The sequence below is a fragment of the Haliotis rubra genome, unplaced genomic scaffold (assembly GCF_003918875.1).
Source record: "Haliotis rubra isolate DU_JTF1 unplaced genomic scaffold, ASM391887v1 Scf301, whole genome shotgun sequence".
NCBI classification, from domain to species: Eukaryota; Metazoa; Mollusca; class Gastropoda; order Lepetellida; family Haliotidae; genus Haliotis; species Haliotis rubra.
This window is the reverse complement of record NW_025766971.1, coordinates 38,120-104,464: the sequence shown is the minus strand read 5'-3', so window position 1 is coordinate 104,464 and position 66,345 is coordinate 38,120. Positions and strand designations below refer to the sequence as shown.

At 39.4% G+C, this 66,345-nt stretch overlaps 3 protein-coding genes across 3 annotated transcripts in view; 2 read left to right on the top strand and 1 right to left on the bottom strand.

Annotated features, from left to right (window-relative positions):
• Window positions 1–1,562, top strand: part of LOC124282705 (BTB/POZ domain-containing protein 17-like) — a 3,493-nt gene extending 1,931 nt beyond the window's left edge. The window contains exon 3 of the mRNA XM_046718725.1: window positions 164–1,562. Coding sequence (XP_046574681.1) covers window positions 164–1,262 — 1,099 coding nt within the window. The 3' untranslated portion in view covers window positions 1,263–1,562. The remainder of the gene's footprint in view (window positions 1–163) is intronic.
• A 10,120-nt stretch (window positions 1,563–11,682) lies between these two features.
• Window positions 11,683–25,745, top strand: LOC124282713 (toll-interacting protein B-like). Its single transcript, XM_046718733.1, has 7 exons — window positions 11,683–11,760; window positions 16,591–16,755; window positions 17,239–17,372; window positions 18,312–18,360; window positions 19,103–19,255; window positions 19,839–19,941; window positions 23,753–25,745. The coding sequence occupies exons 1-7, from the start codon at window positions 11,701–11,703 to the stop codon at window positions 23,995–23,997; spliced, it is 909 nt and encodes a 302-aa protein (XP_046574689.1). The 5' UTR covers window positions 11,683–11,700; the 3' UTR covers window positions 23,998–25,745.
• A 5,088-nt stretch (window positions 25,746–30,833) lies between these two features.
• LOC124282712 (polyamine oxidase 7-like) lies at window positions 30,834–43,137 on the bottom strand. Its single transcript, XM_046718731.1, has 3 exons — window positions 43,018–43,137; window positions 33,685–33,786; window positions 30,834–32,866 (listed from the first exon to the last, which is right to left on the bottom strand). The coding sequence occupies exons 2-3, from the start codon at window positions 33,776–33,778 to the stop codon at window positions 31,419–31,421; spliced, it is 1,542 nt and encodes a 513-aa protein (XP_046574687.1). The 5' UTR covers window positions 33,779–33,786; window positions 43,018–43,137; the 3' UTR covers window positions 30,834–31,418.
• Window positions 43,138–66,345: the final 23,208 nt, after the last annotated feature.

Below are 66,345 nucleotides of genomic sequence, written 5' to 3'. Positions count from 1 at the left end.
AATGACAACACACCCCACACCCCACGCCTAAATTTTTTGTTCAAAGTAAGTGACATCCTCTCTTACCGTCTCTCTCCCACTGTTTCATATTTTGGAAAATGATTTTCATTTAATTTATTTTTATTCTTACTGTTCTGTTTTCATTGATCTGGGTCTTTTTCAGATATCTCTACAGTGGCTCAGTCCAGGTGTCGACGGATACAGTTCTACCCATCCTTTTACTGGCAGACAAATACAGCATCACTACCCTGCGCGAGTCCTGTATCGAATATATGATGCGACACATTGTTGAGTCTCCCGACACAAACCGAACACTAACATGGTACCAGTATGCCAAAATGACGGGACAGGAAAAACTGAAAGAGATCTGTCAGAAATTCATCCTGTCCAATTTTGATGTTATTCTTGATGCCCCCGACTGGCATGAAATGACTAAGACTGAGCTTGTTGAGTTCCTTAGCAGCTCGGATCTTGTGGTACTGAGTGAGATCCATTTGTGGAACAAAGTCGAGAAATGGCTGACCTGTGAAGAAAACCGTGATTCACTTGCAGAGAATCTTAAAGACATCTTGCCCCTTTTGAGATTTAACATGATCTTGCCTAAAAATCTATTAACAATTGAATCGTCACCTTTGTGTTCGAAGTACACAGAACATTTTGCAGAGAAGCTAAATCAAGCCTATCGTCACCATTCTCTGATGATGGATTGTGGAGATGTTTGTGAAAATCGAGAGCAGTTCAGGAACTATTACAGTAAGGAATACCACCTATGTTTTCCATTTTTGCTTGAGAATTACCCAGGCATCAGCAAGATAAACAGCCGCGTCACAGTTGAATGTCACGTCCCAACCCACTACATGCCCTCCAGTCAATCCCAAGGTTCTTGCACCGAATTCACTGCCTACTTTTTCCCTCGTGGTTTCTACAATACCATCACCTTATATGGCACTTACATGAATCGTCAGAGCGATGCCACAACGTTCAAACTGTGTCGAAAGTTTTCTGACCAAACTACTTTAAAGACTGATGTCACACTGGTGCTTTATGGCCGAAAGAATTCTGTAAGGTACATTGCCTACACCTTCAACATGAGCCATCTGTTTGGGAAGGAATCATCGACCCTCGCCATGGAAAACATCATCGACTTGGACAAACTGATGCAGGATGATTCTCCGTACCTAATTGATGGAACCCTTGATGGGAAGCTCTTCGTGAAAATACAAGATATGGGACCACACTTGTTGGACGGTGATACTAAGTGACAAGTATCTACAAAATGAAAATCACAAATTTTGGATGTTATGTACAAAAGGTTTGAAACACTGATGACATATTTGCATGGGTGTATTCTGTGTCAGGTACTTCACAGTGTTCATTCGCTCGAAGTTGATCATTCTGGAAACAATTTTACCAATTTACATATGTTTTGAAAAGTTTTACACTTTTACACAGAGAATTATATTTACACAGATTTGTTATTAATGCTGAAACTTGGTTAATATATTCAAACATGCATGTCCCCAAGAAAAAGTTTGATTAGATTGAGCACTTTCCATTTATATAAAAAAGAAGCCTGAAAACAATGTCAAAGATATTACATCATTTCTGATTTATGCTTCAAGCTAAATTATTTATTAATGTTTATGAATGTACAACAAAGTTCACGTAGACACATAAGGTTGAGGGATATCATTAATCCATGATATATACGATGTATGCATTGCAACCTGTGTAACGATGGTAACATACAGGGTTCTATTGTACCATTGCCATTGTGCCTAGGGAAGTTTAACGTAGAAACAGCAAAAGGTTTGAATAAGTAAACAGGATGGGAACTTATGGTTGGTATTTATGTTGTTTTAGAGACTTATTTCATACATTTGTCTAACTGGAAGTTTCAACATTAATATTTTTAACTCATGTGAAATAAGGGTTATTATGTTAGGGTTGGCTATCAATATAGGCAAACAGGATTGATAATCGCTTTACTAAATAGCAAGAAATATGGCAGATGTAAGTTCAAGCAAAATATCTTTAAGAATTCAACATTACACTCCACTGGTGAGAGGTGATATGTTTATGCATGGATGACAAACAAAACAGTGTCCTGAAGCAGTCCGTGATTAAAAACCTAACTTAATGCGTTGCATGAGTAAATTAAAACTATATTTCACAAAGGTTTATGTACAATATTATCGAATGCACAATTTTTATGTCGGTAATCATAAATAATTTTTCTGATAAGTGATATTATACAATTATTGACTTCTAGTGATGTTGATCCAATGATTTATCGACCTTGGACATGTGATAGTCACTGAGGCGTAACCGAGGTGAGTATCACATGTCCAAGGTTGATAAATCATTGGATCAACCGAACTGAAGTCAATAATTGTTTTATTATATGACAAAAGTACTGAATACTGACACAGTCATGAATCTTCGTGGTGTCGGGTCGTCTGCCATTTTGATACAGATGGGACATAAACCAACACAGTCACAGGGACAAAGCAATGCCTATCGCTTCCTTATCTAGCGTAACGCACGCAGTGCGGAGTTCACAGCTGGAATAGCCCAAATCTATTTTTAGCCACGGGAGGTGCTTGGATTGTTATATCAACCTCACGCGACGTGACGAGGTTGACATCGCTTAGCATCAAAGCTGTCATGTGACCAAGTGGGCCAATCAGAAGGGCGGAAATCTACCCGTCATATAATTTATCTGATTTTCGACCTTTTTAGCCAGCTCTATCCAGTATATTGAAGACCCCTACAAACTCTGGTTGTTGTCTACCGAGGCACATTGGCATTGATCCCTGTAAAGTACTAAGTAGCCTAGCAATACACATTTATGTGTAGAGTAGAATGCTACCTCATAATTATATATGCCATGTATCTTGTCGGCCATACCTGCAATAGTGCCACCCCCATGCCTTTCTCACCAAGTTCGTTCCTTCTTGAACATGTTGAAGTGTCCATTGATTTAGAGGGGTGTAAGCCACACCTTTCATCTAGTGAAAAATAGTGCCTTTGTAGTTGTAATGGTAAATGGCATCATATGGTTAAAGGATGCATTACAAACAAGCTTCACATATCAAGCAGTTCTTTGTGAGGATGTATTTGGCTGCTGAGGCAGTCATCTTTTACCTCACAGCAATCGTACCACTATGACTGTCGTAAGTCTATGTTGCAGTAAGATACTTGCAATCATATTAGCACTAACAATGGCCTAGTCGAATGTGACCCTGCATTATATATAGTGTGTGATATGGAATATTAGGTACAATATTGTCACAGTTCAGCCAAAGTGTCTACAACTCCTTTGCTGTGACTGAATAAACCTGTTCATGGCTGTCATTAGGAATGATTGCATTTAGCAGTAAACTATTCCATGAAAATCTAGTTGTAATTTGCAATGCAAATTGATTATTTGTCTTTTTCTTAAAAGAAAGATATTTTTACATATTATTCCATTTGTTAAATCTTATACACTGTTTCTTAAACCTTGCAATAAAATCTAGTATGTTCTGGGTTTTTTACATTTCACTTCACTGAAAACATGGTAAACCACCGTACCCCCCAAAAAACATTTCAAAAGTATTATTTCTTTTTTGGCCAATTTCAGAGTCTTTTTTTTGTCAGTCTCAGATACCAACTAAACCAAACATGAGGCCTTGAGACAGATAAGCCATAGGCTGAGATGGACTGTTTTGCCACGATATATCAACTAAACTCTACCTTCTCCTGGACTCCCATCTTTTGTCTTGTGAATGTTTTGTTGAAGAGTTTTAGTTTAACAAGTGTAATGTGCCTGTATAAATTGCTTATTTATCGATAAATAACTGGATATACAGTGTATACCTATTTAGACATCGTAATCATGCTTTTGAGTAGCATTTGGAGGTGATAACATAAAGGAGAGAATTTATGGGTGTTAATTTCCTTTTTAGAAGGAACACCAAATATAAGGTTCACATTTCAATCAATTTTTATGAAGGAGTATGGGTATATTCTGTAATGTTGTGTTCCTCATAATAAAAAGTTGGCATCCATACTTCCCTTCTTTAGATGAAGATTATGCCTAGGTATATAAGTATAATGGTTGTGAGCATGTGTGATCCAGTCAGTCTCTTATGGCTTTGAATCCAGCCTTATATAATGTCAGGTCAAGCTAGCTTTTTGAGATTAAAACAAAACTATTTTTGAGACTGTTATTGGAGTAGTCAGGTAGCCTTATGATTTGCTTGACTTGATTGCATATACTTGATACCCTCACATGGATGTTACTGCGATATGTTAAATACAGAGCCTTGTTAATAATATGTTTATTTTGTTACTGTGGTAACAACAATATTTTGTCAAGTGAGATTATATATACAGGGACATCATTTAAAGATCTTAGGCCAATTTCTAGTCATGGAGATTGTAGTTTAGTGCAATGAGTAAATCTGTGATGTTTGGTGTTGGGTCATTATGAAATGTCTGATGCTGTACATTACTGAATTTAGTTCATAGTATATTTGAAAATTGCATTTTGTGGATACAAGGAGTCCAAACCACATTTTATGTTTATAATTCCTTAAAAGCAATATATGTTTGAAGTCATTTATTCACAGAGTGATTATTTAGTCATAAACATTATACAAAATTAGCAGCATTCTTCGGGGAAGTGAAGCAACACAGTCCTGTCCAGTCAATTTACAGCCAATCAGGGCGGTGGGGTAGCATTTGCTCGTCACGCTGAAGACCCGGGTTTGATTGCCCACATGGGTACAATGTGTGGAGCCCATTTCTGGTGTCCCCCGCCGTGATATTGCAGGAATATTGCTAAAAGCGGCATAAAACTAACTCACTCACTCAATACAGCCAATCAGGAAACAGTAGCCCAACAGTGGCTGTAGCTTTTTTTGGTGAGGTTGATTGCAATTTATGTATTTGATATATTTACACAAATGCATCACTAACCTTTTTCGTAGGTTGAGTGGGTAGAAATAAAAAAGTAAAATTACACTTACAATAAAGTTGTTGGTGATATATACCAGATGAGCATTATCATGACAGAATCAAACCAGAGTCCTGTGATATAGTGCTCTACTTGTTTAAGCAAATATTGCATTTCCCAAACCAACTTTGTTAATAATTTATGTATATCTACAATTATGTTTCATAAAAGGTGCTTATTTAATATTTATTAGTAAGGAATCAACTGGTATGCTATGAGAATCTTCCTGAGGAGCATGAAATTTCATCATCTGCATTTAAGCTTGAATCCAAAGTTAATATATTTTTACTGGTATGATGTCCTTGACAATTGTGATGATGTTTTCAGATTTTGTTTATTTCAGCCTGTTTGGAAATGTTCTTGTTAAAACAGTTGCAACATTGTGGCTACAATATACAGTAGTTGCACACTGGCAAAGTGAACAGTACAGTGCGTTCTTTGTTTTTGACAAACAAATATTTAATATTCTTCCAGATTTTATTTATCTAAGGTACTAAATGCCTTCAGTGGTTGAATTCATGAAAGATTGTGGATCCTACTACTTTCGTCACCACCATACATCTCCATTACATTTGGGGCTGTGGGGCAGCCTAGTTGTTAAAGCGTTGGCTTGTCGCCAAAGACCTGGGTTCGATTCCCCACATGGGTACAATGTGTGAAGCCCATTACTGGGGTCCCCCGCGGTGATATTGCTGGAATACTGCTAAAATTTTAATTTTGTTAAATATTTCTTTAACTGTAGTTCACGAGTATGCCCACTAAAGCAGTATGAAATAATAGCACTTTTAAGATTACAGTTTTCTTTTCTTATTTATTATGGGAGTGGTAGAAATGATGAGGTTGCCATTAAACATGGAATACAGTTTTGTCCAAATTGTGTTATCTTATGCAGATTTCAATCGGCCTTAAACCTCCACAAGTGTCACTTTTTCTCAAATGTTATGATTATTTGTGTATACACAATGCTATTTTTGAAGTGACATTTCCTTGCATGTCCAAGATGCACTGGATGATTGTACACCTGTGTAAGTTGACATATATTTTACACTGGTTTACTGACAGCATAATGTATTGTTTTCACATTTGCTAATGTGTATCTGTAGAACGATTAAGCATTGTTTGCTTCTCATTGCATTATTTATTCAGCGTTTTATTTAATAAAACTTCTTATTTATCATTGCTCCTGATTCTTGTGTCTCTTTTGCCCTTGTGGAGTAGCCCAGTAGTCAGAATGGTTGCCTGTGCTTGGAAAGGCCTGGGTTTCATTTAAAAATAACGGAGCTATAGTTAAGCTAATGATCCAACTGGTAATCATTAGGGGTGAAATGTTATACTGCGGTATTAGTAGAACCGCTGTATTTTGCCTTCGGTTCCCTATACCATAATGCAAGGCAAAAATTCAGTATTTTCGGTTTTCATACAATCATTTCTATGTAGTCATAAAATGACAGTTTTGTCCATTCAAAATAACAAAGATTGTGGTTATTTTTCCCATGTTATCAAACAATGTAAGGTTTAGCTTGTTTTATCAATCACTAGATTGTCTCGTCCATATTGGAATAATTTAAAAGCATATTTACCAAACTGACTGGAATATTGGTGAATAGGGTGCTTAAGATCCGACTAACTAACTTGAGTATCCTCTACTCCTGGCATGGTTGATGCATGTTATCATATCCCATTTGTGACGATCAGTGCTCATGATGTCAGTCACTGGATTGTCTGGTTCAGAAACAAATATTAACAGACAACTGTCATATACTTGGAATATTTGCGGAGTATGTCTTAAACAAGTAAAAATGACAAAAGCTATGAGTTTTCACAATTTCCATTTACTGGAACACACTGATGACAAAAACGTGAAACTCTTGGTCTCTCTAGGATACACCTGGATACACTTTACTATAAGGGGATTCCAAGTTACTACAGGATCCCACTAACCCAAGGGGTTGTTTAAAGCGGTTAGTGGTTACTGCGCTGGCTCTTCATGGGTTTGATTCCCCACAGAGGTACAATGTGTGAGGCCCGTTTCTGATGTCCCCACAGTGATATTGCTGGAATATTGCTAAGAGTAGCGTAAAACAAAACGCACTCACTAACTAACCTGACTGACACTGCCGACTACAACTTGAAGCACTGGATCACTCGAATATACATACAGGTTACTCACAGATTGACTAAGAGTGATTAATGGGATTCCAAGCTACCAGAGTGTCCCCTACATTTACACACTGGTGGATAGAGGACCCAACTCAATATGATTTGGTGATGTATGAAGTGGCTGATTGTGTCTCTGGACCTGCATCTTTTAGTGTTTGTTGTATTACCTGTTGCTGGGTTACTGATTAAATAGATAACATAAGATTTTGTGTCGATTATGCACTGATAAAACAGTACATGGAAGTATATAAAGCTGTATAACGGCTGCCTGTGAAATATTCAGTCTGGTCCAGACACACCATGGATTGATATTATGAGTATTATTACGCCATGGTAAAAATGATTAGGTAGTGAGCTCGATAGATACTGGCACTGATGATTAACTCAGTAACTCCACTTCGCTACGCAGATATGTGCCCCGGTCACAGTTCATGGCTGATTGGAATCTCCTTATGTCTATTTAGGGCTCCTTTGCCTTTAGGCAGGAGACCTATTGTAGTCGTTCGTGTTTTTATTATTATTATTATTATTATTTATTCTTCCGCCGTATTTTGTAACAGAGCTACAGAGAGCACCGCTGGACAGAATGCCTTGACAAAAATCACCCAGATGCCCACCGAGGTGTAGATATCGCGCTTTAAAATCTCTAGGCTGTAGGCCCAATAGCAAAGGGCAGATAATTCAAAATTAATTCAAAAATTTCAATTTCAAATTCAAATATCTCCAAAACTAATGTTCCAATGTGTGCCAAAGTTCTTGAGCAGATGCGCAATCAAAATGCCTACAATTTCGCCTGGACGGCTCAAGTCGCTAAAATGCACCGTTTGGACGCTATTTGGGATTGAAGTTTTTGTTGATGTTTTTCAGCAAAATCCTGACTGCATACCTCCCAAAATGTGCTGCACTAAAACTACAAGGGCTACGGCTTTCAAACGTTGCATACTTTGTTTCTATGCATGTTTCTACACAGTAGCATCGTCAAATGTGCCTATGTTTATATGATGGCCGCCATATTGGACGCTACTTTTGGGCAAAAGTTGTCTTCAAAAAACTTTCACGGGCTACTTTGCTATTTTGTGCCAAACGAAACTTACCACATACAACACTTTAAACGCTTGTTCTGAAGTTGCCTTTGGTTGTTGAACATTTTCTGTTCTTGGTCCTATGTCAAAAGACCCTGCAAGCGCTACGGCTTTCAAACTTTGAAGAGCGCCATAAAATTTACTGATCAAAAACATCTGTTCAACATTATCCATGTGGATAAAACGTATGGGAGCTAAAAGGGAAAAAAACTGTTTGAGACGTGCCCCAAATGAAAGAAAAAGAGTGCCAAACAAACTGACCCTCAACTCCAGGCAGAACACGCGAAACGTCACGCAAAAAGTCTTCCAACAACGTACCAGTCATCATAAATAATGCTTACATTCAAAAACCCAAAGTTTGGGCAGATTTAACGAAATAGGGACTTCTTTATATCACCGACGGCTCAGGGATACATTGCCGAATGTGTCATAAGTGTCATCGACATTTACGGCACGGCAGATTACCCGTGCAAAGCATGCGACAGTCTGAAGGAAGGCGCAAGGACGATATCTCCTATAAAGAGACTACCACTGCAAAGCGTAGTCCACGTGCAGATATTGGAGACGATGTAAATTTCAATTGACAATGACGAGAGCTAGCGCTACACAAAATTAAAATACACTGCAGTACAGGTGCTATTCCTTCATTGTAATTCAATCTTTTGTAAGGGTTATGTCTTTAGGCAGTATTTAAAGATTGTCAATGATTGAGCGTTCCGGGTCAGGGGTAAAGTTGTAGCTGTGGTCTAAGGGGGGAAACTCTGGTCTAGCTGAAGTAAGCGCTAGTAAAATCGTTCAACAACGACCAGGCGCCGACTTTGCAATGCCCGAAGAGTAATACGCTTTTGCTAACAATTCGGTGCTGTTTGCATGGATTTTAAAACTTCATAGGTGACCTGTATCGAGTTTAGGTGTATTTCCAGTATATATACCTGCTCTCGATTAACGAATTCAGTTGCAACAGATCGAGTGTAACAGTGTAATGGATACTGATGCAAAACTACTGAAGTGCCTTAACTGCTGTGTAATCACAAGTTCACTTGCGTGAGCGTGAGTGTGAGTGAGTTTAGTTTTACGCCACACTCAGCAATATTCAAGCTGTATGTCCGCGGTCTGTAAATAATCGAGTCATCACGACTTGTCAGCTACATGTGACGTACATTTAGATTCACATAATGTCAGTCACAGTGAACCTTTCAAATTATATAGTTGAGGCCACAAAATTTTTTTGTTTCTCTGACTGTTTGAACAAAGGGTTCTTCTGTTTTGATATTCATGATACCTAAGTGATATTATTTAATGTACGAAAATAGGTTTTGTGATGAGTTTATCGAAACTTAATGACCTCCCAGTACTTCCAGTCGAAGAGCATTCGACTAGCAGTGATATGATTCATATTAACTAATACCATTACTACATTCATGAGATATGTGAGAGATGCAAAAGGCTCCAAAGAAGTAAATCCAAGGAGCCCTACATCGCTGCTCGCAGCTATATTTCCTCCATTGTTATCTTATCACTTTGTTGTTCTCACATGTACATATGTACGCTCTCTACTTCCTGGCTGTCATGTGGGTACAATGTGTGAAGCCCATTTCTGGTGTCTAGAGACGTGATATTGCTGGAATAATCCTAAAAGTGGCGTAAACCCTCACTCATTCCTTGGCTGTCATTTCCCGTCTGCGACGCACAATGTCAAAAAGCGCACATAAAATCTCCAAATCGTCATCTTATGTGATCGTTAGTTAAGGCACAGGCGGATCCAGGAATTATCAAAGTGTGTGTGTGTGTGTGTGTGTGTGTGTGTGTGTGTGTGTGTGTGTGTGTGTGTGTGTGTGTGTGTGTGTGTGTGTGTGTGTGTGTGTGTGTGAGTGAGTGAGTGAGAGTGAGTGAGAGAGAGAGAGAGAGAGAGAGAGAGAGAGAGAGAGAGAGAGAGAGAAAGAGAGAGAGAGAGAGAGAGAGAGAGAGAGAGAGACCAACCCCCGGCTCCGCCAATGCAAAACATTCAGTTCAACTTGGTCTTTAGTCATTTTCAAAAAGGGGAGGGGGCGAACACCCTGCAATAAACACCACACGCGCGCACACACACACACTTTGATCTGCCAATGTAAGGCACACCAATAGTTGAGTGGTATTTTTACGTCGCATCTGCGTTGTTTCAGCCATATAGCGACGAGACCAAGTCTGCACACTGCACAACCATAAATCAACATTACATGTTACATCTCTGTAATAGCACTTTGTCTGACATGAGACCACGGACGGTACAGACACACTGTCATGTCAGCCTCACATTGACAGGACTGGCAAGGCGTCGAGCAGGTACAATTCGGATTGTTTTATCGAATGGATGAAATCATGAAAGTACAACACAGGTGAGATATGTTCACTTTATTCATGGGACCAAGCCGAACTGATGAACTTCGACCAGAGATAGCAAGATATCCCAGGCCGTTGACCTTACCGGGTCATCGCACGGTCATTCCGGAACAGCCAAGAACACTTCAATATCAAGAACATACATTAATTTCGTTGGTTTGTTTGTTTTAAACGTCACACTCAGCAATATTCCGGCTATATGGCGGGGGGTCTGTAAATACTCGAGTCTGGGCCAGCCAATCCAGTGATCAACAGCATGAGCATCGATCTACGCAGCATGAGCATCGATCTACGCAATTGGGATACGATGACGTGTCAACCAGGGCAATGAGTCTGACCACCCAATCCCGTTAATCGCATCTTACGACAAACATGGGTTACTGACGTTCAATTCTAACTTGGATCTTTACGGGTCACATGAATTAATATATCATGTCTGTTCCACATGATCATAAACTAATAACGTCACATTTAGATCAATCCGATTTTATTTGGTTCTGGTTCATATTTATGAAAAGTAAATGAAGAAAACAAACACATCTCTATTACTTTTACGTATGTTCATTTCATACAGAAGGTCGATATAGTCAGCGTCCTTACTGAAAAGATAAAAGACATATTTGATATAGATATTATAGGCCTACTCTGCTTTGTACTGTGCGTATATGACTAAACAAGTTTAAGATAGTTTTCATCGGAGTCACTGACGCAAATAAATGCTTAATTAAACATATAGTTTCGTGAATGAATTAAAGGAGGTTGGAAGGCGAAAGAATTGATACTAAGCCATGTATTTGATAACAGTTTTGCGTCTCGTTAACCAAAACACCCCTTCAGTGTATTGTCTCTTTTTCTTTAATCATTGGAAAAAATAATAATTGAAACATTTATGATCTGCTGCTGTATCTAAAACGAATGAAAAACAAGTAATAACACCAAACAACTATCCGCCTGTTTTTCAAATATAAACGATCGTAAAATGGCGTAGGGGTAATTTGTAGACAAACAGGTACCGTCGGAGACAAATATTGGTGGTACGCAATGAATAATCAATAACAGAGTTACCTCCCTCCTCACATGACAGTGTATCATCATTCGCAAAACAAGATGTCGGCTTCAACAAATCGACGAAATCAGGTGCTTATTATGAAGTTAACATTTGTTAAACAATAATTATTTTAACTTCTTTTCTTTTTGAATGCATTGGTAAACCGAACTACAACACCTGATTTGCGTTTCATGCGATACTATGAACGAAAACGTTCTATTTCCGTGTTGCCTCGTGATGTTTTTAATTTTATCTAATTTGTTTACCCAACTTTTCAACTTGTATACTATTTTATTGCATTGATGGTTTTCTGAATGTTACAACTAACTTGATAATACAGTAAAATATGTTGACAGTGCGCAGTGGCGCAATACATCGTCGTACATTATCTAAAATGACACTCGCTTTATCATGTTCATGATTTGTGATCTAATCTCCATTATCAAAGTATATTTTCTCTTTGCAATGCTGCAGTTTTATGGATGAACTGTTTAACTAGTCTATGATTTAGGCAAATGTCATTACTCACTACTACTCAGTAACACTGTTAAACAAAGCTTAAAATTGTAATAGTCATTGGTTATTTGTTAATAATTGTCATTACATGTGTTTGTATCCTGGACAGTGTGAGACCTCGTTATTGACAGTATACAATGCCGTCCGCTAATTCCGCGCACCTAAGCACATCGATCGCAACACGGCAACTAACGTCTCTTATTTTTAGTGGTTTACGTGACTAAACATTCTGGTATGCATCATACTTATCTAAAAGTATTGACGACTATAAGATTCTAACGTTGCATTATGCCATACCGTTGACCTTACTGGCGTTCTGACGACATTGTTTGCTGTCCGGTAATTCTGCGCAGCAATTGATGCGCATAACATCCAGCTGGAGATCCGAAGTATGGAAGCGTATTAGAGCCAGATTATTTTCAAAAGTCACTTCATCAATGTAAGGAAGAGTGTTTCATATTAAATCCAATTATGAATAATGAAGAAAAAGGTTTATAAGTCTGAAGAAAACAAATTTTCATAAAACTGTCATTTTATCTTTCAATTACTGTTATTTACTTACCTTTAGTGATTAATAGCCAGTCCGTTGTAGAAATGTCCCGATTTCAAGCGTAAATGTGGTAGCAGACGAATTTACCTTCGATACGGAAGTACGCTATTGCAGCTGCGCAGAATTACCGGACACGCGGATTTACCCGACACGCTTGTATACCTTGATGCCAGTGTTTTTGCATTACAGTGTTTGTATCATCGTATTATTGGCTTTCAGAATGCTGAAGAAATGTTCGTAGTTATCTTGCTAATCAAATGAAAAACTGTAAAATATCTCACACACCTATAAAAGACAAAAATTATAAAACAATTGTCTGAGTATTTACAATGTCTGTGTGACATCACACCTGGACTATACGTCCATGGGAGTTACAGTAAAAATGTGCGCTGAAAAAGAGTCAGAAATTAAGTCTGCTACATATAAAGTGGTGTGGATATTATGTTAGTTTATTTGCTGAAAATAACGGCACTCTATTTGTTAGAATGTCTGATTAATACTTTTTGTCATACCAAACATTACATAGTTGTCCAACAAACAGAGCTGTTGATGTGATTGATCATGTTGTCATGTGTCAATTCTGTATGCACCAACTGAACATGGTTGTCTGAAGGGACATCACACATTGATGACATGCCCTTTGGAAGTCATGAGTGTTGCCATGTTTCGATGTATTGTTGAACATTACAACCCTGCATCTGTATTTTGGCAACAGTTTGCAGCATGACAAATTTTCAGCCAGCTGTGGTGCTTTGCAGAACCTTCATTGATGGTTAAACAAAATGGTTGGTTTTTATCCCACCGGCATATAATGCGGTGGGATATGGTCGTCGCCTCGTCCATCTCGGCCTCGTCCGTCCGTCCGCCCGTCCGCAATCATTTTGTTTCCGGACCATAACTCAAAGACCGTTCGATATTTTTTAACCAAAATTGGTAGATATGTCAAACATAACCTAAGGTGGTGCCTTTTGCTATTTACAGATAATTGTCATTTTTATTTTTCTCGGTTTCCATGGAAACGTTTTGGACTTAGTCTTAAAGAAGGGTGGGCTTCGTTTCCGGAGCATAACTCAAGAACCGTTCAATATTTTTCAACAAAACTTGGTAGATGTATGAAACAGAACCTTAAGTGGTGCCTTTTGCATTTCACAGATTTTTGGCATTTTTATTTTTCCCGGTTTCCATGGAAACATTTTGAACTTAGTCTAAAAAAGTAAGGATTGCTTTCGTTTCCGGAGCATAACTCAAGAACCATTCAATATTTTTCAACCAAACTTGGTAGATATATCAAACAGATCCTAAAGTTGTGCCTTTTGCTATTTGCAGATTTTTGGCATTTTTATTTTTCCCGGTTTCCATGGAAACGATTCGGACTTAGTCCCAAAAGTGAGGGGTGGGCTTCGTTTCCAGAGCATAACTCAAGAACCGTTCAATATTTTTCAACAAGACTTGGTAGATATATCAAACAGAACCTTAAGTGGTGCCTTTTGCTATTTGCAGATTTTTGGCATTTTTATTTTTCCCGGTTTCCATGGAAACGATTCGGACTTAGTCCCAAAAGTGAGGGGTGGGCTTCGTTTCCGGAGCATAACTCAAGAACCGTTCAATATTTTTCAACAAAACTTGGTAGATGTATGAAACAGAACCTTAAGTGGTGCCTTTTGCTATTTGCCGATTTTGGGCATTTTTATTTTTCTTGGTTTCCATGGAAACATTTTGGACTTAGTCTCAAAAAGTAAGGATTGCTTTCGTTTCCGGAGCACAACTCAAAAACTGTATAATATTTTTCAACAAAACTTGATAGATATATCAAACAGATCCTAAAGTTGTGCCTTTTGCTATTTGCAGATTTTTGGCATTTTTATTTTTCCCGGTTTCCATGGAAACGATTCGGACTTAATCCCAAAAGTGAGGGTGGGAAGCCGTTTCGGAGCACAACTCAAAAACCTCTCTATATCTTTCAACAAAACTTGGCAGATATGTGAGGCAGATATTGAAGTGATGCCTTTTGCTATTTGCAGATATTTGTGATTTATTATTTTCTCGGTTTCCATGGAAATGATTCAAACTTAGTCTCAAAAAGGAAGGGATGGGTTTTGTTTCCGGAGCACAACGCGAAAACTTCTTAATATCTTTCAGCAAAACTTGACAGATATGTGAGGCAGATCCCAAAGTGGTGCCTTTTGCTATTTGCAGATTTTTGTCATTTATTTTTTTCATTATTTCCATGGAAACGATTTGCACTTAGTCTAAAATCAAGCTGGACTTTAAGTAACTGTCAGATGATTTGTTCTTTCAAAGATGTGGGGGCCGGGGGGATATGTCATCTTCTGATGACTCTTGTTTATACTAACCCTTACAGAAGAAACAAAGTCGATAAAATGTTAGTTTGAATACAACAACAAAGCACATTTCTACAGATAACTTTTGGGGTCATTGAGTTATGTACTCACTTGTGTTCATCTCAATTGGGTATCCTAAATTTCCTTTCAGTAACCGGGGCGGTGGGGTAGCCTAATGGTTAAAGCGTTGGCTCGTCACGCTGAAGACCCGGGTTCGAATCCCCACATGGGTCAAAATGTGTGCAGCCCATTTCTGTGTCCCCCGCCGTGATGTTGCTAAAAGCGGCGTAAAACCAAACTCAGTCAGTCCTTTGAGTAACCAATAAATTGTACTCACCTCGCTCAAACTCATTTGGGTACTTTGCCATTTTCCATTAATTTTACAAATATAGTAAGGTTTAAATGTTATTGTATGTTATTTATATTTGATGTGTAATATGAGAAACAATAAGAAATGCTGCAAGTTGCCAAGTTCATGTCCTGAAATAGAACCTCTGAGTATACCTCAGTTATTTTTTCTATCCACTGGTACGCAAGCTAAGATTTGACATTTTTGTGTGTACGCATGTAAGATCACATTTATTGAGTATTTCCCGAAAATACAAGCATACTTGTACTTAATAGGAATTGAGTTTTCACATAAATATTTGCATAATTTACCCAGCTTACCTCTACCTCTGAAAGCATTATTTGTCTGTTTACTTCATGTCTTATTTATGGTTATCCCATTAAACCTCCTGATGGTGTTTATGTCTCTTTTCTTCCTAAATTGTAATGTCATACTTGACAATATTTCACTTGTATCATTGTTGTGTTTGAATAATTGATACGCTACTCTTTGTCTCAAGTTCCTTATCGTCATATTATTTCGTGGTCTGAGACAGAATTCACAGCCTATTGCTCAAAGAGTGAGAAAGTAAGAAAGTTTATGGATAACAACTTCTTTATTATATATGATGCGACGTTTCAGTATGGATTCTTATACCGTTGTCAAGCAAGAGTTTTTGCTTGACAACGGTATGGATTAAACGTCGCATCATATATAATAAAGAAGTTGTTATCCGTAAACTTTCTTACTTTCTCATTAGTCACCAACTTCTAAATGCCAATCAAACTGCTCAAAGAGTGTTTGTCCCAAAATAAGATTCCTAATCTTTAGTTTACCAGATGAATTTGATTCTCTTGTGTTGTGCCACCAAATGTGATATTGATATATATTGAGGTTCAAAAAAGAGGTTGCTTTTGGGATGAAAATCCCCAGATAGATAAGTATCACTGATGTATTCAAGTAAACATAGAGGGTGACATGGGAAAGGGTCAAGGATGCACACTACCAGCCTCAAAATAAGCAAAAGTACTTCTTGCGACGGACACAGATTGACATGAAAGGTGTCTGAAAATTGGGATTGGCAGGGTTGAATGTGTGCTTTCTCTTGCACACCTCATCTGGAGCTGCCAGCATAGATATTATGTTTTTAAATATTTGAATCACTTTGGTTCATCTGCTGCAGGTGATGGTGGGGGAGCTCCCCAATGACTTCCTGCGTATCTCGGGGCAACCCACGCAGATGATGGAAGATGAGAGGATAGCCCAGATCCTACAGGCCCAGCAGCAAGCCGGGGTGGGGATGATGCCCACCAACATTGCTGGCAGACTTAGCATCACTGTTGTCCAGGTAGGTGTGGCTCGGACAGACGATGACTGTTGACTGATAAGTTGTGAGCCTCTCAAAGAATATACACACTGCGTATTATCAGTGTATAAAATAGTTTTGAAATATGGCCTGTCCAAGGACTGGCTGTCCAAAAGAGTGACCAGTCCTGAACAAACAAAGCCAGTCCTAAAATAAAACATAGATAATACGATGAAAATATAGATAATACGAAGTTAAAACCAAGTTAAGTAAATACTTTTTCAAATATTTCCCCCCGACCTAAGGACAGCTTTACTTATTTAATAGACCATCCTTCACAAAAATAGACCATCAAGGACGGTGGGATGGGCTATGTCTTATACACTGGTAATATTAAGTCTTTTGTTGTGGACGTTCCATAACATCATAATATATCCACAAAGACATGCATCAGCAGAGCAAATTTGTTGGTAAAATATTCAGTTCCTGATTCCACTCTTACTACATGGTTTGTTTGACCTTCAGGCCAAGTTGGCTAAGAACTATGGTCTGACCAAGATGGACCCCTACTGCAGAATCAGACTGGGGCACACTGTGTTTGAGACACCCACAGCTTGTAATGGCGCCAAGAATCCAAGATGGAACAAGACTGTGCAGACGTAAGGAGCTTGTTTTGTGTTTACAGTGGCAGAGACAGTTATTGTTAACATGAATTTAATGTTTCCTTTCTCTCAGATGTATATCTTCCCATTCTGCCATAAATTTGGAAAATACTGCGTTTTGATTGGTCAATCAAAGGTTTCAACCCACAATCGCCTCTGGTTGATGATGGGTATGTTTATGGCCTAATTACCCTCAGCCAATGAGATGACGCTATTGGATGGATACAATGCGTTGTCAATAAAAAATACTTTAAGGGTGAATATTGACCAGAAGCAGTGTTTAAGTTTACCTGGATAGGAATGTCATCGTATCCAATGGCATGGAATGTTGCTACAAGCATCAACCACTAGTTTGTCTCTAAGAGCCTATGTAGCCATGGTAACGTAGCACTTACATTTATGAGTGCATCATGACAGGTATTTGGTATACCTTACCGCAACCTTGTTGTAATGTTCATTGTTTACTACATTGTATGTTGAAGTGAACACTGGTACAGTTGTTAAGAAGTCCACTGGTCAGTGACACCCATTTGTTTGCAGTTTGATATAATATTTTATACCATTTCGATCTATAAAATACATCCCACGAAACCTACTTAGATTGGAAACTGACAAATCAGACAGTACTTATTCAGATGACTGCTGTCATTGACGTTATGCTACATTTAATGGTATCTCCTTGTTTAATTTCAAGATTTGTTAATGTGGACAATTAGACTTGGAGTGTAACTGTCCAGGTTAATGAGGTTTTACTGTATGTAGAGATGTTAGATTCTATCATTGTTGACCTGTGGACACTTCAACATCTGATCACAAACCTGCATGTTTGACTCAATCCTCATGTGCCTCCTGGCCTCATGATCAGCTTAGAGTTATCTTTCCTTGGTTGTACAAGGATTCAGGTCCTCAGTGATGACTCTGTTGCTCTGTGTTTAGGTATCTCCCAAACGGGGTGGATTCCATGTACATCGAAATCTTTGATGAGGTAAGACAATTTTGTAGTTGCTCTTTGAACATGAATGTTAAGAATGATTTCAGTTAAAATGGCATATTTACAAGCTATCACATTATATGTAAGTCTACAAACATGATCTTCAAATCTTGAAGATCCAGTTTGGGAATTTATCCTGACACTTTCTGCTGACTTGGGGATGGATACTGGCCTCTGTGTAAGTCTAGATCAATCCTGATCCTATTTCATTTGGCACATGTAGTAATGCTTCAATGTGTTCAAAGTTAATCGGCACAATTATAGAATTTCACTACTTTATTGTGTTAATATGTGCCCTTCCCTCAAAGAAAAAAAATTCAAAGCTTATTATTTTACACGAATGATTTTCAGGATTTCATCTTTGACAAACAATGTTCTTATTTTGAGTATTCCTTTTTGGCTTTTATATCCTCCAAGACAATATGTTAAACTGTGGCCAAAAAACCCGCCCCATGAAGATCCGGGTTAGAATTGGTCTTCAGCAACCCATGCTTTTCGTAAGAGGCGACTAACGGGATCGGGTGGTCAGACTCACTGACTTGGTTGACACATATCATCATATCCCAATTGTGTAGATTGATGCTTGATGCTGTTGATCACTGGATTGTCTGGTCCAAATTCGATTATTTACAGACGGCGGTCATATAGCTGGAATATTGCTGAGTGCGGAGTTATACAACCAAAAAAAATCAAACCAAAAAACCCCAAAGAATGCATGGTTTGTGTTTTTCAACAGAGGTCCTTCACAGTGGATGACCGGATTGCATGGGCCCACGTCACTATCCCAGCGTCAGCCCTGAATGGTGATACTTCAGATGATTGGTATCCTCTGAGTGGTCGCCAAGGAGATGAGAAGGAGGGAATGGTCAACCTTGTGATGAGCTTCACAGTAAGTAACTTCAACATGGTTCATGGACTTGACAATAAAATTTCAAGATGTGTCTGTGAACATAGAAATTGTGTCAGTTATGTAAGTATAGACTTTGGTAGTTTTTTGTGTTTATGGAGGCTTAAATGTATTTAAAAAAAGTGCGAAACCTCTTTGCATTTATGAATGCAGCAACATACTTAAGCTCCATATTAGGTACCTAAACATACTTACTGGAATACTATTCAAAGCATACACATGAAGATCCGAGTTAGAATGAGTCTTCAGCAACCCTTTCTTGTCGTAAGAGCTGACTAACAGGATCGGATGGTCAGGCTCGCTGACTTTGCTGACACTTGTCATCATATCCAATCTGCGCAGATCAATGCTCATGCTGTTGATCACTAGATTGTCTGGCCACACTTGATTATTTACAGACTGCCACCATACAGCTGGAATATTGCTGAAAGCGGCAACGAACCATTCCTGCTCGCTTCGCTCACTCACTCACTCAAACCCACTCACTTAAACCCACTCACTAACTCACCTTCCCACTCACCTTTCAACTCAAAGCTCATTCACTCTGAGACTGTTTGTCATCCAGGCTGCAGCGGACATGCCAGCATCATCCTTCACGTACACGACACCAGCGTTCCAGCCAGTCCCCGCCATGATGCCTATGTACTATCCAGCAGTGCAGCCGGTTGGTGAGTACCACAGTAACAGTACCGCATAGAGTAGTCATCTACATGTAGAGTAGTCAATAGCATCAAGTATGACAGTTAACTACCCTCAAGATAAATTTGTCGAATTCTGATTGGTCAATAGCCAAAGAAAACGAAACCAGATTTGCAATTCAGTCCCGTCAAATCTGTCACGTGACACACTAGATTGATTGTTCAAATGACCTTGACCTTAGTTGCAATGTGGCTGCCTAACAGCTGATTGCTTTGACATTTTCGAGTTGGCGTATACAATTATGAATATAAACAGAGTAATAAAATTGTTGCCATAATTTCTCATTTGTTTGTGTAAAAGAACATATTAAAAAAATGATTCTGTATTTCACTTGTCGTTTAACAAAACCTAAAATTTGATAATTTTATCATAAACTAAGCCATCATGAGTCATCTCCCTTTTCAGGAAAAATCATGGCGAAACGTTTTGTGTGTCATTCTGCCGGAGGTTGGTTTTTTAAGATAAGCTAAATAAAGAGATCTTAAGGGTAATATATTCGTCACACTGTTTTGAAAGGGTGTACGGGACTTTATTACCCTTAAGAAATGTTTTGGCGAATTCTGATTGGTCAATAGCCAAAGCATATGAAACCATGTAGGCAGATTTGCCAGGGCGTGCGAACATTACGAACCGTACGAACCGCTATAATTTCTTATTTATTTGTGTCAACAAAAATATAAAAAAATAATGTTTCTGTACTTCACTTACCACTTAACAAACCTTAAATTCAATCATTATGTCTCCCCCCGAAGGGTCGGGAGACATATTGTTTTTGGTTGAGTTTCCGTTGGCGTCAGCGTTGGTGTTGGTGTCAGTGTTGGCGTCAGCGTTCCCATTATTTCCGGAACATAACTCTATAACTACTTGGACAATATTTACCAAATTTGGTATACCGGTACTGCTTCTCCATATCATATAGATGTGCCTTTTTGGGGTTTGAGGTTCTTTTCAATTATATTTTTTTCTATTTTCATAGCAACAATTTGGACATTGTCTTTTTGAAGGGTAAAGTTTGTTTCCGGAGCAAAATTCAGAAACTACTTGACCCATCTTCACCAAATTTGCTATACTGCCCCTCCGTATCATGTAGATGTGCCGTTGGGGGTTTGAACATTTCTTTCAATTTTATTTTTTTCCGTTTCGATGGCAACAAATTTGGACTTGGTCTTTTTGAAGGTAGAGATTTTGAAATTGAAGGAATCAAATCAATTGTTCGAGGTCTCAACGTTGAATTGGGGAAAGGGGAGACATCTGTTTTACGAGTAAAAACACTTTCCAGTTTTTATCTTAAACTAAGGCATCCTGAGTTATTTCCCTTTATTACCGTTCAGGAAAAATCATGGCGAAATGTTTTGCATCTCATTCTGCCGAAGATTGAAAATGTAGGCTTTTAAAGATAAGCTAAATAAAGAGATCTTAAGGCTAATAAATTCGTCACACATTGTTTTCAAAGGGTGTAGGGGACTGTGCGACCCTTGTACATTCTGTATTTCGTGAGGCACAGTTACTAATAATGTACAACTCTACTTTGTGTCAAGTTTCCGTCAGCTTTGGCAGCTTTGGCATTAACTCTAAAACTACTTGAACAATCTTCAAATTTGGTATACTGCCTCTCCCATTGTTTCAATTTAATTATTTTCTGTTTTCATGGCAACAATTTGGACCACTCTTTGAAAAAGTTCGCTTCTGGAGCATAAAACTAATTTGAAACTAATTGACCAATCTTCACCAAATTTGGTATACTGCCTCTCCATATGATGTAGATGTGCCTTTTTTGTGAGTTTGAACTTTTCTTTCAATTTTTTTTTTTTTTTGTTTTGATGGCAACAAATTTGGACTTGGTCATTTTGAAGACTATAAAACAACAGATTCATTCATGCATTTCGAAATAGAAGCATTTAGAATTCTGAATGTTTTGTAAAATGTAACTGTGGAGTTGTTGATTTGTTGATAAGCAATTAAGTTCAATTGAATATAAAAATATTAAATGAAGACTTTACAAACATAACATACTATCAATAATATGTATTTTCATGCTTAGAGACTTTGAAATTGAAGGAATGAAATGATATGTTTGAGGTCTCAACGTTGAATTGGAGGAAGGGGGAGACATCTGTTTTTACGAGTAAAACACTTTCTAGTTAATTCTTTGCAATGTGATTGTGGAAAGTGAGGACAATCTTTGTATGATGATGGGGTGTGTTATGTATTCCCTATATCTTCTGCAGCTAAACACACGATGAAGTTGCCACTAGATTGAAATGGTGTGAACTGGTCAGGGCAGATTCCACCAAGTGATCTCAGCATTGAAGTGACTGTAAAGCGGCCTTCACAGAGCAAACTAAAGTTTGACAACACATGTTGTTAAGATTTTTAAAGTTGTCAAACTCGCGTTTTCACACATCAAACACATGTCAAACTTTCGTGTCATTTGAACGCTCGTCACATCACGTGACAATTTCTTTCACTGCGATTGGTTGTTTCTGAAAAACAACAAGAGTTTGACAACACTTCACACGTCAAACTCGAGTTTGACAACACCGAAAGTTGGATGGAAAAGTTGGTGAGAATAGAGACCGATCCTATTTCTCGACAACAGTTGATAACTCTGAAATTGGTGTTGGTGGAGAGTTGTTGGAATGTTCACACTCTCATACTCGAGGTTGACAACTTGTGTTGTCAAACTTTAGTTTGCCGTGTGAAGGCCACTTAACTCCTGTACTTTAACCTGACTTAAGTTGTATGCTAAGATCGCTTTGTGGAACGAGACCCGGGATATGTACTCTTGTATTCCTATATTACTCTCAGTCTTAGCATATGAACTAGTGTTGGCTGGTCTCACTAGACCAGAAGAAGTAAAGTCTTCTTTGACTAGGGGCTGAACCCAGTATTGTGTTGTGAACTGTGTTTTGCCTGTAAGTTTTAGAATTATTGACAACAATATAGAGAACATAGACACCTATACACAAAACAAGGTGACAAAGTGCCCAAGATATTTGTATGGATTAAACTACAAAGGATACTTTTAATTGCCTCTTGAAACGAAGAGACCATACTATTAAGGTCCCTTCATCTCACTGTGAACTGGCAGTTAGGAGGGCCGCTCTAAAACGTCATCACTATGATATCCATAAGATAACTAGGGCAATTATACTATGATGTCACAATGCAAAGTGACATCACAGTAGATCTTCGGTGGTCATGGGAGAGACTGTATAAGTGAGTTTGTAGAGTTAATTACATAATGATGAAAATTCATGCTAAATAATAGAGTTGAGAAAGTTGAATTGTCAATACACACAACAACTGCTAATTACATGCCAGGTGAAAAGTTACTTGATAGCAGGCTTTGAAAAGAATAGTAGAGCTATTCGTTTTTTCTTTTATCTAAAGTTCATCCTATAAAGTTAATCAAGAGGTGACATAAGATAATATGGTTGATTATGTTTTTTTGTACTTGAGTTTGCACTTAGTGCTGTATGTGCAGCAAACCAGGGTCAGAAGAAGTAAAGTCTTCATGGACTAGGGCTGACTAAATTGTGTTGGGTGAACAAAAGTTTTAGTCTTGACTTTAAGAGAACATGGACACCTGTACACGCTTTGATGACATAAGGGGCCCTGGGTCAGTGCTGTATCAACAAAACATTATCAAGCCAACAACATTCGTAAGACTATGATAAACTACAGAGATACGTCAGGTCGTAACGTTACGAACGCTTTGTGGATCAGAACCCAGGCACATTACGTTTCATGAGCTACAGAACTCTTTCTTTCCTACAGTTGTCGGAGTTGCCCCTGGGATGCAACCGGGCGTGCAGCCGGGGATGGTGTACCCACAGCAGATGGTGCAGCAGCAGCAGCAGCCGCAACAACCACAAGGACCTTTGTACACGGAACAGGACCTCCAACAGGTCAAGGACATGTTCCCAAATATGGAAGAAGAGGTGGTGAAATCGGTGTTTGAGGCGAACCGCGGCAACAAGGATGCAACCATCAACTCACTGTTGTCAATGAATTCCGACTAACTTGAGACACGTAACATACTTTAAACATTCTGTATGACCATAACATGAGGTTCGCCTTCGGGACCAATCAATGTCCCGAATAGTTCACGTAAGTTAGAAAACACAAATTGTGCTATCAGTCTTTCAAGGGTTACAGTTATCTGAAATCCCAGTTCTTTTTTCCATGCAGATGATATCTTCAGCCTCAGGGGACATAATCTCCATGTCTCCTTATCGTTACGCTTTATCGGTGTATGATTGATAGGTAAAGAAGAACTTTTCAATGTTGAAATTTTTGCATGAGCAAGCATTGTTTAAACTCAAACATGTAAGTTGTGTGTTGTTGTCATTGCCTATTAAAGACAAACAATTTGGAAGTCCCTTCACAGTCTGTATGAGCAAACGTCAAGCACTCCAGAACCCTGTATAATTTTGAACACCGAACATGCATATATTTGCATATTTCTATTTTGAGTCATACTGTGAATGGAATTTGTTGATTGTCATTTACTGATTTGTTTATGGTATTTTTACATCACCCTTAATAAATCCTTTGCCTTAAGGAGCAGTAAAATGCCAACCGGAACTCATCACATGTTCCCATGGTAACTTGAGAATGTATGTAAATGAATGAAACCACCAAACGTTGAGCATCAATATCAGATATGCTGAGGCAGGATTTAAAGATAGCCTTTGATCTATTCTTAATAGCTGAATACCCAAAGTATCATGTGACTGAAATATGTCATAATGGAATTCCTGTCACACGACACAAGAAATCACAATGATATCTGTTGTTTTGTCACAAGCCCTCACGCCTTCATGCTCATCACAGAGCTCGTTTGCTGTAAGGCTTCCCAGCATTGCTGTCAACTGTTATGGCATCCTTGTCGATAAGGAATGGAAGAGTCACACATTTCCTGTAGTTCTCTGATATTTCTATACTACCTAGAAGTAGTTAAGGGTCACCATTTCTTACATAATTATTACTATGGTGATGTCTTTTTCTATCATGCCAATGACAGATTAACTCTGGTAATATGAGAGAATCAGGTGGCCCTAAAAACCTTTTTGAGTCACGTATTTCAGATTTTGGTGGAAATTCATATCGAGTACTGGATGTGTACTTTTGATTGTAAGTCTGTTTGTAGCACTGTCTGGAAGAACTTAAGGGTTTGTGGAAAGGCTTATGAAGTACAAGACATATAAATACTCTGTTCTTTTCAGTATTTGTCAGTCATATGGGTATGTGCAGCAGTATGTTAATATTTTCTTCCCTGCACAAAAAAGGATCGGAAAGACAACAAATATGATTAATATAAACTCTATATTAATAAGAAGCATTGTTTATCTTAATCCAGAAAGTTAAACTCAAAAGGAGACCTCTTGTTTTAATATAATTTTCAGCTTAAAGACTTCATACTTCGAAAGTAATTTGCTCTTCTTAGAGGATATTCCATATGGGAATACTATTTGTCCAAATGTTCAACAGGTCCTGTTTCTTTTTTCATTTCTTTGCTATTTGTTTCATGATGGATTTCCTTCTGGTGTCATCGGAAAGCTTGACTCTTTGTGAACGATTTCAAGATGATGTGATGTTATCTAGATGTCTCTAGATTGTAAATACATGTATGCATATTTCCTGCTTTCCTTGTCTACTTAGTTAATGAGTATTAGAGTTTAATCAAAAGCATTGAAAACATCCATTGGCCTGTATATATCATAAAATGATCACCTGATTAACACACTTTTAAAGTGCTGCAACAATATACTTTGTGACTGAGAGGATTGATGATGAAGGTCATGTTATACCATACAGAGGACTCGTACAATACACGGTGGCGTGATACCCGGTGGCGTGATACCCAGTGGCGTGATACCCGGTGGCGTGATACCCAGTGGCGTGATACCCAGTGGCGTGATACCTGGATACCCAGTGGCGTGATACCCAGTGGCGTGATACCCGGTGGCGTGATACCCAGTGGCGTGATACCCGGTGGCGTGATACCCAGTGGCGTGATACCCGGTGGCGTGATACCCGGTGGCGTGATACCCAGTGGCGTGATACCCAGTGGCGTGACACCCAGTGGCGGATACCCAGTGATACCTGGTGGTGTGATACCCGGTGATACCCAGTGGCATGATACCCCACCTGGTGGCGTGATACCCAGTGGTGATACCTGGTGGCGTGATACCCAGTGGCGTGATACCCGGTGGCGTGATACCCAGTGGCGTGATACCCGGTGGCGTGATACCCAGTGGCGTGATACCCAGTGGCGTGATACCCAGTGGCGTGATACCCGGTGGCGTGATACCCAGTGGCGTGATACCCAGTGGCGTGATACCCAGTGGCGTGATACCCAGTGGCGTGATACCCGGTGGCGTGATACCCATTGGCGTGATACCCGGTGGCGTGATACCCAGTGGCGTGATACCCAGTGGCGTGATACCCAGTGGCGTGATACCCAGTGGCGTGATACCCGTGGCGTGATACCCAGTGGCGTGATACCCAGTGGCGTGATACCCAGTGGCGTGATACCCAGTGGCGGTGGGGGAGCCTAGTGGTTAAAGCTTTCATTCGTCATGCTAAAGACCCAGGTTCGATTCCCCACATGGGTTCAATGTGCGAAGCCCATATCTGGTGTCACTCACCGTGTTATTGGTCGAATATTGCTTAAAGCGGTGTAAAGCTAAACTCACACATAAATACACAATGAAATGCATAGGATCATTGGTTGAATACTTAAGTGGTAAATGTCCAAGACATTAATTTTGGCTTTTTTCTCATCAAGCTGTCATTGTAGCTGAAATACTATATACAGCGCCAACCAAACTTGCTTACACAGAATTACTACAAATTGAAACTCAAGACTTGTGTTATGTTATGCTATCAAGCCATGCTTGACCCTACTTAAACATGTTTATTAAGCTTGAGTAGAGCTGATGGTAGCTTGATAATTCTTGCACATACTTTTAGGAAATATGTTTTTAGTTTGTAGGGCTCTTTTTTCTCATACCATGGTAATTAGCCCAGCGGAGTTGCTTCCCTTTGCTGTCCAAGAACCTATAATAATGGGTTCGAATCACAATTTGCCTCAATTATGTTTCTTAATTTTGCAAGCTTTAATCCCATTTTAAACTGACACATTCTGATATAACTGGAATACTGGTCTAACCAGCGTAAAACCATACTGAATCGACCTCACACAGGCTTACGTTTCATTTACATGTGTGTTCTTTTGCATCGTTACATAACTTGATCATATTCTGCTGATGTTCTGGCACAAAATATTATGATGTTACCAGAGTAAATTGTTGCAGCCCCAATGGCTTTGTATCTTTACTAACCTCATGAATAGACATGTAAAGTAATAAGATCACTACTAGGTAACAAGGGTTGTATACAGGCTGTTTGAATAAGATACCCAGAAAATACATATATATCTGTTCAGTACTACTATTATTCATAAATACCGAGGGGTAGTGGGGTAGCCTGAAACCGGTTATAAGACCCGGTTCGATTCCCCACATGGGCACAGCTCATTTCTGGTGTCCCCTGCCGTGATATTGCTGGAATATTGTAATTATCATATAACAAATCCCATTTAAAACAATAGTATATTTGGAAAAGTATGATGTAGTTTATTATGATTATATCATTTGATCATTGCCTAGATACCAAGGGACGTATAAAACAAGGTAAGGATGTGTACATAACATATAACCGCTTTCATGATATTGATAACGCAAATAATCTGGTATGTGTTTAACTTGAAAGGAAATATTTGTTTTAGATTAAGTGTCATTTGTAAGGCTTGTCACCAGATTGTCCTATCCTAATTGTCAAGGTCTGTGAAAATGTAAAACTGTAAAAAATGTAAAACTGTTCCCTTTAAATAATACAAATTTTAAAACAAATGGCATTAATAACATTAAAAACATATACTGACCACGAGAACTCAGTCTTGTATCAAAAGATTTTTAATTCATACGAATAACAAATTTAATTTATAGGAACTAATTACTGAGGTCTAAAAAGGTTTGTTTGAAATTGGTGTACTATATGGGTGATTTGTAGTGGCTCCTGTTTATTGTACATGATGTATTGTTCATGATGCTCTTTGTTAGATGTTACTTGTCCTGTGTGAGAGCTTTGTGAACCTAACCTCTGCACATTGATGATGTACTAATTGTTTTTCCTGTACAGTAATATCATGATGTCCAAATAAATATCAATGTTGGTATTTGTGTTCTGCATGTTGTGTATTTTAACTTCCATTTAGCTTGTTGTGGGCCAGGGCGGTGGGGTAGCCTGTCACATGCAACGTAAAACACAACTTTGCAGATTCTGATACCTTTCGGTATGGACTTACAGATACAAATCATCAAAAATGCAAATTCAACTTACAAAGTTGAAAAATAACCCGATGAAAACCCCCCGCGAAATCGGAGTTCAAACGATTTACTTACTTCACCCCAGCGCTTGGGGTGAAAAGTGGTTTCAAGAGCTGTGCTGCGCTCATAGCGCATGCGCAGTGAATTAGGTTCGCGCAGCTTGGAAGCGGGATGTCCGGATTATAAGGTCGTGAGCAGTAGTAGTCTAATCAAAACAAATAGTAAATAATCTACTCATTACATAAAAGAATCTTGTTAGGATCTAGATCTACTCAGCTATGTGTCAACCAGTGAGGCGTTCGACATTTCAAGACGGAAAACCTTCGCTGGCGGTGAATACTCGGTGAAGGCATTGATGTGAGCTATTTTTCTAATGTTTTGTTGATATTTCACAGGCGCGAGCTTTTTATATGTTATGACAGTAGAATACCGATTTAACTGTTTATATAATTTCATTTATTTCTATCTTCACCGAGTCACACGTTCTTCTTACCGATTCACTTTCTCAGTTCGATACTAAAAGCAATGTCATTATTTAGCATTGACAGAATTTCTAACTGTGATATAGATATATACAATACGCATTGAGTTATGGCCCGAGTTCTGGTCTCTGTCACATTATGTAATGACACAGACTGGCAGGTGTGTATACACAAAAATGCATGTATTTTCAAAACCCAACATCTCTATATATGATACACACACACAATGAGCCGTGAGGGCATCGGCAAATGAACCAGCCAGTGAAAGCCTTCGTTACACTTGAGTGCACACCCACCCGCTCTGACTGGGTTCGGTATCCCGGCTGCTTTTTTTCGAGGGAAGTAAACCCAAGTACAAAATATTGCACTTTTGATTTGGGATTGTAAGCTTATAATCTTGTTTTTGGGTGTGTTTTTCATAATCAGCAATGTATATTATCTGTGATAATTGTGTTTTAATTGTGTTTGATTTTTTGGTTGCATGTGGCCTTTAAAGCGTTTGTACTTTATGTCGAAGGCCAAGGTTCGATTCCCCACATGGGTACTATGTGTGAAGCCCATTTCTGGTGTCCCCCCACCGTGATATTGCTGGAATATTGCTAAAAGCTGTGTAAAACCAAACTCACTCACTCACTCATTGTTGTGGACCACCAGGTGTTATTAAAGGAAGGTTTTTACCCCCATGTGTATAGCACCATGGAGTGAGTGAGTTCAGTTTTACGCCGCACTCAGCAGATATGGGTTGCTGAAGAATTCTACCCCGGACACGGGTCGTATTTGTATTGGAATACAGTGGATGTAACCATGGAAACTGCTTCCCGTCTATCCTGTGCAGTGGGGTAGTCTTGTGGTTGTCATGCTGAAGACCGAGTACAATTCCCAACCATGGTACAATGTGTGAAGCCCATTTCTGGTGTCCCAGGCCGTGATATTGTTGGAATATTGCTAAAAGCGGTGTAAAACCATACTCACTCACTCACGTATTCCAGTCCTATGGTACAAAGTCAGATAACAGTAATGGCATACAATCTAGTGGTGGTCCGATTAATTGAAATAATCGAAGATTGGTCGCACTGACTAAACGACCAAGCAATCGATCCTGTTTTCTCATAATCGAACACAAACAATTCTGGAACACGTTTTCATTAACAGTATTTTTCACTAGGTTGGTTTTGTCTGTTACATTCCATAAGCACTACAAGCTCGTTCCAAGTCATGATTGAAGTTATCTTAAAGACTCTAAGAAATTTATGTTCCTAACATACTAGTCATCCTTTAAAGATGTGCGGAACTACATGTTTTTTCCCTAATTTTTGTGTACATTAACAAATTTCATAAATGACGCTAACCAATTCTTTTCGATGATTGATCGATTGTAATGAATCAATCATCAATTATGAGATTTTAACCAATTCCCAACACTAATACAATCACAATGTTTGTACATGGTGTTTTCTTTTTACCATATGTATTCTATATAGGGTGGATATACATACCAAGTTTGAGAATATTATTTGTGTCAATAGTGTTCATTAACAAATCAAATTACAGGTATAAGGATATGTATGGTATTATTGTGGTAGATATTGTGTCCTTAAATCTATGTAGTAAGGACATACCAGCAAAATGCGGAACTCATTCTCAATTACATTTATTGTACCAAATTTACACGATCCTATTTCTCTTTGAATATTATGATTTCTACCCTTCTCGATCATAAGATCACGTGAACAACATGTAAATCTGAATAATGAAACGAAACATTTTCTGAAATTGATATCGTGGCGGTAGATTTATATAAGTAATGTAAAAGGTGGATTTGGGCGACTACTAAAGATGAATGCCATGACTGAATGGGCGGTGGGGTAGCCTAGTGGTTAAAGCGTCCGCTCGTGACACTGAAGACCCGGGTTCGAATCCCCACATGGGTACAATGTGTGAAGCCCATTTCAGGTGTCCCCCGCCGTGATGTTTGCTGGAATATTGCTAAAGGCGGCGTAAAACTAACCTCAGTCAGTCAGCCATGACTGAATGTACATATCTTTTATCTCCTTTGTGATATGGCATTATACAACGATCTTGGGCAAATAATCTTTTGTGACAAAAATATAACTAAAACCACGAGGATTAAGTAAACGTTCGTTATCCAATTTCATTTTTCGTTAGTGTCAAACAAACACATCATATTATAGCATTTCTTTGGGAATCTTGATGCAGGCATATCCAAGAGCTTTACCCAGTATTTGATAGCTTTTATCTGTGCTTCTAAATAGAGTTGTAAACGGCCACATTCACCATAAATCATCACGTTTGGGATATTTAACACCTAAAACGTTTTTACATATACATACAGGTGAACCTTTAACAATGCTTTCAAATGAGAAAATCCTCACACCTTTGTCCAATTTGTTTAAATTCCTGTTAATGTCCCCTGTAAAGCAGCACAAGTTACAAACATATATTGCATGCAGCCGACATTTCTCATATCTTGCCAGAACACAAGACATTAACTTGCATATTTTAAAGGAATTGGACTGCGCCCAGATGCACTTCTCGATATACCGACTATATGCTTGTTATTACAAACAGTAAGAGTAAACCAATGATTGATTTGGCATTAGCCCGTTTCATTCCAGATGGACAAGAAGAGGGATGCGTAACACCATCATCAGCAAGATGCGTAACCCCCTCATCAGCAAGATGCGTAACCACCTTATCAGCAGTGTAGATTCCACTCCTCGCAGCCCCGGTTGTATAACAGGCGAATTTCGGGTCAAAAGCTTCCCCAGCAAAGAAGACGTTGCCCACAGGAGCTCGTATAGCTTCAAAGATCACAGAGTTGAGAGCCGGTGCCTCCATGTTGCAGAAGGATCCCCTGTATAACGGGTTAGTCTTCCAGTTGGTGATGAATACATCTTCCGGGTCGACAACGTTGGTGTAGACACGCCGAAGGATGGCCATCACCTCAGCTGTGATTTCTGTATCATTCATATCCGACACTCTGTCCGCATCTTCCCCTTGTGTCACCATCTGGAGAATATTGGTTCCATTGGGAAACAGTCCTTCAGCCTCTAGGTTCTGCCAGACTGGAAAGACGCCTCGTCTGTCATCAGCGTACAGGATGTATTCAGTGTCGTCCCAGAACCTAGATGAGGTGTTCGGAAATTTGAGATACACGCTAAGATAGTTTTCTGACATGACTCGGTACAGATTGTCGATCTTCCAGTCTGGGAGTGGAGGGTTGAAGGTGACAGAACCACTTTTCAGGACTCCAATACTGAAAGTAACTATGACAACGTCTGCCGTGAAGATGTTGCCGTTCTGGGTGGTCACTACCACAGTGGTGTCGTTATAGGTGATGTCTGTGACGACTTCATTCAGGTGTAATCGCTGATCATTGGGTAATAATGCATCTTTAGCAATTGTCTTAAGTATGAACTCAAAACCTCTTTCGTCCATAACATAGTACAGATCTTTGACAGGCTCATCATTTATCCCGACACTATTGCAGGAAGTCACTCCAGGTGTTCCTCCATATTCAAAATCGTAGTCAAATATCTCTACAACCTTTTCCACGGGCGTTTTGGGGGACCATCTTCCGATGTCCAGACAGGCTCGAAGTGACATGTCCACCGTTTTGTTGTCCTCAAATCTTTTGAAGATCTCGGACAAGGTCACTTGTGCTGATTCTAACTTGGTCCATGCGTCCTCCCCTTCTGTGTCGGTGACATCTTCTCCGCGGGAGTTTCTGATTAAAACACTGTCCCAATTTGACTTTTTCCCCGACACGTTGTACTTATGGACGACATCCCACAGAGGGGTGCCTTCTCTGCCTATCACCCAGTTCGCTCCCTCCTCTACAGTCTGGCCACCAAATGTGACGGATTTTATTCTCCCTCCAATTCTATTCGAACCTTCCAGAATCCGGAAGTTACTGATGTTTCTTTCAACCAGGGTCTTCGCCGCCGACAAGCCTGATATCCCGGCTCCAAGAATCAGAACCTGGCTATGATCTGTTCAACAATCAAAACGTGCATTTAGTCATAAGAGTCGAAAATAGGATATTTACTGTGAAATAAAAATATTCCCAAATATTCCCAATAGTACACACACGAATATACGTGGGCCATTGATGAACAACAGCCTAAGAACAACAGGCTACTACACGAGTGAGTGAGTGAGTGAGTGATGTCGAATCGACAATATTTAAGCCACACCGTGACAAGAGAAATTTATACCTTATTAACAAATGTATTTAAAACGGCATAACATCCTGTAAAACTAGATTATCACATATTATATTGAACAATAGGTTAGAGAGAATGTAAGATGTCAAACTAACAATAAGCAACACAATATAGAATTGGGCTAGAAGCCGCTAACTGCCACCTTATAGTCACTACTCTACAAACAATGGTGTAGTTGTGTAGTGGTTAGAGCGTCTGACCGGAGAGCGGAAGGTCGCGGGTTCGATCCCCGACCGCGTCATACCAAAAGACGTTAAAATGTGGTACTTGTTGGTCCCTGCCTGGCGCTCGGCATTAATGGGTACAACAAGGACTGGTCGGCTCGGAGTTAGTATAATGTGTCTGAGTGGGGTATTCATGCTTCACTGCGGCATGGTATCTCAGTGGGCTAGCACTATAAAACCAGCTTCAGTCTGGGCTAGTACAAGCAGCCGCACATACACATACGCATGCACGTCGTCATATGAGCGAAATATTCTCCAGCGCGACGTTAAACCCAAATTTCACCTCACCTCACAGACAATGCGGACTTGGTACCCAAGCTGGCATACTGATAATGGTATTTAAGAACATCTGGCACTTACTTGAACTGCTTACATTCTGAGTCTGCTGACAAGGAACCGACTCAAACTGTATGATGAAGAGTACCGAGAGTGTAGCTGCCTTGAGGATAGTCATCACTGCATCTTGCAAAATGATAGAACATCGATTAGCGGTTTGAGTGCATTTGAAATCATTTAAAGTCATACAATCAATCACAAACTGCCAACATGCAATACACACAGGGGTGGCGGGGTAGCCTAGTGGTTAAAGCGTTCACCCGTCACGCCCAAGACCCGGGTTCGATTCCCATATGGGTACAATGTGTGAAGCCCATTTCTGGTGTCCCCCGCCGTGATATTGCTAGAAAATTGCTAAAAGCGGCGTAAAACTAGACTCACTCACTCACTCACTCACTCAATACATATAGATACATCTGGCACGAATGTACACTTTGCTGCATGAAGACCAACAAATTACTACGATTTTTAAAAACTAATTGCTCGCAGTGTGGACTATAAGTTAACTATATCTTGCCGTAAACGTGAAGCAGTGTGGACTATAAGTTAACTATATCTTGCCGTAAACGTGAAGCAGTGTGGACTATAAGTTAACTATACCATGCCTTAACGTGAAGCAGTGTGGACTATAAGTTAACTATATCTTGCCGTAAACGTGAAGCAGTGTGGACTATAAGTTAACTATATCTTGCCGTAAACGTGAAGCAGTGTGGACTATAAGTTAACTGTATCTTGCCGTAAACGTGAAGCAGTGTGGACTATAAGTTAACTATACCATGCCTTAACGTGAAGCAGTGTGGACTATAAGTTAACTGTATCTTGCCGTAAACGTGAAGCAGTGTGGACTATAAGTTAACTATATCTTGCCGTAAACGTGAAGCAGTGTGGACTATAAGTTAACTGTATCTTGCCGTAAACGTGAAGCAGTGTGGACTATAAGTTAACTATACCATGCCCTAACGTGAAGCAGTGTGGACTATAAGTTAACTATATCTTGCCGTAAACGTGAAGCAGTGTGGACTATAAGTTAACTATATCTTGCCGTAAACGTGAAGCAGTTATTGCTTATGTTGTAACATGTATGCTGGGCATATATTGTAACATAAGTGCTTTGAGTGAGTATAGTGAAACCTCTTTAAACCAGATGATGTCATTACCATTAAATACAGGTAAAAATTGTTTATAGCAGCAGGTTACACGTTCGCATCAATGTCGTTCTAAAACGTAATAACCATGCTTGTCGTAAGAGGCGTCTAACGGGATCGGGGGTTCAGGCTCGCTGACTTGGTTGATACATGTCATCGTATCCCAATTGCGTAGATCGATTCTCATGCTGTTGATCACTGGATTGTCTGGTCCAGACTCGAATATTTACAAACCGCTGCCATATAGCTGGAGTATTGCTGAGTGCGTAAAAGTACACTCACTCACTCATAAAAACGCAATAGTCCAGAAGTCACGATATGGCTGAAATATTACCGATGTGACTTTAAATCTTAACTCACTCACTCAATAGTCCAGAAAGGGGAGTTTCCAGAATGAAGGGGCTTTGCTGTATACGGGTGGATAAAGGACGAATGGAACTGTGTGACGTTACGTTAAACCCTGGCATCCATGAACACCCACAACAGAAAGCCAAGAACTTTAATTTCAACCCTGATTGATTCGTTCATAGATTTATGCACAAAATCACATAACAAAATTCAAGTCATGTCCTAAAGTCAAGTTTATATCCCGTGAACAGACACATCCCGCATAACAAACTCTTTAATGGTTGTATTTTATTCAAGTACGGTAATTATAAACGACGTGATCTGATCACAACACAATCTTGATTATCTGCTGTAACATTGGGGGTAGAAGGCACAATAGCCATGAAAGGTGTATGAAAGGATCATGGCTGCCATAGCAAGTGCAAACTTGAATCGTGTAAAGTCTTCCTTATCTTTGAAATCTGGCAACTCCGAGAGGTGATGGTGCAGCATGATGGTTAAAGCGTTCGCTCGTCACCCCGAAGACCCGTTTTTGATTCCTCACATGGGTACAGTAAAGCCCCAATCTGGTGATAATTCACAACTGATACGAGACAAAAACAGAATCTGTTGATTCATAAGCAGTCATGTGAGCGATTGAGTAAATGAATTTAGTTTTACGCAGCAATCAGCAATATTCCAGCTATGTGGCGGCGGTCTGAAAACAATCGAGTCTGGACCAGACAATCCAGTGATCAAAAGCATGAGTACTGATCTACGCAATTGGGATACGATGACATGATCAATTCTTGGTCAGTAGACATATTATATGCCCATGACTATTTCTTGGGTTGTTTTTTTTCCAAAGCAATTAATCTGTTCCTAAAATAAACATAAAATATATACATCTAAACAGAAAAGAAAATCCATCGCAGGACATGCTGAATTTCTTAAATCTATTATGTACATGTATAGTATAATTGAAGGCACTCCTTTCAAAGCACAGGTTGTCGCTACTAATGACTCATTGTCTTTTGGTAATATGCCACCGTTAGTTTTTGAACATTTCAACACAAATTCCAACGTCAATGGTGCTAGAAGTGAGTGAGTTTACTTTTACTTTTTAGCAATATCAGCAGAAATGGTCTTCCTTGTACCCATGTGGGGAATCGAACCCGGGCCTTTGGCGTGATTACTGAACGTTTTAGTTTCTAAGCTACCCACCGCGCCAATGGTGCTCTAACACTGTGTTGGAAGAACATAATATCAGCTAAAGCATACCTAATAACATTAATCTTCTTTATAAGTTGGGAACTGTCGAATACCTTATTGTTTAGATCACGGTAGTGCAATTCCAGCCTTAATTGCAAATGTACATTTTGCGAAACCAAAATAACCTTTAATACCAATACGTCGATATAATGGATATTGCTCCGATGGACGTAGACACGCCATTCCAGGAATGCACTTTGTATTTTTCGACCCAGTCATTGCTGGTCTACCAATACCAGGTCGGCCACACTTACACGACGATCTAACACCCAATTGTTTATCGACTCACTTCTGTCAGGCTGCCTCAAAATGATCCCCCACAAAACTGATGGTCTCTTACCTTGATTAAAATAAGTGAGTGAGTGAGTTTTGGTTTAACGCCGCTTTTAGCAACATTCCAGCAATATCACTGAGGGGGAGACCAGAAATGGGCTTCACACATTGTAGCCATGTGGGGAATCGAACCCAGATTTTCGGCGTGACGAGCGAACGCTTTAACCACTAGGCTATCCCACAGCCCCCTAAAGCCATACTAACGGTGAATATTAAATGAATGGGTCAGTGAGAACACCAGGTGTTCGCGAAACGTTAAAGTAGAGATGTGTGGTGCTGTCACAATCAGTTGAAGTTAAGCAACGTTGGGCGCGGAGAGTCTTTGATGGGTGACCGTGTTAGGCAACTTGACTCCTAAGGTGAGGTGAGGTGAAATTGGGTTTAACGTCGTGCTTGAGAATATTTCGCTCATATGACGACGTGCATGTGTGTGTATGTGTATGTGCGGCTGCTTGTACTAGCCCAGACTTCAGCTGGTTTTATAGTGCTAACTCACTGAGATACCAAGCCGCAGTGAAGCATGAATACCCCACTCAGACACATTATACTGACTCCGAGCCGACCAGTCCTTGTTGTACCCATTAATGCCGAGCGCCAGGCAGGGACCAACAAGTACCATATTTTAACGTCTTTTGGTATGACGCGGTCGGGGATCGAACCCGCGACCCTCCGCTCTCCGGGCAGACGCTCTAACCACTACACCACGGAGGCGGTCTGACTCCTAAGAGTTGCTGGGGTCTCAGTCCCGCCCCACAACGAAGCACATGTGATACATGTGGTCTCACCTTAGGCAAGTGAGTTTGTTCAAAACTGCCTCTCTTCACCCAGCAGATCTGGTATGATACGATGGTAATCTGAATTCGGCGACAGGCGACCGGTGGTATTCTACACAGGGAGTTTTCTGTACTCGTTGACCAAGAATGGCCTAATCTTCTCCCAAAGTCCTAAAGAACCATCGGAATCCCCTTAGGACATACTTTGCAACTTTCATTAAAAGTGAAACTTAAAAATGCAGTTTTATGCAAACGGAAACAAAATACTGGGATTTATCATCTAATTAACAAGAAAGCCTCCAACTTGAGGATCACAAGGTATATCAATGAAAACCATACCAGCTGTTGTTAGAGTTAAACAAAACAGAACTTTCATAAAATCTGTGTTTATTGCAGGTTTATTCATAATTTCATAGGAATGTGTACGTATTATAGGTTTATTCATAAATTCATAGGAGTGTATAGTTATTATAGGTTTATTCATAATTCCATAGGAATGTCTACGTATTATAGGTTTATTCATAATTTCATAGGAATGTGTACGTATTATAGGTTTATTCATAATTTCATAAGAATGTGTAGGTTTTTATAGGTTTATTCATAATTTTATAAGAATGTGTAGGTTTTATAGCTTTATTCATAATTTCATAGGAATGTGTAGTTTTTATAGGTTTATTCATAAATTCATGGGAATGTATAGTTATTATAGGTTTATTCATAAATTCATAGGAATGTATAGTTATTATAGGTCTATTCATAATTTCATAGGAACGTGTAGTTTTTATAGGTTTATTCATAAATTCATAGGAATGTGTAGTTATCAAAGTTTTATTCATAATTCCATAGGAATGTGTAGGTTTTTATAGGTTTATTCATAAATTCATAGGAATGTATAGTTATCAAAGTTTTATTCATAATTCCATAGGAATGTGTAGGTATTTATAGGTTTATTCATAAATTCATAGGAATGCATAGTTATTTCAGGTTTGAATTAACAGGTCTTAAAATATTTGGAAATAGAATCGACTATGCCTCAACTGTTGCAGTAGTGTTTGAAAATGACACCATTACATACATATCCCAAACATGGCAGTGTCAAAACGAAATGGCATTGGGCATGTTTGTCTGGCATGCAACACATCTCTTGAGTTCTATACGTTTGACATATATTGGACATACTTAATATTATTGACATTGTTTGTGCACAGTGTAATCTGATATCCTTCATGAAGAATATTTTTTGAAATTTGTCATTTCGAAAGTGATACCACCGGACGTGGAGATTAAGTAATGGTGGTCTCTTATGGCACTGAAGCTTCCTGGCAACCTCTGAACTGTATGTATGTGCCTATCAAATGCCCTTGGGCATAATATATTCTTTAAAAGAAGTAGGGGAATCTGAACTTTCAATCTGGATAGGAAGTGTAAGCGTTAACAAACTTTTCAAAGACACACATCTTATGAAGACACCGCCATTTCTCTTTATCACCACCCCTAAATACAACGCAAGGGATTCACGCGCAGTAGCCCCATACACGTGCATGGGGTGTCATTTTTGATTGTGACAGTTTTCAAGAAGGTCGAAAAATCACTGTAATCCATTAATTTTGACAATCATCTTTCATCCCACAGTTGTTAGTGTTTGTTTCTCTCCATTTTTGTTTTGTTTGAGATGAAAATCGTACACATGCTAATTTCACGCCATATACCAATCATCTTTCAAGAGCGATTACTGTAATGTACAAACAACTATGGTCATAAGGAAGTGCAAGTGGTGATGCACCCTAAATACATTCATTATTATCATATCAACATTGATTGACACCGATATATCTCCCAATTTTTTCAATCGTAAATTAAAAATGAAGTTCCCCTACTGTTTTTGAAGAGTATACAAGCAACACGTGCACCAAGAGTTTTGCTCGGTTCGTGCCTAGTCACCCAAGAAAGTATGCTAGATCTGTTATCGGGAGCTCCTGTAATTTACAATGAATGTCCTGAGACGACTCACTGACGGATATACACGATTTATTCCACAACTAGAAGGGATTACATCATATTAAGTTTTACTTGGGTTAACACTTTGGTAATTATCATAACTCAGGATGTCGACAAGCGCCCCGTGACTCATACTCGGAGGTTGTGAGCACTCAGAACCTAGCTAGGGATTTCAAAAGGTGTTTTGATTTGGGCGTGGTGACGGTGTCTCATGAGTTCACGCACCAGTTACAAATTCACGCTTGTGAGTTTTACCAAGTGACCTCGTGGATATTGTTTCGGTTACACAATTAAAAGAAAGCGTGCATTCTGACAGATATCTATTATGTTTTTGGAAAATATAAGAGATAATGTCTTTACAGTATAATTATAGTCATGTAATACCAAAAGCATGCCTTATCATGACGTGGACATGTTCAACCAACCGTGTTGCACAAACAGTTTTGGGACTTGGACGTACAGTCACGCTGTATGATTATCTTTTGTGTGCATTATATCTGGTACAGAAACCTTTCATGATGAAAATGGTGGTCGTCGAGCTCATGCACAGGGGCGTGTCACGCTTAGAAACAGCGTTAGAAAGACATATAGGTATATAGACCCTACCCTAGTACTATATAAAAGGATTCATGATGTGTCTGATCATTTCCCTATGTACTGATCTCTGAATATCCAGCTACCCAATGATTGGTGCAGTACATTGTAATCGGTTCCCAATTACGCAGGTCGATGCTCATGCTGTTGATCACTGGATTGTCTGGTCCAGACTCGATTATTTACAGACCGCCGCCATATAGCTGGAATATTGCTGAGTGCGAGGTAAAACTAAACTCACTCACTGGTGCAGTACAGCCAACTGTACCATTAAATTCTCCAACTAGCAATTCAACAGAAGATAATACAATGATATGGACTAAGTATGTGTGGAGTGGAGAACACTGTGCATTATTTATCTCTAAATTCCAAGAATTGTTTGGAAGCCTATGCAGCAAATTACATCACTGTATAGACACCAAAATTGAAGATTCATTAAATGTTTTCACTGATCTGTATCAACGAGCTGCAGTGCACAATAAGTAGTTATTTTCAGGTTACCATGATATCAATTTCAAACCTCAACCCTCATGGTGAGACCAAGAACTTGAACAATTGAAAATGTGAAATATAAAGCATTAAGAGATCACGGAGACAGTGACCTGGATATTGTGATTCATGAAACACTGCGTAAATCGTTTAAGAAGACTTTCAATAGCAAACGAAGAGCATACTTTGATGCACAAAAAGAGAAACTTACTGCAGCAAGAGACAACCCAAAGGAATTTCGGAAAACATTAAAGCAATCCGGTTCAACCTCAAAATGTGACACTACGAATGATATAAGCAGTGTAGACTGGTTCAATTATCACTCAGGGCTTCTAACTGAGAACTCATTGTGATAATGTGCATGACTCGGCGTGACGAGCCAACGCTTTTGATATCAATTCAGACATTTTCAAGAACGAAGAGCTAAAAACATTAAATTGTGACAATAAAAAATGAAGTCTTACTTCACATTGATAAACTGACAAAAAATATGTCCCCTGGAACAGATGGTATTGCAATTGACTTTATTAAAGCTTCTAAGACTCTTATCAGCAATTATTGAACAGTTTTGCATAACAAGATCTTTCAAGATGGTATTTTTCCTGTGTCTTGGGGTAAAAGCATTATTTGCACCTTTTACAAATCTGGTGTAAAAAGTAACTCCAATAATTATAGAGGTATCTCTCTTATTGATTCTCTCTGTAAAATATTCACTTCCATTCTCAATAGTAGGTTAAAGGTTTGGTGTGAGGAGAAGAGTATTCTTCATACAGGCAGGATTCAGGACTAATTATTCTACTACTGATCATATTTTCTCCCTTCAAGCTATGATACAGATATTTTCATGTAAGAAGAAAGGAAGGTTTTAATGTCTGACTATGCATTTTTTCAAAAGCCTTTGATACAGTTAATCACAAAATTCTTCTGACAAGTCTGAAAAAAGCTGTTTGTGGTAAATTCCATAACATTCTTGTATCAATGTATGGTAGGTTGTCGGCTTGTGTCAGAACATGTCATTCAAGTTATTTTGATTGTAGTATAGGTACTAGACAGGGTTGCATCCTCAGCCCTCAATTGTTTATTACCTTTATTAATCAGCTTATGGAACGTATCGAGTAATTTGGTAGCCGTGGTATATTTTTTAGACCTGATGTTAATAATTATATGCTCTATGCAACTTCATGCAAAATCTATATCTATAAATGTATTTTGGGCCAGTGGCCTATTACTGAATAACATGTCTGTATTCATGATCAAGAAGAAAATCGACAAAAACAGTGCACTAGATTTCATGGAAAGTACTGTCTATACTGAATGTGCAATCTAAACATAAATGATACATCTATCTTGTGTTGGGAAGGCAGTGAGTTTCTTTTCGGTAAGGTTAGTGATTTTGATCCAGACCAACGAACCAAGGTCTTTCTGGTTCAAATCTCAGAAAACAGACATGTCATAAATGAGATAATGTACGACTGCATATCATTGATAAAAAAATGACAAATGTTTTTGGAGTAATAGAAAGTAGATCGAATTCAACAGGCGAAAAAAACCAAAACAACTTTTTCATCCCGAACTGGTCATTGAAGAAGGGGAAGTGTGGTAGCATAGTGGTGCAAGCGTTTGCTCGTCACGCCCAAAACACGGGGTCGATTCCCCACATGGGTACAATGTGTGAAGCCCATTTCTGGTGTCCCCTGTCGTGATATTGCTGGAATATTGCTAAAAGCGGCGTAAAACCAAACTCACTCATTAAAAAAAAGGGAAACATCCACAAACTACGACATCTTTTTTGGAACTCTTACAACTACAGGGGAATATGTCATTACGGGGACATTTGTCCCCCTGCAGCGTACCAAGAAGCAGTCTGAAAACGTCATTAAAAGAGAAGAAAGTTCACTTACCAGCCTGTTTCAACATATCAGGGGTCGTATTTATAAAAATTCTAAGAATTAAAAGTTACTCCTAAGTGTAGAAATTACTGAGAATTTTGTGAGAGTTTCTCTTAAGTTTGGTAATATTTTCAGACCTAGTTATAAAGCCTCTTTACTCTTAAGAGTACTCTCAGGGTGAGCAAATGTTAGGAGTCATCACAGCTAGAGGACTCATAAGTCTACCTAAGAATTTTCTTAACTCAACAAAATGGCGTCCGCTAGGCAACGCAGTCGTCACCTCACACATTTTCGAGAACGTAAGGACGTTTTAACTTTTGTACGATGACAATGAACTAGTCAAAAGATTCCATTTTGATCGGGCGGGCACACATTTTACAGCCAAGTTTCATTGACCTGAATTTAGATCATAAGAGCTTAGCAATAACTCCAATTCTATAATTAGATGTAGATGGCAGATTTAAAATATAACACATAAACTGCCATTTACAATGATGATAAATGGTGTAAATGATAACTGACTTGGTAATCTGTTACCTCGGTATAAACAGCAACCGGCTACCACAGCAGTTAATGTTGAACACAAAGTACGTCCTGATGAAAACAACCGAGCTGTCGGACTGTGCACGGCAAGGAGCAGGGGAGTGAAAATACCCTGTCTATCCTATCACTGTCTGTGTTCAGTGGTCCATTACATACATGCCTACACTTGTAACCTAGTCTACCAGATACTTACTTTTAATAAAAACAAACCTGGACAGATACAGACACAGCCTTTTGAAAAGGGGTGGGGGGTGAGAGTGTTCATTTTCACCTAGATCCGCTTATGATTTAATAAACTTTCAGGTGCACCCTTGCAACCCACCCCACGAAAACATATTACTAGTACTTATTTGAAAGGTGCATTCTCCTTGGACAAACAACTTGCTGCATACCACTTGTAGTAGCGATATGAATATATTATATTATATTATTTCAATGGGCTAAATGCAGGTTTAACGTCCTGCTATAGGGACGTATAAAATTATTGAAATTTGAAAAGACATTTACGGTCTAATGCACACAGATATACAAACAAGGGCAATTGCGCTGGTCTTGGCGACGTGTAAGTTGTAATCACAGGTGTTAAAATCGGTTTGAGCTGAGCTGTCGGTTGGATCCGTGTATGTCCATTTCATTGGTCGAGAGCTTGCGACATATGTCTTACAACGGTTTAACCTCAATGTGCCCGCTCCCTGAATGTAGTAGGATTTAATATGGGATTAACGGATACCCAGGAGTATTTTTCAGTATTTTTTAAATGAGTCCCTGTTTCCCAGCATTTGGAAACTTAAAGGTCACATGCAACCAAAAAATCAAACATAATTAAAACACAATAATCACTTATTCATGACATATAATATACATTGCTGATTATGAAAAAACATATAAGCGTACAATCGCAAATCAAAAGTGCAATATTTTGTACTTGGGTTTACTTCCCTCCAAACGAAGCAGCCGGGATACCGAACCCAGTCAGAGCGGGTGGGTGTGCACTCAAGTGTAACGGCTGATTCATTTGCCGATGCCCTCACGGCTCATTGTGTGTGTATATATAGAGATGTTGGATTTTGTAAATACATGCTCATTTTTTTGTGTATAAGATTTTGCAATCAACAGACATCATAACATGTCATGTGTACAAGTATCACACCTGCCTGTCTGTGTAATTACATAATGTGACAGAGACCGAACTCGGGCCATAAATCAATGCGTTTTGTATATGGTGTATAGCCTGATAGGTGTTAAATTCAAATTGCATGTGGTCAGTGATCGAAGTTGTGTATTGCATATTGTCATTAGCAGACAGGCAGGCAGACACATAGGTGTCAATAAAACAGAAATTGCGTTTTGCCTGTGAAAACGACATATCTATATCAGTTAGTAATCCCAGCGCAGCCCAGCGCAGCCCAGCGCAGCCCAGCGCAGCGCAGCCCAGCTGTTGAAACCACTATTCCCCCAAGCGCTGGGGGAAAATTAGTGAATCGTTTGAACTCCGATTTCGCGCGGGTTTTTTCATCGAGTTATTTTTCAACTTTATAAGTTGAATTTGCATTTTTAATGATTTGTTTCGGTAAGCCCGATAGGTTGCAAAGCTTTATGTTTAGATAGTATTGAGGGCTTGCCAAACCTCTTTGGCAACAATCATGTGTAGGCCCGGGCTATTTTTTTAAAATGGAAGCTACGCCCCTGGCTTTCAACCTTTGATTAAAGTGCTATTTTCCATTTGAGTGTGCATTTTTGCCTACAATAATTCATTAGTGTTCATTTCTTGTTTTCATTCATTTTTCGTACACCAATTTTGTACACCTGTTTCACATTATTGTGAAAATCATTTTTATCTTTATCTTTTACACATTTTTCACACTGTCATAACATTAATGTTTTACACAATTTACATATATTTATGCTAATTTAATTAAGTGTCCGGTAGCTGACAGGAATTCCAGTGGTGTCTTCACCCCAAATGTCAGCTGATCCTTGACTCGTGTGAGCCACTGGTCGAGTTCTGTGTACTTCCCCTTGCGGGGTGGGGGGCGGGCACCATCCGTCAGAGTATGAGTGAATCTAAAGTATGAGTGAATCTAAAGTATAAGTGAATCTAACCTATGAGTGAATCTAACCTATGAGTGAATCTAACCTATGAGTGAACCTAAACTATAAGTGAATTTAACCTATGAGTGAATATAAACTATGAGTGAATATAACCTATGAGTGAATCTAACCTATGATAGAATCTAACCTATGAGTGAATCTAAACTATGAGTGAATTTAACCTATGAGTGAATATAACCTATGAGTGAATATAAACTATGAGAGAATATAACCTATGACTGAATATAAACTATGAGTGAATATAACCTATGAGTGAATATAAACTATGAGTGAATATAACCTATGAGTGAATTTAACCTATGAGTGAATATAAACTATGAGTGAATTTAACCTATGAGTGAATAAAACCTACGAGTGAATATAAACTATGAGTGAATATAAACTATGAGTGAATATAAACTATAAGTGAATATAACTTATGAGTGAATTTAATCTGTGAGTGAATATAACCTATGAGTGAATATAAACTATGAGTGAATTTAACCTATGAGTGAATCTAAACTATGAGTGAATATAACCTATGAGTGAATATAAACTATGAGTGAATATAACCTATGCGTGAATGTAACCTATGCCTGAATATAACGTATGAGTGAATTTAATCTATGAGTGAATATAAACCATGAGTGAATATGAACTATTAGTGAGTTGTGTCACAAGTTTAACGAAAACAAACACTGGCAAATATGCAGTCCATACATTCCATTTTCATTGAAATGGCCAATGTTCAAGTTACTGTGAGATTTGTTTCCAACTCTCAAGGAGGACAGAACTTAGTTTATAATGGACACAGATTTCGTATCACGACCAGGAAGAACATAAGAACCCTTCGGCACTGCAGCAAGAAGGATTGTCCATCAACGCCCAGAACATAAGAACCCTTTGGCACTGCAGCAAGAAGGATTGTCCATCAACGCCCAGAACATAAGAACCCTTTGGCACTGCAGCAAGAAGGATTGTCCATCAACGCCCAGAACATAAGAACCCTTCGGCACTGCAGCAAGAAGGATTGTCCATCAACGCCCAGAACATAAGAACCCTTCGGCACTGCAGCAAGAAGGATTGTCCATCAACGCCCAGAACATAAGAACCCTTCGGCACTGCAGCAAGAAGGATTGTCCATCAACGCCCAGAACATAAGAACCCTTCGGCACTGCAGCAAGAAGGATTGTCCATCAACGCCCAGAACATAAGAACCCTTCGGCACTGCAGCAAGAAGGATTGTCCATCAACGCCCAGAACATAAGAACCCTTCGGCACTGCAGCAAGAAGGATTGTCCATCAACGCCCAGAACATAAGAACCCTTCGGCACTGCCTTCGGCATAAGAACCTGCACTGCAACAAGAAGGATTGTCCATCAACGCCCAGAACATAAGAACCCTTTGGCTTTGGCACTGCAACAAGAAGGATTGTCCATCAACGCCCAGTCCATCAACGCCCAGAACATAAGAACCCTTTGGCACTGCAGCAAGAAGGATTGTCCATCAACGCCCAGAACATAAGAACCCTTTGGCACTGCAGCAAGAAGGATTGTCCATCAACGCCCAGAACATAAGAACCCTTTGGCACTGCAGCAAGAAGGATTGTCCATCAACGCCCAGAACATAAGAACCCTTCGGCACTGCAGCAAGAAGGATTGTCCATCAACGCCCAGAACACCTTTAATAAGATAAGTTTACAGAACTATCCACAACCATCCAGGTGGTGAACAGGACATCAAGATTCAGGAATTCCATGGTTCCCTGAAATTATTTGGAACTATTTCTATACGACTGGGGCGAGAACGACAAACCATCTGGAAGGCTGTGACTCCAAGCTCAACAAGTTAGGCCCCAGCCATCCCAACATTTTCAAGTTTGTGGAAATGTTGAAGAAGGAGCAGAACCACACAGAAATGGTTCTACTACAGATCAATTCAGGAGGAGGATTGCCACCCAAGAGAAAGAAGTATTGGTGCCTTGAGGATAAACTGTAGCAGGAGAAGGACTGAAGGCAGGCAGACTGTTGATGTTGTCTGTAATTTTGTAGGCCTGTCAATGTTTAAATTTCAAATGGTAGGAAATTTCTAAATATTTTCAGAACAGACCTCAGATAATCCCTCTATGGTCTGGCTGTTCACAGGGGTTTGTAAAGCTAAAAACTGCCATCAAGGTATGTACTGTCACTAACAGGGTCTTAGCACTATCTACACACCTTTCCTTTTATATACTGCTGAGACCCCGTTAGTGATAATACATGCCTTGATGTCAGTTTTTAGCGTTAAAAGCCACTGTGGCTGCAACTGTGTTGCAGATTTGATCCAAAATAATTTGTTTACATGACATATCATACTGTTTAACAATGATTGGCGTTTTTTCTCGTTTTTGCAACATTTATATACCGTTCACATTGTACATTCATCATGACATGTTTACTCCAATTCTATAATTAGATGTAGATGGCAGATTTAAAATATAACACATAATCTGCCATTTACAATGATGATAGATAATTGACCACGTAATCTGTTACCTCGGTATAAACAGCAACCGGCTACCACAGCAGTTGAACACAAAGTACGTCCTGATGAAAACAACCGAGCTGTCGGACTGTGCACGGCAAGGAGCAGGGGAGTGAAAATACCCTGTCTGTCCTATCACCGTCTGTGTTCAGTGGTCCATTACATACATGCCTACACTTGTAACCTAGTCTACCAGATACTTACTTTTAATAAAAACAAACCTGGACAGATACAGACACAGCCTTTTGAAAAGGGGTGGGGGGTGAGAGTGTTCATTTTCACCTAGATCCGCTTATGATTTAATAAACTTTCAGGTGCACCCTTGCAATCCACCCCACGAAAACATATTACTTATTTGAAAGGTGCATTTTCCTTGGACAAACAACTTGCTGCATACCACTTGTAGTAGCGATATGAATAAAAACGGCTGTACTTTGTTGAACTTTTAAGTCGCATTCAACTCGTATTTGGCGACATTCTCACTCGTCACTGGACAAGATGGATTAAAGTGACGAAGCGTTAATATAAATCGTAGACGCTTCAGAAGAAGAAAAGGAAAGCCTAAATCGATGCGGAATTATAAGACAGACCAAAACAATGTTTTAAAGATGACATTTTCAAGACATAAACAATTTTGCAAAATGAGATTTACACAATTGTTCTCCTTGTGTTGGTTGGCAAAGGGAGATAACTGGTATGTAATGTTATATGATTTCAATGGGCTAAATGCAGGTTAACGTCCTGCTATAGTGACGTATAAAATTATTGAAATTTGAAAAGACATTTACGGTCTAATGCACACAGACATGCAAACAAGGGCAATTGCGCTGGTCTTGGCGACGTGTAAGTTGTAATCACAGGTGTTAAAATCGGTTTGAGCTGAGCTGTCGGTTGGATCCGTGTATGTCCATTTCATTGGTCGAGAGCTTGCGACATATGTCTTACAACGGTTTAACCTCAATGTGCCCGCTCCTGAATGTAGTAGGATTTAATATGGGATTAACGGATACCCAGGAGTATTTTTCAGTATTTTTAAATGAGTCCCTGTTTCCCAGCATTTGGAAACTTAAAGGTCACATGCAACCAAAAATCAAACATAATTAAAACACAATAATCACTTATTCATGACATATAATATACATTGCTGATTATGAAAAACATATAAGCGTACAATCGCAAATCAAAAGTGCAATATTTTGTACTTGGGTTTACTTCCCTCAAACGAAGCAGCCGGGATACCGAACCCAGTCAGAGCGGGTGGGTGTGCACTCAAGTGTAACGGCTGATTCATTTGCCGATGCCCTCACGGCTCATTGTGTGTGTATATATAGAGATGTTGGATTTTGTAAATACATGCTCATTTTTTTGTGTATAAGATTTTGCAATCAACAGACATCATAACATGTCATGTGTACAAGTATCACACCTGCCTGTCTGTGTAATTACATAATGTGACAGAGACCGAACTCGGGCCTTAAATCAATGCGTTTTGTTTATGGTGTATAGCCTGATTGGTGTTAAGTTCAAATTGCATGTGGTCAGTGATCGAAGTTGTGTATTGAATATGGTCATTAGCAGACAGGCAGGCAGACACATAGGTGTCAATAAAACAGGCATTGCGTTTTGTCTGTGACAACGACATATCTATATCACAGTTAGAAATTCTGTCAACGCTAAATTATGACATTGCTTTAAAGTATCGAACTGAGAAAGTGACTCGGTAAGAAGAACGTGTGGTGAAATAGACAAATGAAATTATATAAACAGTTAATTTACTGTCATAACATATAAAAAGCTCGCGACTGTGAAACATCAACAAAACATTAGAAAAATAGCTCACACCAAAGCCTTCACCGAGTATTCACCGGACAACCCGCTTCCAAGCTGCGCGAACCTATTTCACTGCGCACGTGCTATGAGCGCAGCCCAGCTGTTGAAACCACTTGAATTCCCCCAAGCGCTGGGGGAAAATTAGCGAATCGTTTGAACTACGATTTCGCGCTTTTTTTTTCATCGGGTTATTTTTCAACTTTATAAGTTGAATTTGCATTTTTGATGATTTGTTTCTTTAAGTCCATACTTACAGATGATTCCAGAGACAAATAGTTTATGAGGTTCTAGTTTATGAAAGCATTAAAGGTATCAGAATCTGCAGTTGTGTTTTACGTTGCATGTGACCTTTAAATTAAGGATTTAACAAGGGATTTACGGTTACCAAGGAGTATTTTTCAGTATTTTTTAAAAGTGTCCCTGTTTCCCAACATTTGGAAACTTAAGTAAACGGAGGGATTAGAGGATTAAAAACTGTGGGACACACTCACATTTATTTTAGGGGTGACAGTTTGGAGATGGTGACTCAAACATAACAAAACGCAGTGGACTGTTAAGTAGTTGTTTATTACATTTATGACAATGTATCATCATTCAACATCAATCACATCAAACATATCCCATAATTTTACTTCAACCTTTCTTTTGGACATCTAAATCACTGTTATTGGTTTATTTCGGCATGTTCGAAAATAGGACTATTTAACTCTTTTGAAAAAAGATGCATTTCACCTAAATATGAATGCATTTGACAATTCCTTTTCGTGACTTGCATAAAGCTGTGTTGTTAAGCTTTCTTGTAAAGTAATACCTTCTAACATGTCTTTGATAGATATACATCAAGTTTGGTGAACACATTTCGGTTTGAGGCATATTAAGCAGTCCAACCTGACACCCCTACCAAGTGTGTGCCCATACTAATCCTTCTATTGTTCTACGCCTGGCTGATTTTGTTGTTTGAAGAAATGTTGGGAAACCGGGGGCACCCCGGGAATAACGCCTACAGCCTTATATGAACAACTTGACGCACCAATGGTTTTCAATTTTACTGCTTTCAGGCGCGTAGCAAGCCAATTATTTCGTGTAAGCCCGATAGGTTGCAAGCTTTATGTTTAGATATTATTGAGGGCTTTCCCAACCTTTTTGGCAACAGTCATGTGTAAGCCCGGGCTTTTTTTTTTATAATGGAAGCTACGCCCCTGGCTTTCAACCTTTGATTAAAGTGGTATGTTCCATTTGAGTGTGCACTTTTGCCTACAATAATTCATTAGTGTTCATTTCTTGTTTTCATTTATTTTTGGTACACCAATTTTGTACACCTGTTTCACATTATTGTGAAAATCATTTTCATCTATATTTTTTACACAATTTCCATATATTTACGCTAATTTAATTAAGTGTCCGGCAGCTGACAGGAATTCCAGTTGTGTCTTCACCCCAGATGTCAGCTGATCCTTGAGTCGTGTGACCCACTGGTCGAGTTCTGCGTACTTTCTCGGGCACCATGCGACATCTGGACCAGACTATGAGTGAATCTAAAGTATGACTGACTGACTGAGTTTGGTTTTACGCAGCTTTTAGCAATATTCCAGCAACATCACGGCGGGGGACACCAGAAATGGGCTTCACACATCGTACCCATGTGGGGATTCGAACCCGGGTCTTCGGCGTGACGAGCCAACGCTTTAACCACTAGGCTACCCCACCGCCCCATCTAAAGTATGAGTGAATCTAAAGTATAAGTGAATCTAACCTATGAGTAATAAGTGAATATAAACTATGAGTGAATTTAACCTATGAGTGAATCTAAACTATGAGTGAATATAACCTATGAGTGAATATAAACTATGAGTGAATATAACCTATGCGTGAATCTAACTTATGAGTGAATATAAACTATGAGTGAATTTAACCTATGAGTGAATATAAACCATGAGTGAATATGAACTATTAGTGAGTTGTGTAACAAGTTTAACGAAAACAAACACTGCCAAATATGCAGTCCATACATTCCATTTTCATTGAAATGGCCAATGTTCAAGTTACTGTGAGATTTGTTTCCAACTCTCAAGGAGGACAGAACTTAGTTTATAATGGACACAGATTTCGTATCACGACCAAGAAGAACATAAGAACCCTTTGGCACTGCAGCAAGAAGGATTGTCCATCAACGCCCAGAACATAAGAACCCTTTGGCACTGCAGCAAGAAGGATTGTCCATCAACGCCCAGAACATAAGAACCCTTCGGCACTGCAGCAAGAAGGATTGTCCATCAACGCCCAGAACATAAGAACCCTTTGGCACTGCAGCAAGAAGGATTGTCCATCAACGCCCAGAACATAAGAACCCTTTGGCACTGCAGCAAGAAGGATTGTCCATCAACGCCCAGAACATAAGAACCCTTTGGCACTGCAGCAAGAAGGATTGTCCATCAACGCCCAGAACATAAGAACCCTTCGGCACTGCAGCAAGAAGGATTGTCCATCAACGCCCAGAACATAAGAACCCTTCGGCACTGCAGCAAGAAGGATTGTCCATCAACGCCCAGAACATAAGAATCCTTTGGCACTGCAGCAAGAAGGATTGTCCATCAACGCCCAGAACATAAGAACCCTTTGGCACTGCAGCAAGAAGGATTGTCCATCAACGCCCAGAACATAAGAACCCTTCGGCACTGCAGCAAGAAGGATTGTCCATCAACGCCCAGAACATAAGAACCCTTTGGCACTGCAGCAAGAAGGATTGTCCATCAACGCCCAGAACATAAGAACCCTTCGGCACTGCAGCAAGAAGGATTGTCCATCAACGCCCAGAACATAAGAACCCTTTGGCACTGCAGCAAGAAGGATTGTCCATCAACGCCCAGAACATAAGAACCCTTCGGCACTGCAGCAAGAAGGATTGTCCATCAACGCCCAGAACATAAGAACCCTTTGGCACTGCAGCAAGAAGGATTGTCCATCAACGCCCAGAACATAAGAACCCTTTGGCACTGCAGCAAGAAGGATTGTCCATCAACGCCCAGAACATAAGAACCCTTTGGCACTGCAGCAAGAAGGATTGTCCATCAACGCCCAGAACATAAGAACCCCTTGGCACTGCAGCAAGAAGGATTGTCCATCAACGCCCAGAACATAAGAACCCTTTGGCACTGCAACAAGAAGGATTGTCCATCAACGCCCAGAACATAAGAACCCTTTGGCACTGCAACAAGAAGGATTGTCCATCAACGCCCAGAACATAAGAACCCTTTGGCACTGCAGCAAGAAGGATTGTCCATCAACGCCCAGAACATAAGAACCCTTTGGCACTGCAGCAAGAAGGATTGTCCATCAACGCCCAGAACATAAGAACCCTTCGGCACTGCAACAAGAAGGATTGTCCATCAACGTCCAGAACATAAGAACCCTTTGGCACTGCAGCAAGAAGGATTGTCCATCAACGCCCAGAACATAAGAACCCTTTGGCACTGCAGCAAGAAGGATTGTCCATCAACGCCCAGAACATAAGAACCCTTCGGCACTGCAACAAGAAGGATTGTCCATCAACGTCCAGAACATAAGAACCCTTTGGCACTGCAGCAAGAAGGATTGTCCATCAACGCCCAGAACATAAGAATCCTTCGGCACTGCAGCAAGAAGGATTGTCCATCAACGCCCAGAACATAAGAACCCTTTGGCACTGCAGCAAGAAGGATTGTCCATCAACGCCCAGAACATAAGAACCCTTCGGCACTGCAGCAAGAAGGATTGTCCATCAACGCCCAGAACATAAGAACCCTTTGGCACTGCAGCAAGAAGGATTGTCCATCAACGCCCAGAACATAAGAACCCTTTGGCACTGCAGCAAGAAGGATTGTCCATCAACGCCCAGAACATAAGAACCCTTTGGCACTGCAGCAAGAAGGATTGTCCATCAACGCCCAGAACATAAGAACCCTTTGGCACTGCAGCAAGAAGGATTGTCCATCAACGCCCAGAACATAAGAACCCTTTGGCACTGCAGCAAGAAGGATTGTCCATCAACGCCCAGAACATAAGAACCCTTTGGCACTGCAGCAAGAAGGATTGTCCATCAACGCCCAGAACATAAGAACCCTTTGGCACTGCAGCAAGAAGGATTGTCCATCAACGCCCAGAACATAAGAACCCTTTGGCACTGCAGCAAGAAGGATTGTCCATCAACGCCCAGAACATAAGAACCCTTCGGCACTGCAACAAGAAGGATTGTCCATCAACGCCCAGAACATAAGAACCCTTCGGCACTGCAGCAAGAAGGATTGTCCATCAACGCCCAGAACATAAGAACCCTTCGGCACTGCAGCAAGAAGGATTGTCCATCAACGCCCAGAACACCTTTAATAAGATAAGTTTACAGAACTATCCACAACCATCCAGGTGGTGAACAGGACATCAAGATTCAGGAATTCCATGGTTCCATGAAATTATTTGGAACTATTTCTATACGACTGGGGCGAGAACGACAAACCATCTGGAAGGCTGTGACTCCAAGCTCAACAAGTTAGGCCCCAGCCATCCCAACATTTTCAAGTTTGTGGAAATGTTGAAGAAGGAGCAGAACCACACAGAAATGGTTCTACTACAGATCAATTCAGGAGGAGGATTGTCACCCAAGAGAAAGAAGTATTGGCGCCTTGAGGATAAACTGTAGCAGGAGAAGGACTGAAGGCAGGCAGACTGTTGATGTTGTGTTGATGTTGTCTGTAATTTTGTAGGCCTGTCAATGTTTATATTTCAAATGGTAGTAAATTTCTAAATATTTTCAGAACAGACCTCAAATAATCCCTCTATGGTCTGGCTGTTCACAGGGGTTTGTAAAGCTAAAAACTGCCATCAAGGTATGTACTGTCACTAACAGGGTCTTAGCACTATCTACACACCTTTCCTTTTATATCCTGCTGAGACCCCGTTAGTGATAATACATACCTTGATGTCAGTTTTAAGCGTTAAAAGCCACTGTGGCTGCAACTGTGTTGCAGATTTGATCCAAAATAATTTGTTTGCATGACATATACTGTTTAACAATGATTGGCGTTTTTTTCTCGTTTTTGCAACATTTATATATCATTCACATTGTACATTTATCATGACATGTTTACTCTTCCTTCCATTGTATCCCGGAGCGGTATTCATATAAGCTTATGCTTGTTTCCCAATCCGGTTCCTTTCATTGGAAATAAATATGTTAAAATCAATTGTGTTGCATGCTACAAATTGCTACTACAAATCGCACCGTGAGAATACTAGTACACCTTAACTTGCTCTTGTGCACCAAACAGATTCACCAATGGAGCGGATTGGACAGGCACTGAAAGCTTTGGTTTGGTCAGATGTCCGTTGGTATGTTATTACTACCCATCCAAAGTTTAGACTATCTTAAAGCACTCACTATATGAGATTACATCGAAGATGAATTTCTCCACTGACTGTGGGGAACCAACTGCAAACCTTATGCAGATGATTTGCACGAGGATCAATAATTTAAATTTAAATTGCTGAAAAGCCTGTGCAAATATCATGCATGTGAACAGTTGCGTTTTGGTGTAAAGTTTTGTTAAGAATTCACCAATTTTCACTGAGTTTCATCATTTATTGATCTCATGACAATAATCTTTCAATGTTACGAATTTGTTTTACAATACATCAGTTCATGTGTAAACAGTACCTTTATACAGTATGGAATATTTTGCAAAATCTAGTTTAGAACAGTTGACTGAAGAAAGTGGCTACATTTACACTAGTGAGTCTAAACTTTTGATGGGTAGTATATGTAAATGGCGCAATTTCGCTTATTAGTACGATGCTACAATCAGTTAATACAGCTTGATATTGTTCACACAGTCAACAAGCAATGGCTGCATTTTACTGTGTAACAGACACAAGAAAATATATCCAAATATTACAAACACATATTATTAACCAGGGGAATATGAAGACACTTAAAGACGGGAAATATATAATTACCATGTTAGTTAACAAATGACCAGAAACGTCAACTTGGTGCAGGTTGATTTATATCACTCAACTGACGAGGCTACTTTGTCTGACGTTCAACGACTACATCACTGCAACCTGAGTGGACGACAGAACAGAACAGAACCTTTATTTCAGTTGAGAATACACATGATGGCGGGATGGTTTACAAGGAAGATTTACAGTTTTCATGATAGTATACTATTCAAAAAGTAGGGGATATTATATTTACAAGATTGATAGAATGCAAATGATGAAGCCAAGGAGGAAACAGGTGAAATTAAGGGAAAATGTGACAATTTATTCCATTCCTTTGGAAAGGTTTCATCTGGTTTCATGCATGGATATATATTACTTTTTCTCCTATGCATTGGCATTGGCTAGTGCTCGCAAAAGGAACATCCCCTACTTTTTTTAATTGAATACTACAAAATATATACAGTTTCTTTAAAACACTAATTCGTTTACAGTTAACAATTCGTTAAAGGTCACATGATTAAAGCTCAAACATAATTAAAACACAATTATCACTTATTCATGACATATGATATACATACCTGATTATGAAAAAACAAATAAACAAAATTATAAGCGTACAATCGCGAATCAAAAGTGCAATATTTTGTACTTGGGTTTACTCAGTCAGAGCGGGTGGGTGTGCGCGCAAGTGTAACGAAGTCTTTCATTGGCTGGTTCATTTGCCGATACGCTGAGGGCTCACGGTGTGTATATAGAGTGGATCTGTTTGATTGACATTTTAGAAGCATGGTGAGTAATAAGAAAGTAAGATTCTTTATAGATAGCAACTTCTTTTATTGTATATGATGCGACCTTCGGTATGGATTCATATACCGTTGTCAAGCAAGAGTGACAACGGTATAAGAATACCGAAACGTTGCATCATATACAATAAAAGAAGTTGTTATCCATAAAGAATGTATATAGAGATGTTGGGTTTTGCAAATACATGCTCTCTGCATTTGCGTTCGATCCAATCAAGAAATACTGAGATGGTGAACTACTGCGTGGCTGGAAACTGTCGTTCGTCCAAGTACAAAGCAGGACTTGAAACTGACAATATCTTAGTTTGCACCGGTTTCCGTCCGATCCAGTCATCCGAGAAGAATGGATGTTGTTTGTTTGCAACCCACAGACATAATAACATTTCATGTGTACAAGTATCACACCTGCCTGTCTGTGTAATTACATAATGTCACAGAGACAGAACTCAGGTGCACGAGCCGTAAATCAATGTATTTTGTTTATGGTGTATAGCCTGATAGGTGTTAAGTTCAAATTGCATGTGGTCAATGATTGAAGTTGTGTATTGCATATTGTCATTAGCAGGCAGACACACAGGTGTCAATAAAACAGACATTGAGTTTTGTCTGTGACAGAGACTGCTTATCACACACACATATTTTTCTATGTTTCCATAGACATGTATACTAAAACATCTAAGTTTTCAAGCTGAGCAATTTTTAACAATGAAATTAGTATTTCTAATGCTCTCTTGAAAACTTGGTTCTCAAATCTACAACCAAGTATGGGACCAGTGTATTTTTATTACTGCACCCTCAAGATGCTTGTAATCACAAGAAACATGTCTTATTCTCCAACTTCGACCACAGCGATAATCCTTGCACGCATCACTTGCTGTATTTTTACAAGTCGCCTTCCCGGTTCAAGCCGCGCGAACCTAATCACTGCGCATGCGCTATGGGCGCAGCGCAGCACAGCTGTTGAAACCACTTTTCACCCCAGCGCTGGGGTGAAATTAGTGAATCGTTTCGCGGGGTTTTTTTCATCGCGTTTTTTTTCAACTTTATAAGTTGAATTTGCATTTTTGATAATTTGTTACTGTAAGTCCATACCGAAAAGTATCAGAATCTGCAAAGTTGTGTTTTGCGTTGCATGTGACCTTTAAATCTTAAAACATTGGGGGTTTTAACATGATGGTTTAGGATATAAGATTTCCGATGATGTTTGAAGAAAGGATAGAGAAAAATGTGATGAAATTCATTGCCAACATCACACGTGACGCAGAGGTTACACGTTCTTTCTTCGGGTGGAATTTTGTGCCACCTACCTACTTCTATAGGTAAACGATAGCAGGAAGTTCTAAACAAGAGAAACAAGAGCCAAGGAGAAAAGGGATAAGGACAAGTTCAGATTTGAATACGCGATACATGTTACACTAGATGAATTCGAAATCTCTGCGCGCCATGTTTGTGTTGCTATATCATGTAACCGTAAGGAGATAATTGTTTTAATTTTACTGGGAAAGACAGCTTGTTGACTTAGCCAGTAGAAGTTATAGCCAGTTTCGTTAAAAACGGCTTCCACGGATTTATCCATTCTTGATTGCTATTGTTTATACAGGCTTCATTGTATAACATTTGGTATAAAGTTCCTGACAGCTTTCGTTCTTTACCAGATAGAAGTCTAGCCCAGAAACATACCGTACGACATTTGATAGAGTTAATTAGGGGTACCCTTCCAAGTTCTCCATATAGCATGTATAATGGCGTGCTTCTCTCAACGGGGAGTAATTTGCGTAAAACGTTAACATGAACGGATTCTTTAGATTTACAGTTTTGAAAACCCCAGATTTCGCAGCCGTATAACAGAATTGGCGTAACCATGGCATCAAAGATATATAATTGGCATTTTATTGATACATATAGGTTAAAGATGCGACCTTTCCGCAGAACAAAATCCATTGCTTTAGGAGCAGATTCACAAAGAACGTTTAGAGGTTTTAAAAGAATTATTGTTTGTAAAATGGATTCCTAGATACTTATAATCTTTGACATATTCGATGGGTGTACCATTTATTAGTATAATAACGCCCGTTGTCCCTTGCCCATGTGGAACCATCACGACACATTCGGTCCCAGGACCAACAACAATATTTTATGGGGTTTCACAGTAGATTGAATGCTTCACTTGATAATCTATTTCATTATTTCTGTATCTATCGATCTTCTTGAATGAAAACAATAAATGCTCTTTAAGGAACAATGTCTTCTGTGTTAATGAACTCATTAATGAACTAGGCCTCCTGTGGGTACAACTGGGCTGTTCCCACTTTCATTGTAGGGATGTGGAGGCACCACTTACCTCACAAATGGGAGGACATCGCGTTCCCACACAAACCCGATCACGTCCAGAGTTCACGGTTGTGGCATGTAAAAAAACCCGGACAGTAATTGAACATAGTTTGGCTTTTGGGGATAACAGGTAAAATATACACTTTAAAACATACATTTTGGGACAGCATTTATTTTATTTCTTCACGCGTTAGGTCCAGTTGCAAAGATGGCTATGCTCTCAAGAAATAATATTCGTGTCATTCATCGACTACAAACTGAGAAGAGAGTGGCTGCAATACACATATTTTCGTCAGTGGTGTCGACACACCGAAGCAGTTATTATTACTATAGGATATTTATATATAGCGCACATTATCCACGCAACAAGTACATGCTCAAGGTTCTGAACCATGAAAATGATACTACACAGTGTATTTATCAACATTTGGATCCTGATTATGGGAGTGAGACTTCACAACTGAAAAGAACACAGGCAAGTAGATAATTGTATTGTTGGGTCTGTTTCGTCCTTGGCAGACAGACAATGAAGTAAAACGCAATGCCAAGAGTCCGCAGTTCACCCTATGAGCAGCCTGGTGGTAAGCAATCCGTGAAACCGTTTTGAATTGTTTTAAACAATATTTATTCATTATTAAATGAATGGATTGGTAAACAGGCTATAAGCCTATATAAATACCTCTCCGAAATTGCCACCAAGGGGGAAACTATCGTTAACACAAAGCTGTATGGATGTCAACGCCTGTAATATGAAGAGCAAGACGCCAGATGTAACTCTTTCCAGCAGCAAGACTATCAAGACCCTCCTCCACTCCAATGGCAGAGTAATCAACAACAAGTCCCATACCAGAGGATGCGTATACCAGATCCCCTGCAATTGTGGCGACAAATACTGTCAACAAATTCGACCAGAAATCCAGCATTAACAAACACATCGGCAAGAACCATGACCGCAATCTGTGGGAAAACAGTAAGTCCTGTCCACCACCAACGACAACTGGCGTCCATGGAAGTTACAAACATAGAGGGATCCGAAGCACCAGTGTGTGCGTGCGCGCGTGCGTGCGTGCGTGCGTGCGTGCGCGCGCGCGCTCTGGCTTCTCAATAGGTACTATTACCCTACCCTATTGGGACCAGTGGGGTAGCCTAGTGGTTAAAGGGTTCGCTCGTCACGCCGAAGACCCTGGTTCGATTCCCCACATGCGTAAAGCCCATCTCATTAAACCCCCCGCCGTGACATTGCTGGAATATTGCTAAAAGCGGCGTAAAACCATACTCCCCACTCCCATACTGTCCATTACCTATCAGGGCTTTATTATTTACACTTGGATAAACTCGTTGCTTCTGTCTGTCCATCGCCATTTCCAGTCAGGGCAAATAACTAGCTTCCCTTGTTCAGTGTTCGCCGTTGTTAAGCTACCACTGTTGTTGTTGTTGACGTTTGACATGCACCTACACAGCTATCGTTGTTGACGTTTGACATGCACCTACACAGCTATCGTTGTTGTTGTTGACGTTTGACATGCACCTACACAGCTATCGTTGTTGTTGTTGACGTTTGACATGCACCTACACAGCTATCGTTGTTGTTGTTGACGTTTGACATGCACCTACACAGCTATCGTTGTTGTTGTTGACGTTTGACATGCACCTACACAGCTATCGTTGTTGTTGTTGACGTTTGACATGCACCTACACAGCTATCGTTGTTGTTGACGTTTGACATGCACCTACACAGCTATCGTTGTTGTTGTTGACGTTTGACATGCACCTACACAGCTATCGTTGTTGTTGTTGACGTGTGACATGCACCTACACAGCTATCGTTGTTGTTGTTGACGTTTGACATGCACCTACACAGCTATCGTTGTTGTTGTTGACGTTTGACATGCACCTACACAGCTATCGTTGTTGTTGTTGACGTGTGACATGCACCTACACAGCTATCGTTGTTGTTATTGACGTTTGACATGCACCTACACAGCTATCGTTGTTGTTGTTGACGTTTGACATGCACCTACACAGCTATCGTTGTTGTTGTTGACGTTTGACATGCACCTACACAGCTATCTGCTTCGTAGTTTTCATGCAAAGGAGCAAGAAAGAGATAGAAACGCTGTCCCCACGTTACAGAATTGGACATCCATAAATTTCCACATTTATGTGTATCATTTCTAAATGCCATTCAAAGAATTTAACGCAAAGGCAGTTGTTCAGCCTTCATTATATCAAATTACTTTAAGTTTCAGGAGTATTTATGGAGCATGTTGTTCAAACTCCGGATGTATGAAAGTCATTACCTTTTCCAGCGAAATGTCTTGTGGCACTGATTATTTTCTCGTTAGTTCAGTCATTATCTTGAAATAGCGAGTAACTCTGGTTACTTCGATTATATTCTCGTTACTTCATGTTTCTTTTAAAAAAACAATATATTTTGCGAAATAATTGAAAAAGCGAGAGAAGATAGTGAAATAGCGAGAAAATAATCACAGTCACGAGAAAATAGTTTTTGAAATAAACTCTGAAGTAAGGGGAAAATTTCCGAAATTTCGAGAAAACAACTAAAGTAAGGTGTGGCCTCTCAATCACAACATTGGATGCTTGAAAAAGTTAAGTTTATATACTCTTTCTGACATTGACATCGGAAAAAGGATAAAGGAGAAACTGAAAGAAGTAGTGGTAAAATCCTTTTAATGTACAAAATCTACAAGCTTTGTATAGGAGCCTAAACAAAATGTGTAAATCTTTGTAAATATGAACTTACAATTTTGTAAATCTTCCATTTTTTTCTTAAGTTTTTCTTTGGAAAGGTAAGTTTCTCCTGTTGTGGCTCCATGATGACAGGGGAGGCGGCATTCGTGACCAACTCGTGTTATTCCGGGACAAGCCGAATAGCTTCTTGGAGGTTACGGAAAGGGGCGAGTGGTGACGAATGGGGGAGGCGGGATAGCCCGCTGGTAAAAGACGTCATCAGTAAAGTTACTTCACTTTTTTGTTACTCATCAAATAATTAAATGTCAACCAAACAGATCAAAGTCGTACAAGTCTGTTTTTCTCTCATTTTTGAGAATTACTTTACGTCGTGAATGTTCTGGGTGATGAAGGGAAGTTATATTGCGACATTATACTAAACTAACGCACACAAGAAAGAATACCAAGGCTTTGAGAGACTGTTGAAAGAAAAGTGACGGATGTTGGAAGTTGCTATACAGTGGAATCTGTCTATTACGGACCGACTCGATTGTCCGGATTATAAACCAATCCGGATTAGTCAACTTTTGTTGAATATATTTCTCCTTATAAAATGATAGTTTCAGATACATGTTTCTCCGATCACTTCCTATCGGGACTGTTATTTTGTCCGTAATCCGTAATTGAGAGAGTCCGGATTGTAAAGCAAGCTGTAATGATAAATTAAAAAACAAATTGCGGGGACTCTGAGATTAGTCCGGATTATGGAGAAAACCAGTTTACAAAGAGTCCGGATTTGATAGATTCCACTGTATTTATAGAATGGCGTTTCAGATTTCATATGAGCAAATTTTCACTTTGTAAAAACAGGAATCTTAGCGTAATATAAACACCAACAGGGGTCAAAATCAGAAATAGTCATTCACCTTGTTCAGACATGTGTAGCAAAGGATTTGTAAAGGACCAGTTCAGAAGTCCAGTGTAGGAGAACAAACTTAAGCTTAACGCCTTATGTTTAGGGACATACACAACTCCCCCTAAAACTCAATTCTGACAATGTTGAATTCCTCGCTCTAATGAAAACCATACTTTTATGAAGAATTCCAAAAAGGTTTTAGTACTTTTCCATTTTAATTTAACATGAACAATAATATGACATGTTTTAAGAAGGAATGGCAAACGAGCATTGAAAAGTTCATTGTTGGATAACGACCGCGTGGTAAGAATAGAATAGCTGAATTAAGATTGGATGCTATTGTTTTAATTGGTATATAAAACATTGGACATAATGTAAGTTTATTTTATCAACTCACACCAACACACATATTCACTCAAACAAAATGCCCATCTTCTAATCACATTGCGCCGTTATTTTAAGCACATACGCAATAACCAAATCACATTGTAATATACATACGTAAATACGTTGTCATTTAATACATCTTATTGTTCTGTTTGATTTTGTGATGTTGTCGGGTAATTTAAGGGAGGAAATAGCGGATAATGAATGATGTGTATAGCATCGATTTACATAGAAAGTTCCAAATGGCTGCAGTTTGCAGGCACAATATTCTTTTATAATCTCCGGGTATGTTTTTTTATTACACATGCAGGAAATAGATCACCTGTGACAATAACACTAATCATCAGCACCGTGTCCCTGACGAGGTCCATGAAATCTTTTGTATGATTGGAACTATCGAGCGAGGTATCCCTTTGTCTCTTATTCTTCCTTGAAGGTGGAGTCCCAGGCGAAACTGTTCTGCTGTGGGCGACTCATGCATAATACGTGATCCATCGCCCACATACCTCCCCGGGGGACCGACCTTTTCAGAAAAGAGCATGTCCGTCTTGAAGGAACAGCCTGTCGTCAACAAGGCCTCAGCAAACTGGCCATTCCCGAAATATAGACTTGGTTTTAATATTGACTTTAAAATTATTTTAACAGTTTAATGACGGTACATACTTAACTAGCTGTGCGATAAACATTTCACTCAGATATGGACAAACTGTATTGATGAACAACTTCTTTATCCAAGTGATGACTTCTCAAGGCGGGTCAAGAAGTTTATGAATCCATCCATAAAGTTGGTCCTTATCTGACTCTACAACTTCTAAATATGCCACTCAAAGAATTGAAATCATTTCACTCCTTTTTCGGCAACTTTCCCCAGAATAATCGGCAGTGTACTGGTTTTTTTCATTTCCTTTGGTGTGATCAACAATGACCGATTTATCAGACTTTCAACGCGGGCATATCTCTGTCGAGGTGTATCTAAATAAAGTCACTCTTCATATCATATGCCTCGATGAAGTCATCATCTGTGAAGATGAAAGTACCCCCTTCATCGTGGTGGTCCACCCAAATACTCCTCAAAAAGGTCACACAAGCATAATATGTTTTATTAATTAGCTTAAACAACAATTCAACATCATTGCGGCTATATGTTTTGACAAGGGTTGATTGACTGCTTGTTGTTTTACGCCGCACTCAGCAATATTCTTGCTACATGCCGGCGTCTGTAAATACTCGAGTCTGAGCCAGACAAGTCAGTGATCAACAGCATGAGCATCGATCTACGTAACTGGGATACGAGGACATGTGTCAACAACTGACCACCCGATCCTCTTAGTCGCCTCTTACGACCAGCATGGGTTACTGAAGAGCAAGTCTAACCCGCATCTTCACGGGTATTTTGACAAGGGTTTTTGGTGGGGTTGGTGTCGGTGGCGATGGTGATCCTCGAAACCCACATGCACACGTTTATACGTCCATAAAAACATATTAAAGTGTTTTTTATAATGAAATGTGGACTACAATCACTTTACAGACTGTTTGTTTTATCGTTAATACACAAACAGCCACATAGAATCCGTGAGATCATTCAACACAAAAGTACTCACGATCCCTCCAGACGATTTCCTTCAATATATAATTCAGCAAAAATAATATTTCTATAACTGCTTATTAATCATTACGTGCAAACAGGGGCGGTGGGGTAGCCTAGTGGTTAAAGCGTTGGCTCGTCACGCCGAAGACCCGGGGTCGAATCCCCACATGGGTACAATGTGTGAAGCCCATTTCTGGTGTCCCCCGCCGTGATGTTGCTGGAATATTGCTAAAAGCGGCGTAAAACCAAAACTCAGTCAGTCAGTCAGTACGTGCAAACAACTATCTGTCACATATGTGTCCGAACAAAGTGGATGCCTATTTCAGGTTTTGACCCCTCTTGTGTTTCCGTTGCTCTGACCGACGCCACATAGCTGGAATATTGCCGAGTGCGGCGTTAAACAAGAATCAATCAACTATTACTACTGCTGATAGTGCTGGTTGTGATGCTGGTGCTACTACCGCTTCTGTAGATGCAGGGCGATGGATTAGCCTAATGGTTAAGAAGACCTGGGTTCGATTCCTGCCCACATGGGCGCAATGTGTGATGACCATTTCTGGTGTCCCCCGCCGTGATATTGCTGGAATATTTCTAAATGCGGCGTAAAACTAAACTCACTCACTCACTCTTCGTTGCTCTAGGGTTCCTGTTTCAGTAAAGTGAAAGTGTGCTCATATGAATCTGAAACGTCACTCTAAATGAATATGTTTGTTTTAGTTTCCAACATCAAGATAAAATCTTGCAGGAAACCCACCCATTCTATTTGCAGCCAATCAAGAAGCAGAAGCAACGAGCAGGGGAGTGAAAATACTCTGTCTATCCTATCACTGTCTGTGTTCAGTGGTCCATTTCATACATGCCTACACTTGTAATCTAGTCTACTAGATACTTATTCTAATAAAATCAAACCTGGACAGATACAAACACAGCTTTTTAAAAAGGGGTGGGGCGTGAGAGTGTTCATTTTCACCTAGATCCGCTTATGATTTAATAAACTTTCAGGTGCACCCTTGCAACCCACCCCACGAAAACATATTACTTATTTCAAAGGTGCATTCTCCTTGAACAAACAACTTGCTGCATACCACTTGTAGTAGCGATATGAAAAAAAACGGCTGTACTTCGTTGAGTTTTTAAATCGCTTTCAACTCGTATTTGGCGACATTCTCACTCGTGACTCGACAAGATGGATTAAAGTGACGAAGCGTTAATATAAATCGCAGACGCTTAAGAAGAAGAAAAGGAAAGCCGAAATCGATGCGGAATTATAAGACAGACCAAAACAATGTTTTAAAGATGACATTTTCAAGACAATTTACACAATTGTTCTCCTTGTGTTGGTGGGCAAAGGGAAATTACTGGTATGTAATGTTATATGATTTCAATGGGCTAAATGCAGGTTTCACTTCCTGCTATAGTGACGTATAATATTACTGAAAGTTGAAAGACATTTACAGTCTAATGCACACAGACATCCAACAATGCCAATTGCGTTGGTCTTGACGACGTGTAAGTTGAAGAATAATGACAATTATTATGGATATATACATCTTCTTTTATTCTGTGGAGGTGCTTGACAACGACATTAGAACATATGTCGGAACGTCGCCTCCACAGAATAAAAGAAGTTGTATATCCATAATAATTGTCATTATTCTTCATCAACTCAACTTTTAAAATGCCCATCAAAGAAGACGTGTAAGTTGCAATCACGGGCTTTTTTTCATAATGGAAGCTACGCCCCTGGCTTTCAGCCTTTGATTAAAGTGGTATGTTCCATTTGAGTGGGCACTTTTGCCTACAATAATTCATTAGTGTTCATTTCTTGTTTTCATTCATTTTTCGTACACCAATTTTGTACACCTGTTTCACATTATTGTGAAAATCATTTTTATCTTTATCTTTTACACATTTTTCACACTGTCATAACATTAATGTTTTACACAATTTACATATATTTACGCTAATTTAATTAAGTGTCCGGCAGCTGACAGGAATTCCAGTGGTGTCTTCACCCCAGATGTCAGCTGATCATTGAGTCGTGTGAGCCAATGGTCGAGTTCTGTGTACTTTCTCTTGCGGGGTGGGGGACGGGCACCATGCGCCATCTGGACCAGACTATGAGTGAATCTAAAGTATGAGTGAATCTAAAGTTTAAGTGAAGCTAACCTATGCGTGAATATAACCTAT

Coding starts and splice junctions, on each gene's coding strand:
- LOC124282713 (XM_046718733.1), top strand. CDS start 11,701: ATGACAGTGTATCATCATTCGCAAAACAAGATGTCGGCTTCAACAAAT. Junction 17,373..18,311: donor TGGAACAAGACTGTGCAGAC/GTAAGGAGCTTG, acceptor CTCTGTGTTTAG/GTATCTCCCAAACGGGGTGG. Junction 18,361..19,102: donor ACATCGAAATCTTTGATGAG/GTAAGACAATTT, acceptor GTTTTTCAACAG/AGGTCCTTCACAGTGGATGA.
- LOC124282712 (XM_046718731.1), bottom strand. CDS start 33,778: ATGACTATCCTCAAGGCAGCTACACTCTCGGTACTCTTCATCATACAG. Junction 32,867..33,684: donor TCAGAATGTAAGCAGTTCAA/GTAAGTGCCAGA, acceptor ATTGTTGAACAG/ATCATAGCCAGGTTCTGATT.